General features: G+C 39.6%; 2 protein-coding genes and 1 non-coding gene across 4 annotated transcripts; 1 reads left to right on the top strand and 2 right to left on the bottom strand.

The window, feature by feature from the left end:
- Positions 1–7,057: 7,057 nt before the first annotated feature.
- Positions 7,058–7,162, bottom strand: LOC140852250 (small nucleolar RNA R71). The gene has a single exon (XR_012135154.1). It is a non-coding gene; the product is annotated as a small nucleolar RNA R71 (small nucleolar RNA).
- Positions 7,163–27,345: 20,183 nt separating this feature from the next.
- LOC105033828 (cation/H(+) antiporter 20) lies at positions 27,346–31,498 on the top strand. The gene is made up of 4 exons (XM_010908760.3): positions 27,346–27,563; positions 28,613–29,638; positions 29,945–30,820; positions 30,990–31,498. Exons 1-4 carry the CDS (start codon positions 27,378–27,380, stop codon positions 31,359–31,361), a joined length of 2,460 nt encoding a protein of 819 aa, XP_010907062.1. The 5' UTR covers positions 27,346–27,377; the 3' UTR covers positions 31,362–31,498.
- Positions 31,499–31,962: 464 nt separating this feature from the next.
- On the bottom strand, positions 31,963–44,984 carry LOC105033827 (probable ADP-ribosylation factor GTPase-activating protein AGD6). 2 transcript variants are annotated; one of them, XM_073245100.1, is made up of 4 exons: positions 44,642–44,984; positions 43,735–44,546; positions 34,498–34,587; positions 31,963–32,633 (listed from the first exon to the last, which is right to left on the bottom strand). In XM_073245100.1, the coding sequence occupies exons 1-4, from the start codon at positions 44,919–44,921 to the stop codon at positions 32,160–32,162; spliced, it is 1,656 nt and encodes a 551-aa protein (XP_073101201.1). In that variant the 5' UTR covers positions 44,922–44,984; the 3' UTR covers positions 31,963–32,159. The 2 variants fall into 2 exon arrangements, with proteins under 2 accessions (XP_073101201.1, XP_010907061.2); XM_010908759.4 differs by having other exon boundaries at positions 43,735–44,742.
- Between the last annotated feature and the right edge of the window lie 27,105 nt (positions 44,985–72,089).

The raw sequence follows: 72,089 nt of genomic DNA, 5'->3' as shown, positions 1-72,089 counted from the left end.
CCTGAAAGATCCGGAGAACTTGGAGTTTATGGATGAAATTTGATATATGTTGCCTGGAGGGTGCATGCCCTTTCTTCCCCCTAGGATTTGCGGAGGTATATTTAGGTTGCTAAGAAATAACAGCTTGCACGTCTGAGTTTGTTGAGGTTGCATAGTAGGAGAGCAAGGCTGGTAGTTTGTCGCCTAGCAAATGGAAGGTTCCCAAATTTCTTTGGTGCAGTTGTGAGAATCCACGTGGTAGTAATTTGTTGGCCATTCTGGCACCCACCAACAGGGACACATGTAGAACTGCTAATGAGGTGGTGGATGGAGTATTCTGGATGTATCATATAAAATGTAACTTTCCTTTTATGTTGAAAAACTAATGTGGGAACTAATGGAAAACTTAGAACTACATTCCAAATATCTTTGAATATTTAACTGAAGATTTCCGGCAAAAAATATCTTTGAATCTACTCATTTTTATAATTCAAGATGATATAATGCAGGATCATTGAAGAAATTATGTTTATTTTTTTGTTAGATTAGATATGATTTCATGATCACTTTGTATGATCTCAACATGAATGAATTAGTGCCACGATCATTGCAAAGTTCACCATCCGGTAGAGATAAGTATTCGTACTTCATGCATGTGTTGTATGACATTTTTTATTGATGCATTTTTCTCCTGCTTATGTATCATATTTGCCCTTGTGCTTCGTTTAAACTTCAAAGTAACCATACATGTCAAATCTGATTCTCAAAGACGATAAAAAAGCCAGAACCAGAATTTTGCTACACTGATTTTTTTTTTTTGGTAAAAGCTACACAGCTTTTTGGACTTGGACATTGAAATAAAGAAACCGGATTATATTCATAGATTATGATACAGGGGTTTTTGAGTTTTGCTTTTAGGTGCAACAGAATGAATGTTTGTTTGAGCCGTCTTTTGTATATTAATAGTCAAGTGCGGCTTGGTGAACAAATGAATGCATATTGTTGCTGCTGCTCTTCTGGCCTGAGTCGGCTTGATTGGAAAAGGATGATGGCTGTTCCTGTGCGGCGATGGTAGAATCTATAAAATAAATTTCTAATTGGAATTGATTCTAATGGAGATTCTTCGACGTTCAAATCAGAAAAACGAAAAATAGATGGAAAGGAGTGCGCGAGGAAGAGTTCAGAGGGCTGTTATGAGCCTCTGTTTACAGAGGCTGACGTGCCATGGGGAGGAAAGAGGATATCTTATCGGGTGCCATATTTTTGTTTTCTCCTACTTTATTTGGTGAGATATGTTTGTTACCTTCTACTCCGTGGTAGATTGTTAGCGGTACCCACAGGATTCTTCTACCCACACAATTTAGGTAGCAGTTCGAAATTAAAACTTACCAAGAATGCTGGCTTGGGTAGGTTGGAAGAGTACCTCGGATTGGTCAGGACTGAAGGTCGGCCACATCCGAGGCATCCATACACCGGCGGAACCGAGGTGATTTTTCCTCCCCATATCACATATAATGATGCTTTGAGCGGTATTCTGCTGCAGGACAGGACAGGACAGTGACGAGGAAATGTAGAAGACCATATGGAAAATCTTTGGACTTCTTCCAACGAGAAGTTCTGAATACTCTGGGGACACATTGCTTTTAGACATCCCCTCTTGCCTGATAGCATCCGACAAATATATTTTTTGGATTTGTTGCATGTATCTAGTAATTTACAGGAAACTTCCAGAAGCAGTTATACAACAATTTGAGTTCGATCTGCAGTTTAGGATCAAACAGTCTGCTGCTCATTTAACGACTGATATGAAAGACAGCATAAGAGAACTGATGAAATTTACTGTGGATGAGATGACATCACATATTGCTGAAAACTCTCAAGAAAGAGATCAACCTGCTCTTAAAGCATTGCACTTCCTTGCTGTTAACCACAATAGATGTGTAGCGGCACTTGATGGCTTACATTGTTCTGCTGCTTTGTTGATCAAATACATGAAATTATACCCCACCTGCATTGAACTAGATCTGATGTCAGTTCAGAAGGCATGAAAATTGTACAGCAGATATGGTTCCGGGGAGTCTGAGGAGGAAGTCTCTAGTTGGCCGAAAGAAGTGCCGGGCATTCCCTGGAATCAATATGTGGAACATGCTATAGATCATGGAAGAGAGTTTGCACAACAGCTGATGACCTGCTGGTTTCAGGGTTTTTAGGAGGTTAAAGAACTGCAATGTAGAAATTGAGAAAGTGGAGATGATGGCTTATGTAGTTCTGTTTCTGTTGGAATTCTGGGTTTGGCGCAAGCATATGTATTTCAAAATTTTTATTTTCTAAATATCGCAGCGGAGAATAAGATTAAAACACTTTTAATTTGAATTTTACATACATAAAAATATAAAACCACATAAATCTATTTCATATGCTGAAATTGATATATGCTGAAATTCAGATTGTGATCAATTCACATATCTGTTTCGCAATCTCTTTCTTCAAAACTGGATTTGGAAGAGACAAGGCTCTTTGTTAGCTGCATAAGTATCTGACCTCTATGAGTATCCACTCAAAATTAGCCTGAAACAATCCTCTATAATCTGAATTTTGATTCTCCAAAATTTAGCCTATTGAATCTGAACGAAGCTTGGATCACAATCAACATTTGATCTTTCTCTTTGATCTTCTTCTTCTCCTCTTCTCTAGAGTTTCTTCTTGCTATGTGCTGCTACCAGATACTAGAAACCAGCAAGGAAGAGGCACTCAAACTCCTTTGGGCATGGAACTCCTTGAGACACGCATCCCAAGTAAGGAGTATATAGAATACTCAAGAGAAGAGAAAGGGAGAGGAAGAGGAGGGCCTTTGGGTGTCAGGGGCTGCTGGTTTTGATGCTCTAGGGACCTTAGGAGAGGTCCCTTTAAATAGGCATAAGGATTGAATCCTATTCAATCATATAATACAAGTCCTACTTGCATTAGGATTCCTATTAACTTAAGTTATCCAACTTACCGTAGGAAACTCATTAAGCACCAACTATTGGAGCCCTTGCATCCATAATTAGACACCCTCTTTTACACCCAAGGGACACTTCATATGAAAACTAAAGGTCCTCTAATTAATGGACATATCCAAATTGATCAAATCAAAATGGCGTCCCATAATAACTATCAAGGAGATTCATAAAGGACTTGCACCCTTAATTTATATGATCTATAACCTTAGACACCCGACAATTGGAGCCTCATAAATCTTATTCATGTAGGTTATTAGCAGATAATTAAATTAGAATTAACTTATCAAATAAGTAATCCTAATGAAAAGAAGAATTGGGTCCAACCATGTGCTAGCAAGGTTACCATGAACCCAATTGACACTTCATAAGCTTAATTACTTATTCCAGGCCTAATCTCTTTGTTGTGTGACCTCATAGGTTCAATTCTATTTGGTAGTGAGATAATGATCTCTATCATCATATCATTGAAACTCTTTACAATGGGTCAGAACAATTCTATTCTAGCTCAACAAGGATTGTCGATCCAGAACAACTCTAGTGAGCTCTCACAATCTACCAATGACACCTAGCAGTATGTAGTGGCAACTCAGTAGAACTGAAATGAACCTCTAGATGTAGTTAACGTGTGATTTAGTCCTTCTATCATAAGTTCCGACTAGATGATAAGTCATGGATAAATCGTCAAACCTCAACATCAGTCATATGATAGATTTGATTGGCTCAAGTCCAGATATGATGTCCATGAAAACTCCTTTCCATCAATCACTCTACAGTGGCCACAGATTCTTGAACTTAGCCTCTCAAATCCCATAGGACTACTCTCTATCAAAGTCGATAGATCCTATCTTGATGTGTATCTCACTCCTACAGTGGACTAACTATTGCCAACATCCACTACAAGGGCTCATTGAGATCCATGTTTATGTGCCAGTCAAACTTCAGTAGCCTTACTACGAGTAAAAGTACCATCTCAAGTCAAAGAATCAGTCACACAACTACAGTATCGAGACAATCACTGACGATTAAATAGAAATTCAAGTGATCTCTCGTATGGTCACGCTCAGTGCTAGTTATTCTCTAACAACCATCCGCGCTTGTCATCCTGTGTCTTTACACAATAGATTAGAGACCCATCTATTTTGAAGGAAGTGATTTGTACGTCAGTCTATCCGGATCTATGATAAACACTTAATTTAAGTATTTTAAATTAAGAAATTATATTTAATTTATCTTATTTATTCAGAATTTGATGTTTCTTTCTATGTTTTACAGGAAAGGTGATCGCCGATACAAAGAGTCCGATTCATAGTTCAAAAAGATTCAAGTTTGAAGAAAATTGGACTTAAAATAAAATTAAAATAAAAGAAAGACGCATCCGGTATTATAGAAAATGAAGATACTATGCAAGGAATCCAAAAAGGATATAGATGTCATTATGAAGGAATTTTTGTTTCTTTTTGGAATATACAAAAAATTGTTCACGGGAATTCAAGAAATTTGATGCTCTCCGCGCGCGTGAACAGCAGTGCGTGAACAGCAGCGCGTGAACTCACGCGCAGGACGCGGCGTGGGCGCGCAGGACGCGGCGTGGGCGCGCGGGATGCGGCGTGGACGTGCGGGATGCGGCGTGGACGCGCAGGGACGGGCGCTGATGCGGGACGGGCACTGATGCGGGCACGGGTGCAGCATCTTGCGGGTGTGGGCGCACTGCAGACAAGTTCAAAATAAGGAAAAAAATAATATTTAGAAATGTTTTGAAAGATTTGTATTTTTTTTGTCCCACATCGGAAAATCATGTAAAACTCCTCCCTCCTAACACCTATAAAAATACTTTTGTACTCCCATTAGAGGGGGAGCCCAGAAATTCTTCTAAAGCCTTGCATAGAGGAATAGAAAGGGACTACTTCATGAGCAGCTAGGCTAGCAGTCTCGGAGTGGAGAAGAAATTTTGTAACGACACAGAGATGGTTTATTGTTCTAAACTTTTCTGTATTTCTTTATATGCAATAAAGATTATGCTTTTTTATTTAAATTGTCATGAGTTCTTTATTTGCTCCCTATCATATGCTTTTATTTATGCTTTCTTGTTAGATTAATATTAAGAACAACTTTTACTTTCCGGAGACGCGTCGTGATCTACGGATACGGGGCGTGCCGAGGAAAGAAGAGTTGTGTACCTAGTCTTTCCGGAGACGCGCCGTGATCTACGGGTACGGAGCGTGCCGAGGAAAGACAGGTATTTTTCCTAAGATTAATCACATCTATTTAGTTAAAAAAGAGATACAACTCTGCTAGTGCAAATTAATTCAAAACTCTCGAGCTCTTTATTTTTAATTACCTCAATTTTACGATAATTTATTTTCTAAATCAAAAACAACGCTTCTTTCTTTTACCTTGCAATCTCAACTTAGCCCAAGGTCCCTGAGGATATGATCTCGACTCATCCTACCTACGTAGTGAGTAGAGTTATTTTTGGTGCTATCAACGACTACGCATCAAATTTTGGCGCCGTTGCCGGGGATCTTGGCACGGTTGAATTACAAAAAATTAAAAAAAAAAATTAAAAAAAAAATTAAAAAAAAATTTTTAAAAAAAAAAATAATAATAATACTTTTCAGTTTTTATTTCTCGTTTTAAATTTTTTTTTTTCGTGCTTTCTAGCTAGATAATCTTATTTGCATAATTAATAATTACCTTGCATAACTAATTTAATACTTTTTAATCTTAGAAATTTTTTGCTTAGAATAATTTGCTACTTTTTATAGCCTAGTGATTTATTGCTTTTTAGACTTAATCACTTAAATTTATTTTCTTGCAAAACTAAAAAAAAAAAATTTAAAAAAATAAAATAAAAAAATATATAAAAAAAAGATAAAACTAAAAAAAAAAAAAGCCACTGACATTTCATAACACTTAACTAAAATAGCGTAACCTCAAATATAAAAATTTCTAACTTGATTGGACACCTTGTTTATTTGCATTGCATCTCCATAATTAATCTTAAGGGCAATAACCCATTAACCAGATAAGGTGGGGATTTGATCACCCTTCCTTGGCCCACAAATCACTCCCTTGCATTTGCATAACCTAGACCTTAATTTAAAATCAATTAGACGTCAGTCCTAGGAATTTCGAGCTCAATAGGATAAGAAAGCTCTAGAGTTGAACCGAGTGCGGATTGGTTAATTGCTCGGTGTCTAAGGCAAGTGGTTAAAGAAAGTGATTTTCAATTGGTTCCGTTGACTGACCTGGCCAACTTAGTTGGTGTCTAAGAAAAGCAACGAGCAGAGAACCTCCCACATCTTACGCTTACCTGGCCGAGTCAGTTAGTCAATCTTGAGCTTGGAGTGCTCAAAAGCAATCTTGAAAGTTAGGAGCTGTCTAGATCTAAGTTAACCTTAGGATAGAGAGTCTATGATTGTTTAAGTTGATTGTAATTAACATCTAAACATTAATTAATTTCTCCCTTTTCATAGATTTAAGGTTCTTAGGTTCTTCTCTTTAGATTTTCTTCATTCTTTTCTCACTTTATTATAAAAATATATATTTAAAAAAAAAAAAAAAAATTTTCTGTGTGTGCTCTACAGTATAATTGTAAGGTGTATGCTTGGCCGTAGATCGTTACGACCAGAAATCCAACCTTTTGATCCAGAAATAGAAAGAACCTTTAGAGCCTACAGACATAAAAAGATGGACCGAAATCAGGAGAATGATCCACCCAAGCAATTGAAGGAGTACTTTACTCCTTCCACATATACCTACTCTCCTTGTATTCAAGTACCCCCTGTGGAGGCCACTCAATATGAAATTAAGTCCAGTATCATCCAAATGTTACCTTCATTTTATGGACTTAGTAATGAAGACCCTTATAAACATCTTGAAGAATTTCTTGAAATATGCTCAACTGTCAAAATTCACAACTTCTCCGATGATGCTCTTAGGTTGAAATTATTCTCTTTTTCACTTAAGGACAAAGCCAAATACTGGCTACATACTTTGGATTCCATGACTATATCAACCTGGGACCAGCTGCAAGGAGAGTTTCTCAAGAAATATTTTCCATAGGAAAAACTAATCAAATAAGGAAAGCCATAACTAGTTTTTCCAATTAGATGGAGAAATGTTTCATGAAACATGGGAGAGATTAAAAGACCTTATTAGAAAATGTCCCCACCATGCTGTACCCAAGTGGCAGTTAATCCAATGTTTTTATGATGGGCTCTCTGAAAGACATCGACAAATGGTCGATGCATCATGCGGTGGGACATTTATGCTGAAAAGTGAGGATGAGGCATGGCAACTGTTTGAAATTTTAAGTGAAAATTCATTACATCATATGTCTGCCTCTATTAGAGATAAACCCATGTTAAACTCAAAAAGAGGTGGAATATATGAAGTAGGAAATGCCATAGATATCCATCAAAAGGTAGATGAACTGTCCCAAAAATTAGATCGTCTTCTAAACACTGGACAATCCCCGATTCCACCTAATCCAATCCAAGAAGTTTGTGCATTGTGTGCAAGTCCAAACCATTTTGTTAGTGAATGCCCAGCCGCACCCCAATTTCCTGAGTTTGTGCACGAGCAGGTTCAGCAAGTCCAACAAGCTCGCAGACCAGGAAACGATCCATATTCGAACACTTATAACCCCGGCTGGAGAAATCATCCAAATTTTTCCTGGAGACCACAACCAGTGGTTGGTCCTGCCACATCTCGACCTCAATATCAGGATCCAACATATAGGCATGGACCATACCAGCAATTTCAAAATGTTCCTCAACCGTCTACTACTGGTCACAGTTCAGCTTTTGAGGAAAAAGTCCTGAAAGCACTAGAAAGATTAGAAGTCAACACTCAGACCCTTAACTCCCACACACAATCCATTGCTAAGCTAGAGACCCAAATAGGTCAACTAGCAACTGCATTCAGTAGGAGGGAAGGAGGAAAATTACCTAGCCAACCAGAGAACAACCCAAGAGGGCAATTTGTGATTGAGAGTTCTAATACCCCAGAAGCTTTTTCTGAACATGCCAAATCAATCATGACTCTGAGAAGTGGGAAGGTCATTGAACACACTAGCAAAACCAAAGAGACTGACCCTAAATCTCTAACCGAATCCAAATCACCCAAGAACAAGGAGGATCTGAAAATAGAGAAGGAACCAACTGCACCGGAATCATCTTACTTGCCTAAAGCCCCATTTTCGGATGCCCTGAAAGCCCCTATTCCTGCAGATAAGAAGGGAGGAAAACTCGATGAGATGTTGGAATTGTTTAAGCAAGTCCAAATTAATCTTCCCCTTCTAGATGCAATCAAACAGGTCCCTGCTTATGCCAAATTTTTGAAGGATTTGTGTACCCAAAAACATAAATCTAGATCACAAATCCCAAAGAAAGTACGTCTCACTGAACAGGCTAGTTCTGTCTTTCAGCATGCCACTCCTCCAAAGCTTAAGGACCCAGGAGCCCCCATCATTTCCTGTGTTATAGGAGATTATCACATTGAAAAAGCTCTTCTGGATTTAGGGGCAAGTGTGAATCTTTTACCTAGTTCGGTGTATGAACTTTTTGGATTTGGAGAACTGAAACCCACATCAGTCACACTGCAGTTAGCCGACAGATCAATTAAGGAACCACGAGGAATGCTTGAGGATGTCTTGGTCAAGGTAGATGAGTTTTACTTTCCAGTTGATTTTCTGGTTCTCGATATGGAATTAAGTGGCAACCCCAGACAAATTCCCATTATCTTAGGACGACCCTTCCTAGCTACGGCAAATGCATGCATTAATTGTAGGACAGGAGTCATGGACGTATCGTTTGGGAATAAGAAACTAAGACTGAATGTGTTTGGTGCTTCCCAAGGACCATCAATGGATAGTTGCTTCGAAGTAGATACACTAGAAGATATTATAGAAGATGCAACACCCATAATTCTAGCACCAGACCCCTCAGATACTTGCTTGGCTCACTCTGGAGTGTGTGACTTTGAGGAATATAGGAAAGAAGTTAACATCTTGTTAGATACACCACATGATAAAACCACTCCTCCATGGACAATCAAGTATGAGCCATTGCCCACATTAGCCAGTACACCAATAGTCCCATCTTTAGAATCACCACCTACGTTAGAATTGAAACATCTTCCTGCCACGCTTAAGTATGTATTTCTAGGACTCAATGACACCCTCCCGGCAATCATTGCATCAGACTTGACCCCTAATCAGGAAGCACAATTGGTTGGTATTCTGAAGGAACATAAAGAGGCTATCGGTTGGTCCATTGCCGATTTAAAAGGAATTGACCCCTCCATTTGCATGCATCATATTCATTTTGAGGAAAATGCCAAACCCCATCGAGATATGCAGAGGAGATTGAACCCAAACATGCGTGAAGTAGTAAAGAAAGAGGTGGTAAAGTGGTTAGATGCTGGAATCATCTACCCCATATCCGATAGTAAATGGGTCAGTCCCACTCAAGTAGTACCTAAGAAATCTGGTATTACTGTGGTGGAGAATGAAGAAGGTGAACTACTTCCAACTCGCATATCATCTGGATGGCGAGTATGCATAGATTATAGAAAACTGAATGCCGTTACTAGGAAGGATCATTTTCCATTGCCCTTCATCGATCAAATCCTAGAACGGTTAGCAGGACAAAGTTTCTACTGTTTTCTTGATGGTTATTCAGGGTACAATCAAGTACCTGTATTTCCAGATGATCAAGAAAAGACGACCTTCACTTGCCCCTATGGCACCTTCGCTTTTCGGCGTATGCCATTTGGGCTTTGCAATGCACCTGCTACATTTCAACGTTGCATACTGGCCATTTTTTCGGATATGGTGGACAAATATCTTGAAGTTTTTATGGATGATTTTTCTGTGTTTGGAACCACCTTTGAGGATTGTCTCCATAATCTTTCAAAAGTTCTTAAACGGTGTATGGAGACAAATCTTGTCCTAAGTTGGGAAAAGAGCCATTTCATGGTGCGGAAAGGAATTGTATTAGGACATATTATTTCTGAAAAAGGGATCGAGGTAGATAAAGCCAAAGTTGAGGTCATTTCAAAACTACCACCCCCTACTTCGGTCCGACAAATACGATCCTTCTTAGGTCATGCCGGATTTTATAGACGCTTCATCAAAGATTTTAGTAAGATTTCAAGACCTTTGTGCAATCTGTTGGCCAAGGATACACCATTTGTCTTTGATGAAGACTGTTTGAAAGCGTTCAACATATTACGAACAGCCCTGACAACAGCACCCATAATAAAACCCCCTGATTGGTCCATTCCATTTGAGATTATGTGTGATGCCTCTGACTTTGCAATAGGTGCCGTCTTAGGCCAAAAAATCAATAAGGAGCCACATGTGATCTATTATGCTAGCAAGACTCTTTCCGATGCCCAATTAAACTACACCACAACAGAAAAAGAGCTACTAGCAGTAGTGTTTGTCCTTGAAAATTTTCGTTCATATCTGTTAGGGTCTAAGGTTCTAGTTTACTCTGATCATGCGGCTCTGAAACATCTCCTCTCAAAGAAAGATACTAAACCGCGTTTAATCAGATGGATCCTTCTTTTACAAGAATTTGATCTGGAAATCCGAGATAAGAAGGGTTCTGAGAATGTGGTAGCTGATCACATCTCCAGGATCTTAGTTGAACACACGATAGGCATAGATGAGGTTAAAGAAAAATTTTCTGACGAACAACTTTTCGCAATCTCTTCTAGCCGTCCTCCATGGTTTGCCCATATTGTCAATTACTTATCAACAGGACAAGTACCTTCTCACTGGACAAAACAAGAAAAGGATCGATTTTTCTCGCAAATTAAACATTATTTCTGGGAAGACCCTGAACTATTCAAATACTGTCCTGACCAAGTTATTCGCCGTTGTGTCCCCGAGAGTGAATTCCAAAGCATTCTCACTTTTTGCCATTCTTCGGCATGTGGGGGACATTTTAGTGGAAGAAAAACTGCAGCAAAAGTACTGCAGAGTGGGTTTTATTGGCCAACGCTTTTCAAGGATGCACATGAATTTGGCCGAAGTTGTCTGCGATGTCAGCAAACAGGAAATTTATCCAAGAAGGATATGATGCCGCTGACCCCCATTTTAGTAGTAGAAATCTTCGATGTTTGGGGGATTGATTTCATGGGACCTTTTCCAGCCTCATTTGGATTTGAATATATTCTAGTGGCAGTGGATTACGTATCAAAATGGGTGGAGGCAATAGCTACACGGACTAATGATAATAAAATTATAATTAATTTTATCCAACGAAACATCATTAGTCGATTTGGCTTCCCAAGGGTGATCATTAGTGATGGGGGGACTCATTTTACGAATAAACATTTTGAAGCACTTATGAAAAAATATAATATTTCACACAAAGTGGCCACACCATATCACCCTCAAACTAATGGTCAGGTAGAGGTGTCAAATAGGGAGATTAAATATATCCTAGAAAAGACGGTTAGGCCCGATAGAAAGGATTGGTCTCTTCGCTTAGACGATGCATTATGGGCTTACCGTACTGCTTTTAAAACACCCATAGGAATGTCTCCCTATCGACTTGTATTCGGAAAAGCTTGTCATTTGCCGGTGGAATTGGAACATCGTGCATTTTGGGCCATACGGCAATTTAACTTTGATATGAAAAATGCAGGTTCCAATAGGAGACTCCAATTAAATGAACTTGAAGAGCTACGCAATGAAGCATATGAGAGTGTCAAAATTTATAAGGCTCGAACTAAAGCATATCATGATAAATTTATTGCACGAAAAATGTTCGAGCCTAATCAAAAAGTTTGGCTCTTCAATTCTAGGTTGCGTCTGTTTCCTGGAAAACTTCGCTCACGTTGGGACGGACCTTTCATTGTAACTCAGGTATTTCCTCATGGAGCTATAGAACTCAAAAATCCTAAACAGGGGAACACTTTTAAAGTGAACGGTCAACGATTGAAACCTTACATAGATAGAATTAATGATAGAGAATTAATTGAATCTGTTGAATTAGTAGATCCAAAACTGCCATAATACTCAATTCAGTCTGGCTGAAGACGTAAAACTTAGCGCTTGTTGGGAGGCAACCCAACGATTTCATATTTTTTTTTTACTTTATCGCAGCTGCAGGAATTTAGAACAAGAGCCTATTAATCAATGAAGCTATCTTCAACTGCCGAAGTAAAATTATCCCAGATGCACTCTCTCCTTTTATTTTCTTTGCTTTCTTACTCCATTGAGGACAATGTAGATTAAGTTGGGGGGGGAAGGAAATTAATCAAATCCTCGAGTATGGTCAGAAATAATTAGTTTTGTGTATTCAAATTTTATTTTGATTAAGAGTCAAATAGGCATCCTAATAAATGAATGATTAACGGTCAAGATAATTTTAGAGATACTGAGGAATAAATTATTAAGAAAACCCAATGAATGGTAGGGTTTAAACTAGACCAAATTTTAGGAGTGATTCTACAACCTTCTTCTTACTGATCTTAATAAAGAATCTGCTTCATGAGAAATTGGGTAAAGATCGAGGTATGTAAAAAAAAAAAAAAAAAAAAAAAAAAAACATTGGTCTCCTACTGAGTAACCGGGCCCTTTCGCCTAAGTAAGCGTTGTGGTTCGCGTAAAAAGGTAGGCAATGTTATATATATATATATATATATATATATAAAAAAGGGACGAAATTGCAAGAAGATAAAAAAAAAATAAAAAAAAAAAATCTCTTTCCCATTAAGTTAGAGAATTTAAAGAGTAAAGTGGGGAATTGGTGAAGGAAAAGCTCTGAAATTTTTTTAGTTAATACTCAGCCACTAATTGGGTCAAATTGATAATCCAATGAAATATCTCTTTAATGGTCTGACCAAGTATCATCTACCTTTTGGGATGCCTAAACTAATTTTTGATTCAAAATCGAATCGGTACACAATGCTGATATATCTATTTTACTCGAGGACGAGCAAAATTCAAGTTGGGGGGTGTGATAAACACTTAATTTAAGTATTTTAAATTAAAAAATTATATTTAATTTATCTTATTTATTAAGAATTTGATGTTTCTTTCTATGTTTTACAGGAAAGGTGATCGCTGATACAAAGAGTCCGATTCATAGTTCAAAAAGATTCAAGTTTGAAGAAAATTGGACTTAAAATAAAATTAAAATAAAAGAAAGATGCATCCGGTATTATAGAAAATGAAGATACTATGCAAGGAATCCAAAAAGGATATAGATGTCATTATGAAGGAATTTTTGTTTCTTTTTGGAATATACAAAAAATTGTTCACGAGAATTCAAGAAATTTGATGCTCTCCGCGCGCGTGAACAGCAGCGCGTGAACTCACGCGCAGGACGCGGCGTGGGCGCGCAGGACGCGGCGTGGGCGCGCGGGATGCGGCGTGGACGCGCAGGGACGGGCGCTGATGCGGGACGGGCACTGATGCGGGCACGGGTGCAGCATCTCGCGGGTGTGGGCGCACTGCAGACAAGTTCAAAATAAGGAAAAAAATAATATTTAGAAATGTTTTGAAAGATTTGTATTTTTTTTGTCCCACATCGGAAAATCATGTAAAACTCCTCCCTCCTAACACCTATAAAAATACTTTTGTACTCCCATTAGAGGGGGAGCCCAGAAATTCTTCTAAAGCCTTGCATAGAGGAATAGAAAGGGACTACTTCATGAGCAGCTAGGCTAGCAGTCTCGGGAGTGGAGAAGAAATTTTGTAACGACACAGAGATGGTTTATTGTTCTAAACTTTTCTGTATTTCTTTATATGCAATAAAGATTATGCTTTTTTATTTAAATTGTCATGAGTTCTTTATTTGCTCCCTATCATATGCTTTTATTTATGCTTTCTTGTTAGATTAATATTAGGAACAACTTTTACTTTCCGGAGACGCGTCGTGATCTACGGATACGGGGCGTGCCGAGGAAAGAAGAGTTGTGTACCTAGTCTTTCCGGAGACGCGCCGTGATCTACGGGTACGGAGCGTGCTGAGGAAAGACAGGTATTTTTTCTAAGATTAATCACATCTATTTAGTTAAAAAAGAGATACAACTCTGCTAGTGCAAATTAATTCAAAACTCCCGAGCTCTTTATTTTTAATTACCTCAATTTTACGATAATTTATTTTCTAAATAAAAAACAACGCTTCTTTCTTTTACCTTGCAATCTCAACTTAGCCCAAGGTCCCTGAGGATACGATCTCGACTCATCCTACCTACGTAGTGAGTAGAGTTATTTTTGGTGCTATCAACGACTATGCATCAATCTATCATCGCCCTCACGATGATCCTATGATCAGAAGCCTTTAAGAATTAAATACATGTCTCTAATTTTCAACACTTTGAGAATATGTATCGAAACTAATTCCATGGACGATTCAAGAACACATTACACTTGAATGAAAAAGAACTTATCCTTTTTATTGATCATATCAATATATTAAGTACAAAATTAGTTCTAAATATATTACAATGTGTCAGCCATATTGACTTCTAGGACATACATCTAATAATCTTCCACTTGGACTAAAGCCAATTGGCCACAAATCTAAGTCCCATCTTTTCAAGGTGGACTTTTATTTTTGGATTGGCTTAACTGCTTAGTCAGCAGATCTACCATATTTTTCATGGAGTCTACTCTTCGCACCTTGACATGAGGTAGTCGCGTATATCGGTGCTCTATGTGTTTAGACTTCTGGTGAGATCTTGGCTCTTTAGCAAAGGCTATGGTGCCATTGTCTTTGTAGTACTATGTCATGGCATGACATCTAGTTCTATAACTAACATTAAAATCAAAATTCATCCTACACATCTATAGCACACTTAGCCTCCATTGATTGATTACTCAAAATTTTTCTAATAAATCGAACAAGAATACACCCTCGAATCGCAACTCAGAATCACCTCCAAAGATCAAGAACAGATTCTTAGTCTTTCTTAAGTACTTAAGGATGTTCTTCACCGCTATCCAGTGCTCCTCATCTAGATTCAACTGATACTTGCTCGTGACACTCACAGTAAGAGCAATATCAGGTCAAGTATATAGTATGACATACATGAAGCTTTCCATTGCCGAAGCATAAGAAATCCTACTCATGCGCTAAATCTCCTTAGATGTGGTCGGACACATCATCTTGGAGAGATGAATACCATACCTAAGAGGTAAAAGATCTCTCTTGGAGTTTTTCATGCTGAACCTCTTCAGCACCTTCTCTATGTATAGCTTTTGTGATAGGCCAAGCATCCGTTTAGATTATCCTTATATACTTTTATTTTGAGAATATAGGATGCTTCCCCTTGGTCTTTCATGGAGAATTTCTTGTACAACAATCTTTTATCCATGGTCAGCATGGGAATATCATTTTCAATGAGGAGAATATCATCTACATACAGTACGAGGAGGGTGATTGTACTCTCACTGACTCTCTTGTATATACAAGGTTCCTCTTCATTTTTGATGAAATCAAACAATTTGATTGCCTCATCAAAACGATAGTTCCAACTCTGAGAAGTCTGCTTTAATCCGTATATGGATCTTTACAGCTTGCAGACTCTGTGATCACCATCACCGGATATGAAACCTATAGGCTACTCTATATAGATATCTTCCTCAAGATATCTATTCAGGAAGATAGTTGTTACATCCATCTATCAGATTTCATAATCATAGTAAGCTGCAACAGCAAGCAAAGTGTGAATAGATTTCAGCATGGCTACAGGCAAGAGAGTTTTTTGATAGTCAATATCCTTACGCTGGCTATAACCTTTAGCCACAAGCCTAGCTTTATAGATCTCTACCTTATCATTGGCACCTATCTTTCTTTTATAGATCCATTTACATCCAATAGGTACAATACTTTCAGATGGATCCACTAAAGTTCAGACTTGGTTCGAGTGCATCGAGTCAATTTCTAACTTCATAGTATCTAATCATTTTTCGAAATTGATGTCAGACATCGTCTCGTCAAAGGTATTGGGATCATCACCATAACCCTTATCTCCCATAAGAAATATTTTCTTTACTTCCTCCGTAAGCATACCCATGTACCTATCAGGAGATCGGAAGATCCTGCTAGATCTACGAGGTGGTAGAGGAACATCAACTACTAACTCATGGAATACGAGTTCCTAATGATCTATAGCTTTAGACTCTTTAGAGACCTTCTCTTTGAGTTTCACAACCTCCCACTGCCGCCATCCTAGATAAACTATTTTTTTAGGAACACAGTATTTCGACTCACAATCACATTGTGATTTTATGAAAAGTAGAAGTAGTATCCCATGGATTCTTTTGGATACCCTATAAAGTGAGCTATAATAGATCTATCCTCCAATTTTTTCGTCATCTATCTCTTGACATAGGCTGAACATCCTCAAGTCTTAAGATAACCCAGACTTGGCTTCTTACAGAACCGTATCTCATATGATATGGTAGAAACGAACTTTGAAGGAATCTTATTCAACAAGTGAATGGCAGTTAACAAGGCATGTCCCCAAAGAAATAAGGATGGATCAGTGAAGCTCATCATGGACCTGACCATATCCAATAGGGTCCTATTTTTCTTTTCGAATACCCCATTGAGCTGAGGTGTTCCAAGAGGGGTCTACTGAGAGACTATGCTATTGTCCTTAAAATATCTTAAAAATTTTTGACTAAGATATTCACCTCCTTGATCAGATCGAAGAACCTTAACGGGTTTACCTATCTTCTTTTCTACTTCATACCTGAATTCTTTAAACTTTTCAAAAGCCTCAGACTTATGTTTCATGAGATATACATATCCGTACCTAAACAAATTATCAATAAAGATAATGAAGTAGGTGTAACCACTCCTGACCTGCATATCAAATGGCCCACATATGTCGGTGTGTACCAGGGCAAGTAACTCTATGGCCCTTTTTCCATGTCCTACAAAGGGTAACTTAGCTATCTTTCCTTGAAGGCAGGATTCGCAAGCTGGATACGGCTTTGGGTTAAGAGAGCCAAGGATCCCATCCTTCTCCAGTCTTTTTATCCTATCCTCTCCAATATGACTTAGTCTATGGTGCCATAAGTACTTCTGGTTAATTTCATTTTTGTGTCTCTTTTGGCCTACGGTACTTACTAATTGCTCATTTAGGTTTACATTCACATCAACATACAAGTGATAAAGACTGTTAATTAAAAGACTTCGTGCAACCAATTTATTTCATAAATAAATAGAACAAAAGTCTTTATTGAAAATAATTTCAAAATCTTCCTGTACTAGCACAGACATGAAAATTAAATTTTGACTAGCTACAAGAACATAAAAACAGTCTTGTAAATCTAATCTAATGTCAGACGATAATTGAAGAGGATAAGTGCCAATGGCCTCTACAGCAATCTTTGCTCCATTGTCGATCCGAATGATCATGTCACCTTCTTTCAACCTTCTACTTTCTATCAGATCCTTTATAGAGGTGCATATATGAGCACTTGAGTCAGAGTCTAATACCCAACTAGAAGTAGAAGAAATCGTAAGGTTAGATTCTATTACGAGCATACCTTCGGAAGGTTTGTCATTCTTTTTGATCTTTAGGCTCTCTAGGTATTTCGGATAGTTCCTCCTCTAGTGGCTTCAGCATGACAGTGGAAACACTTTCCCTTTACCTCAACCACCTTTGGATCATCCTTCTTTGGCTTGCTCTCTCTCTTCTACTTTTTTACAGATTTAACCTTCTTCCTTCCAGTAGACTTTCTCTTGGAAGAAGAAGTCTGCTCTACAGTGAGAATAGTACCCCTTGAACTCTTCAAAGTACCCTCTGTTGTGACCAACATATTGACAAGTTCGAAAATAGTGCGGTCAAATTTGTTCATATGAAAATTTATGATGAATTGACTATATGAACTGGTAAGAGATTGAAGGATCAGATCCATCTGCAATTCTTTTTGCATATCAAGCCCGAGCTTTTCAAGCTCCTCATTATCCTTGATCACTGTCATACAGTGCTCATGGGCAGACTGTCCCTCACGCATCTTGAGGTTGAAGAGTCTCTTGGATACTTCGAAGCGCACAGTATGCCTTTGCTCATTATACAACTCTTGCAGGTGAGTGATCATAGCTCGGGCAATGGGTATATACTCATGCTGGCTTTACAACTCGTTTGACATGGACGCTAGCATATAACACTTGACCCAACTGTCTTCATCCGTCCACTTCTCAAAAGCAGCTCTCTACCCAGCAGTAGGACAGTTTGGTAACACAACAAGATCTTGATTAAGAACATGGCTTAACTTTTCTGAGGTCAGGATAATTCTGAGATTTCTGAGCTAGTTTTTATAATTATTACCAGTCAAACGATTGATTTCAAGGATGTGAGTTAGAGGATTTGAGGCTGACATGATGGTTTAATTGTAAGAGTAGAGATTCAAGTTAGACTTTAGTACTTAATATTTTAATTTACTTCTAAAGACTTTTAGATGCAAATAATGACTCTCACTAATTTTTTGGATCCCTCCACTCTTCGAGAAGGAAACGAAAATCCTGACGTGACAAAAGATTCCTAGTGGGTGCTGCAATTCCATCGATGACATGCATCTCACCTAACAATTATTGGTAACAGCACATCGATGCGTAGGCAACTCCTTGCCCAGATGCTTTACTAAGCATGTTACAGCCACTTGGTCTCTAAGTCATGTGGGCTCACTTAATAGTTATTGCCCATACTTCTTAGTTAATCCCGATCCACCGTTCACAAGCAGATGCAAGGCCGTCATTGGGTCCCTCACCTAACAGTTATTGAGCCCAACTCCATCCCTATCCTGGAGCAACTCTTTGCTAATAGAGTGGTTGCGTGTTTCCAATGCAACTGAACCACTGTAACCAGTCGAGAATAATCAATGTCGGTAATATACCCGCACATCTACAAAGGTAGAAGACCTACAGACTTAATATTTATGGAGAGATTTGGGTTTAAATCTCATCTAATCAGTCATCATATGATCGATCTAACTGGCATGGACTAAATTAGATTGCTAAGCAACCTAATTCAAGATGCAATCTTCCAAATTGACCATATAAGTGGAGATTGGTTTGGATCCCCCATTGACTTCCTAAGATACCAATAAATTGATCAGGTCGGCTAACGAAATCAATTAAATAAATATGTTTCATTAACTTGCCTTAGACACCAATAGGTCGATTGATCATAATCAGTTAGCTCAAGCGAATCAGGCTCAAACCAATGAGCCAAATTAGGTTCTTAGGTTAATCGATTCTACATGTGAAACTCAATCAATTTGATCAACAATAATTGTATGATCATTAACTTAATTAATTTAACTAAATTCAACACTTAACTCACTTTGACCAATTACTTAATCGAATTAGACCCATATGACTCAAATCAAAAATCTTAGATGTAATCCTATTACATGACCTAATTTTTGATTTTTTCATAACAAAAATTTTCATACATAAACATAAATTTTAGATTCTAAAATCATATTTCAGATCTAAATTCATTGTATAAAAGTAAGTTTTAGAACATGAAAATAATTTTTAGATTTTAGCATACAAACATATTCATATATATGCATGTAAAATCAGATCTAAACAAAATTTCAGATTTTAGCATGATGTCATATATCTCATATATTAATCATGGATCAGATTAAAGGTAAATATATGATCTAAAAATACAATCATATATCATATATATGCATCAAAATTCAGATCATAAAAAATTTCAGATTTTATGCATACATCTATGTATCACATGAATATGGACTAAAACTCTTTCTAAATCAAAATTTAGATCTATACATGTAATTACATATCATCTATATGTTGTAATATTAAACTCAAAATCAAATTCTAGATTAGTTAATCCATCTATACATCTCATGTATTAAAAAAAATTAATTTTATTTTTTTTTTTAAAATATATATGTCAAAATTCAGCATATGAAAATCTGTGGCTCTGATATTACTGTTGGAATTCTAAGTTTGGTGCATGCATATGTATTTCAAAATTTTTATTTTCTAAATATCACAGTAGAAAATAAGATTAAAATATATTTAATCTGAATTTTGCATGCATAAAAATATAAAACCACATAGATCTATTTCATATGCTGAAATTGATATATGCTGAAATTCAGATGGTGATCAAATCACATACTTGTTTCGCAATCTCTTTCTTCAAAACTGGATTTAGAAGGGATGAGGCTCTTTGTTAGCCGCATAAGTATATGGCCTCTACGAGTATCCACTCAGGATCCACCTGAAATAGTTCTCTATAATCTAAATTTCGATTCTCCAAAATTCAACCTACTGAATCTGAACGAAGTTTGGATCGCGATCAATGTTTGATCTTTCTCCTTGATTTTCTTCTTCTCTTCTTCTCTAGAGTTTCTTCTTTCTATGTGCTACTACCAGATGCTAGAAACCAGCAAGGAAGAGGCATCTAAACTCTTTTGGACATGGAACTCCTTGGGACGAACACCAAGAGAGAGAAAAGGAGAAGAAGAGAGGGCGTGGGGAGGGCTTTTAGATGTCAGGGGCTGCTGGTTTTGATGCTCTAGGGACCTTAGGGGAGGTCTCTTTAAATAGGCATAAGGATTAAATCCTATTCAATCATATATTACAAGTCCTACTTGCATTAGGATTCCTATTAACTTAAGTTATCCAACTTATATTAGGAAGCCCATTAGGCGCCAACTATTAGAGCCCTTGCACCCATAATTAGACACCCTCTTTTGCACCCAAGAGACACCCCATATGAAAATCAAAGGCCCTCTAACTAATGAACACGTCCAAATTGATCAAATTAAAGTGGCACCCCATAATAACTATTAAGGAGATTCATAAAGGACTTGCACCCTTAATTTATGTGATCCATAACCTTAAATACCTAATAATTGGAGTCTCATAAATCTTATTCATATAGGTTATTAGCAGGTAGTTAAGTTAGAATTAACTTATCAAATAAGTAATCCTAAAGGAAAGAGAAATTGGTGCAACTATGTGCTAGCAAGGTTACCATGAACCCAATGGATTTCTCTAAACTCAATTAATACTTCATAAGCTCAATTACTTATTCCAAGCCGAATCTCTTTGTTGTATAACCTCATAGGTTCAATTCTATCTGGTAGTGAGACATACAATGATCTCTATCATCGTATCAATGAAATTTTTTTCAATGGATCGAAATAATTTCACTCTAACTCAACAAGGATTGTCGATCCGGAACAATCCTAATGAGCTCTCACAATCCACCAATGATATCTAGCAGTATGTAGTGGCAACCCAGTAGAACTGAAATGAACCTCTAGGTGTAGTTAATGTGTGATTATCCCTCTATCATGAGTCCCGACTAGATAGTAGGTCATAGATAAATCGTCAAACATCAACATCAATCATATGATAGATTTGATTGGCTCAAGTCCAGATATGATGTTTATGAAAACTCCTTTCCATCAATCATTCTACTGTGGCCACAAATTCTTGGACTTAGCCTCTCAAATTTCATAAAACTACTCCTCTCTATCGAGGTCGATAGATCCTATCATGATGCGCACTCCACTCCTATAGTGGATCAACTGTTGCCAACATTTACTATAAGAGCTTATTGAGCCTTATATTTATGTATCAGTCAAACTCCAGTAGTCTTACTGCGAGTAGCAGTACCATCTCAAGTCAAAGGATTAGTCATACAACTACAGCATCGAGACAATCACTGATGATTGAATAGAAATTCAAGTGATCTCTCGAATTGTCACGCTCAGTGTCAGTTATTCTCTAACAACCACCCACGCTTATTGTCCTGTATCTCTACACAATAGATTAGAGACTCATCTATCCTGAAGGAAGCGATTTGTGTGTTAGTCTAATCGGATCTATCATCGCTCTCATGATGATCCTATGATCGGGAGTCTTTAGGAATTAAATATATGTCTCTAATTCTCAACACTTTGAGAATATGTATCGAAACTAATTCCATGAACGATTCAAGGACACATTACATTTGAATGAAAAAGAACTTGCCCCTTGTATTGATCATATCAATATATTAAGTACAAAATTATGTCCTACATATATTACAATGTATCAGCCATATTGGCTTCTAGGACATACATCTAACACTGCCATCACATGTAGAGTTTGATGGTGGCAGCCATACAACTTGGAAGATGATATATTTTGGCTAACTAAAGCTCTCTCAATATAAAATGCTCCAAAAATATCGAGGAGCTCGCCTTGCTATTGATAAATCATTAAAGCTGGCTTCTCCTGAATGTTTTAAACACTATAAGAGAGCATGCTGTATTATATATGGTGATTGAGTCAGAGTTCATAAAGAGGTTCAAGTGAAGTTATATTGGATCTTCTAAGTGGTTAGTAGAAGACTCATGCTAATGTGCACATGTGGAATCATTGTTAAGCACGCACAACCGAGACATAACGAAACCTAGAATTCAACAGTTGATAGATGGCATTTTCGGTCCAGTTTCTCTTGATTTTTCTCTGGAGAATTCTGTTCTTGAAGTGTGTTATGGCCCATCACTTCTTCCAGAAAGCATTGATGAACCCTAGTATCTCATTGAATTACTAATGGAAATTACACCAGCAAACTATCAATTAGCTTTGGCGGTGCAAAACTTTACAGCTAGAAATTTCAGTAGCACTGATGGTGCCTCAGATGACAATATATTTTGGGCAAGCACCGTTTGGTTAATTCAGTGGCACCGGAAACAGCATGGCTAGAAGAAGCTATTCTCTTACAAAATTCGGAAAGTTGGGGAATTTCCAAAAGGTTCCACAAGCATGCTACATCAGTCTATCCTTTCTATACTAAATTGTGTCAATCCTATCTTAATCTATCTAAGAAATGTGTGAATGCAGATGCAATAGTAGAAGCTGCAAGAGAAAGAGGTGTTGAACTAAGCCAAATTCCAGGCTAGTTAAGGTGCATGTGTTTCATGATCAGCCCTTTTTTTTTCTGCCCTGACCGCATCTCCGCGTATTCATGCGTTGAAGTAGATGATACAATTCCATTCTGTAAAAAGCATGCAAGTTTTGTTACAAAAGTTACAGTTCCAGTTTTCTTTCGGTTTTAGAGTGACAATGTACGTGTCAAATGTTATACTTGTGTCCTTCTTTTGGGGGAACTTTGTTCCATTTAATTACTGGAAAATGTGAATATAGATAAGAATGTTTCTTTCAGAGCCGTATACTTGATTTCATGCATTGATGGATGCATTTGTCTTGGTTTCCTCCAATGTTTGGTGAAAGCTGCTTATTTTTAGTCCAATTTGACCATGGCTTCTCTCATATGCACATTTTTCCTAGCTTTTCTCAATTTGGATGGCATAACTACCACAAACATGGTGACTCTTCAATGATGTAATGAAGTTTTTCAAGATATTAATCAGCAAATTATTTGAAGTAGAGTCCTGTGGTAATGAGTACCTTACTAATGAATGATGGAAAGACGAAGTTCTTTGCACATGATATAAGCTTATGCCTTCTATTACTTCATCCTGACAGCCTTCCTCTGTTCTCTGATTGGAGTCATTGCCCGTGTCACCATAAAGTCTTGCTTGATAACTTTGTCTAGCTTTATTTACCAGTTCACGTACCGAGTATCAAGATTTCTTCATGTAGCTGTTGGACTCGCAACTTGTGTTGCTAAGCGGTGCAAATACATTAGGGATCGATTTATCATGATCTCACTTTCAGTATGTAGCTTAGCCAGCGATGGCATGTCAAACAGTGAGATTTTCAAGTAACCTATAATAGTTGGTTATCTGGTAGCAGAATCATATATTATGCTCCACAATTGGGCTTTATTTTTTTTACATATTGTCTTGCCATGCTACTGAATTCATTTGCAAGTGGTGTTAGGCTTATGATTCATTAAATCAGTGGATGCAGATGGCTTATGCTTCAGTAGAAGCGGTAGATAGAGCCTTCGCCAGTATGCAATTGTTTCATGGAATTATGGAAGTCCAAAAATGGTGTGGTCAGCCTCAGCAGCCGTGTTGATGGTAGTTACCATGTGAAATAGCATAAACATGAACTGACTGAAAACTGTTTCTGGTTTTAGAATCATCTGAGGAAACAAAAGAAAAAAAAAATAAAAGATTCCCAAGAAGTGGGGGAAGATCCGTTGTCCATGGTTAGGAAAGCTCTGGTGATACAAGATCGTTTGTCAACTATTTGACTTCTTTTTTCTAACCATTGGCAATCTTTGTACCCAAGCTGATATTTTTTCTAACAAGTTGATTCATGTAAGTTTTTTTTGTTTCTGTTGGTTTTACTTCTTTTCTCCTTTCTGCATTTACTTGTGAAGCTTGTCTACAACTGTGCAATTTTTTGGCATTGTAAGTTGAGCTATCTCGGAGAAAAGATGAAGGTAACATTTGGATCTTTATCATGGCTTGTCAGGACCATGAAGCTGCAGCTGCCTCTGCTGCTTCATTTTTTTGTTCTCAGCTGATGTCCACATTTGTTGGGCATTGAACGAGAGAATAAGCATGGAAATGGCAAGAAAGCGGATTCCCTGAAAAAGAATAAGAGAGGGCCATCTGCTTCAGATTCATTCTAATCCCTCCTGAAGTAGCTATAATTTGAAAACCAACCCCCACTAAAATGTGAAAACTGAAGAAAGTAGAGAAGTGGTGGATGCCTGGTGCTTGGTAATATATCAGCATCATGGAAGAACCCTCCCTATTTGAGGAAAAATGGCCTGGATCAGGTTCTGCTGAGATTGTACCATTCGAGACGTAATTCCTTTGGTTTCTTTGAGCTCTCCATTCGAAAGACATCCGTCTGAAAATTGCGACCCTAGAAAGGTTCAGTATATTGCAGGGTCACAGGTTATACACCTGTGCCTTGTTTTTGCTCAGAGGCATTTCCAAATGCTTTTGCTAGTTTCGTTCGAATAACAACCGAAAGCAATATTTGGATGGATATGTTAGAGGACGTGGGATCTAAATGCAAGTGCAACACCTTTGCAGAGCTAGCTGTTACTGAGTTATCCATGTAGCACACCAAATCAGAAAACCTATTCCGAAGTAGCTGATTATCTAAAGAGTTTCATCCCGAGCTATTGAGCTGCATCCAGATAAGTCCTAGGGCTTGAAGTTATATTGGACTAGATAAATATTTATAAGAATTTTGATATGATTTGGAACTCAGTGCTTGCATGTCCAAGCAAAGCATATGTTGCGGCAGGCAGGGAGAATAATGAAATAAAAAGAAAAATAAAAAAACAATAAAAGCACATAACATCCTAGCCCTCAATATTAGAAATCACAAAGTATAAGATTTTCTCATAAACCCTAGCCCTCAATATACTTGATATCTAGAATACTTAATTGCTCTCATTTTGAGTTACAAGAGATATATCTAGTAGAGTAAGTTGATTTGGATTCGAATTGTCATCCTACAATAAGGCCACAGCACCGTAGGGTACGGTGTATCCATGGATGTCATCCATCATAGGATGGATGGCCATCAAACAATATGCGCATCGTGCATTGCATGACCTGCGCTCATGCACAGCATGGCATCTTGTGGTGTTGTACATGCATCGGAGAAGATCCATGCTCTTACAATAATCAAGTTATCCTGATCCACAGGGCTCCAGCTCAACATCCCTGTCTAACTATTTATGTGGCCTAAATGGGACAAGTATGCCGGCCGAGAGGACCTTTTCCCTTGCACTCTGCTCACTTCACTCGTTGGGCTGCATTCTGATTTGTTTACTTGCTCGGCTCCAAGAAAAGATTTTTTTTTTTTTTTTTTTTAATTTAGAGTTGGTAAACTTAAAACATACTAACAGCATATGATCGCAAATAAAGAATTCAGAAATTTAGAAATCCTGAAAGAATACCCATGCCGTGGTCCCAGGTAATCGAAAGGAAAATCCACACCAGAGAAACGTGGCACTCACTGCACCTTATACACGGCAGCAGTGGAACGGTTAGCATGGTGGTTGCGTGAGTATTTTCAGAAAGGCTGAAGTATTAATTCCTTAACATTTTTTAGGTTAACAGGAGCATCCTCTTTGCTGACCGATAAAACCTTTCAAGTGACTAGAAAAAAAGGAGAAAACTCCACTTAGTTTCATGGAATATGCATCAAGATAAGCCACTAGCGTTTGCAAGATAGATGCGCTGCTCTTGTGAACCAGATAGGGGGAATAAATTGAGAAGCTAGCATTTCAAGTTTTATTGTGCGACAAGCCAGACTAGCGTTGTTGATGTTGTTCTTGTTATTCCACCTTTATTTCGACGTAGAGTTAATACAGAAGGCTAATCCACAGCACAAGTTGACAGGCCTTGGGGTACTAGAATGTTACAAACTCTGCTAGGGACCACGCACTCTACCCATTAGAGTGAGAGATTTCACTTGGGATAGAAAGGGAATGACCTAGTAGCATCCGCGATACGTTTGTTGGATGGGCACACGATGATTTTGACAAGCAATTCTGTACCATTCAAAAAAAGAATGTAAAAATTGTTTGTCTTCTAGCGAAACATTTCATGCATCTATGCAACAGGGATCTTGCAGATTTAGTGGTTCAGGCCAACGCCAAGGCATGACCCGCGTCTGGACCACTTTTGAAAGGACAAGTCATCGCTGGATGACAAAGATGGAGACCACCTTGCATCACTCACCTTCTTGAGAAGCACATTTTTTGTCTCAACTTGGTTTCCGCCACGCCTACGAGAAATTACTGATTCAACCAATTCACTGCTGAGCTAATGGACCAGCTCAATCGTGAAGCAATTAACACACATGAAGATGGATTTATTTATTTATTTTTTTTAAAAAAAAGAGTCTGTTTCTGCATATTGCTTCATGATTGGATTGGTCCACCAGCTCAATGGTGGATCTGATCTAACTAAAAATGTCATCATGCCTACAGAGTTGAATCTGATGTATGCAATTTAGAATGAGCAATGAGCACATCTATAGAGGCATTTGCCTGCCATCTGAGATGGTATTTTTCAAAATCAAATAACAACAAGTTGTAAGTTAAAAGAATTAATAATGATTTGATTCAATTGAAGAATAAAATGAACTGTAAAATGGGCTCAGTTAATATTACTTAAAGTGAGCTTGTTGGACTGCTGGGAAGTTGCACCATTGTGAAGCCGACATACCACAGATTTCCAGCAAGACATTTCCTTCACTCATCATATCAAATCATCGGGATTGTAGGAAGTTGACAGGCAACAGAATCAAACTGACTTCGGATCCACAACCCATGAGGCCATGACACAAGCAGACTATATTCCTTCAACTTTTTCTCCAAAGTTTTATGCTAATGTTTGCTTCCATGTCTATATAACAAGCCCCAGTCTTTCCTCTTTGAGGCACATAAGCTATCTCAGACTTCCTGCATCATTACCAAACGATGGCCACGGTAATTAACATGACGACTGTCAAAATCTCATCAGACGGTGCATGGCAGGGTGAGAATCCGCTCAAGTATGCTCTTCCACTGCTTATCATACAGACTACGTTGATCCTCGTCCTCAGCCGCACTCTTGCCTTCCTCTTCAAGCCTTTACGCCAGCCAAAGGTGGTAGCCGAGATTGTGGTATGTAGTCTTCTCTCCTTTCTTTCAGAAGTAGCCCTGGTTGCATATGTGGCTCTCTGCCGTGCCGTATGGCTGCCAGGCATGGAGGATGCGCCTGGAGGAGTCAATAAGCCTGGTCGAGCATGACACTGGCCCCGACATATGTGAATTAATGCACATAGGGACCGCCCAACTTACTCGCCCAGTAGGTTGAGTTCTAACTTATTTCTACTCAATTTAGCCAATCATAGCCATTAGTTCCTATAATGGTGCATTGAGATACATGCTTATGCTTGATGAATAGAATCCCTAAGAATTAGTGATTGTGATTGGCTGCATGTATATATGGCCACGTGATGCATGCTGTATGGGCAATAATTTTTTCTTTAAAAGGGCCCTCTGTTTGTTTATTTTCAAGGGCAGACTCTCTTACCAATTTGGGCGGACAAGCCCTTTTGACACCTTCATTCTAATCCATCTTTAGCATAACCCAGATTAAGCTTAAATAGGTTCTTTAGTCTGATTTCCGGACTGGATCAAATTCTGCATTTAGACTAATTGATTGAACCCATACTTAACTAATTGCTCACATGCTTGTTGATCTATGGTCATTTGTCTCTAATATAATATGAGCTACCTGGCTTTTCTCAAAGCGATAATAAAAATCAATTATGTGAACCAATAATCTAAAAATGTTGTAACACCTCTCATTCTCCTCTGACTCCATTATGGTAAATTGCAGTGACCCCATGATAGCATGCGTGCATGACCAAATGTGCTATGTGAATAACTGGAGTTCTAGTATCATGGACAACCCAAGAGTCTGTTTAAATATTTTTGTAGAGTTGGATTGAAAATCCTATAGAAATTGAATATGTTAGGGATCATATTTAAATAGATAGTTCGGTTCATAAATTTTATAGAATTTTCGATCCAATTTTATAGGAATAATCAAACCAGCCCTGATTGCGGCTGTAACCCTTGCCATCTATCCCTGACAAAACAAAATAATTTTAAGGAAAACAGAAACAAAATCTTTACCTTTCGTTGTCTCCTCTCTCGATGTGAAGGCCGGGATCGTTCTAGGACCCTCTGCATTCGGCCGTTGGAAAGCCTACTTGCAAGCCATCTTTCCGTCGTGGAGCTCCCCGATCCTGGACACCATCTCCAGCGTTGGCCTCCTCTTCTTCCTCTTCCTCGTTGGCCTCGAGCTCGACCTCCACTCCATCTGCCGTAGCGGCCGCCGTGCCTTTGCAATCGCCACCGCCGGCATCCTCCTCCCCTTCCTCTCCAGCGTTGGCGTCGTCTTCCTCCTCCGCCGCACCCCCCTTTCCTCCTCCTCCAATGATATCGACTTCTACCCCTTCCTCGTCTTCATCGGTGTTGCCCTCTCCATCACCGCGTTCCCCGTCCTCGCCCGCATCCTCGCAGAGTTGAAGCTCCTGACCACAGGCATCGGCGAGACCGCCATGGCCGCTGCCGCCTTCAACGACGTCGTCGCCTGGGTCCTCCTTGCCCTAGCCGTGGCCCTCTCCGGCGGTGGTGGCAGCGGCGGCCACGCCACCACCCCTCTCGCCGCCCTCTGGATCATCCTCTCCGGCTCCCTTTTCGTTGTCTTCATGATGACCGCGGTCCGGCCGGTCATGGCCTGGATCGCCCGCCGGTCGAACCGGGCGGTCGAGGAGGTCTGTATCTGTTTGACGCTCGCCGGGGTTCTGGTGTCGGGTTTCGCTACCGATCTAATCGGCATCCACTCCATCTTCGGAGCGTTCGTTTTCGGGCTGACGATACCCAAGGAGGGGGAGTTCGCGGGAAGGCTGTTGGAAAGGATCGAGGACTTCGTATCGGGGCTGCTGCTGCCGCTCTACTTCGCATCTAGCGGGCTCAAGACGGACGTGGCCAAGATCAGAGGAGCGCAGGCATGGGGGCTCCTCGCGCTCGTCATCACCGTCGCATGTGTCGGGAAGATCGTGGGGACCTTCGTGGTGGCGGTGTCGAGCAAGATCCCCGCGAGGGAGGCGGCGACCCTCGGGGTGTTGATGGGGACCAAGGGACTGGTGGAGCTCATCGTTTTGAACATCGGCAAGGAGAAGAAGGTACATAAAGACATTTCCCTTTCCAGTATTTGCCACGCTAACATTGCGTCTCCCTGCATATATTGTTGATATATTTTCTAGCAATTCAAGGTTTTGAGTCTGGTAGTGTGTCTTCACATATCAGAGATAACTTGCTTTGGTGATGCCCTTTTCCAATGTCTTGCAAGCTCATGGTGTATCTTAATCTCTTGAATTTCTCTCCCCTCCATTCTTCACTAAGATAGACAATCAAATTACCAATATATGTCAGCCTTTATAAATCTTGATGTTGATTTCTTTTTCCCGGTGGTGTTGCTTTTGCCCTAGGTACTGAACGACGAGATGTTTACGATTATGGTTCTGATGGCGCTCTTCACGACCTTCATCACCACCCCGACCGTCATGGCTATCTACAAGCCCACGGCCCGCTATAACAGCAGGTTCCAATCCGAGTCGCCATCCTTCTCCTCCTCCTCATCATCAAGCAAACGCAACAAGTACCTCCGGATCCTGGCCTGCCTCCATAGCCCAGCCAACGTGCCTTCCATCATAAACCTCATCGAGACGATTCGAGGGGCCGAGAAGGCTCGCCTCAAGCTCTACGTCATGCACCTCGTCGAGCTCACCGAGCGCCCCTCCTCCATCTTCACGGCTCTTCGTGCGCGCAAGAACGGGCGGCCGGCCCACCACCCGCCTCCGATGCAGCCCTGCAGCGATCTGGACCGGGTCATGATCTTGGGTGCCTTCCAAGTTTATGACAAATTGGGCCATGTTAAGATCCGGCGAATGACGGCCATCTCTCCATTGGCCACCATGCATGAGGATGTGTGCCATGTGGCGGAGGACAGGAAGGTGGGACTGGTGATCTTGCCCTTCCACAAGCGTGGGGGAGGGGAGGGAGGAGTGGCGATAGAGGACATGGGGGAGGTCTGGGGAGAGGTCAACCAAAGAGTGTTGTCCCATGCGCCCTGCTCGGTGGGCCTGCTTGTGGACCGCGGCTTTGGTGGACCGACGAAGACGGTTCGTGGGATTTGTGTGGTGTTCTTCGGTGGGCCGGACGACAGGGAGGCACTCCAGGTAGGGACCATGATGATAGGCAGCCCTGGTGTCAATCTTACAGTCATCAGATTCTTGAAGTGGGGAGACATTGACGGGCAACAGCAATCAGCAGCAAGATCCGTTCCTTCCGAGGAGGAAGATGAGGTAATCTTCTTTGGTTCCACTTCCCGGTTGTTAAACCCCGTTATGTTGAATAGTTTAATTGTTCGAACTCCTGGGAGGTGTTGAAACAGAACGACAGCACTCTCCAAAATAACATCGGGGGAAAATATGGGCAGTTTCTTATTAGATATGTGTACGCTTTGATGAGTAGGAATTGGACGAGGAAGCTGTGGCAGAGATCCGGAAGAGCGACGGTTATGCAGCATATGAGGAGAGGAGAGCAGAGGATGTGATTGAAAGCGTGTTGAACATTGGGAGAAGTGGGGACTACGAGCTGGTTGTCGTGGGGAGGGGCCGGTGTTCTTCCAAGGTGGCAGCTACAGGGCTCAGAGGCTGGTGGGGCGAGCACGCCGAGTTGGGGCCAGTTGGGAATGTCCTGGCATTGCAAGGGCATGGCCTGGTCTCCTCTGTGCTTGTGGTTCAACAACACAGCATCCTCCACTCGCTTCCGATGCCACCTCCCCGCACCATGGATGGAGAAAGGAGGAGCCCTCCAGGTCTGGCCGTTTGCACCAGTGTGTGACGTTATGTTAGTACAACATTGTTGTTTGGTCCTCTCAGTTGACTGTTGTAACATATGGGGAAAACAATGAGAGCATGTTTAAAAGCTACGTCTATACGCTTTTAGCCTATATATACGATAAATATTGAAAAATAGAAGACCCCTCTCCCTTTGTCTCTCTCTATATACATATATATGGTGGTCACAGCCTGGGGTTCACTCCAACGATGGCCACAAAAAGTTATATTCCCCATGAAACCAGTCTCTATGGGCGATAATTTACTCTGCCCCATCAGATACCCCAATCCGGCTCTAATAAAACAGGTGGTGTTTTAGCAAAAAAAAAACAGGTTTTGTGCAACTCGCAGCAAATCTAAGACAGATACGGTTAATGGTAAAATCCAACCTTGATAAATATACATCACAAATTCCCTCTCCAAGGCCCAAACTAATGATTTGTATGCAACTATATGTATATGTATGTATAGTATTATTAAATCCAATCTATTCAACCTGCTCTGTTTAACCCTAACCTCCACAAATAAAAATATATATTAAAAAATCACCCTTTTTCGTTGAACCCAATTTTCACCGTATTAAAAAAAAAAAAAAAAAAAGCATATGGAAAACTGGAACATAAATTAAATATTGTTATGTTACAAACATGAAAAAATAAAATAATACAGAAATCTTCGGATCATTGTTTGCCATAGAGATATACTTGATAATGGGTAGTCTTCCTGCGGTCAAAAAAAGTTGACTGCATTAAGAACATGATATACCAAGATAAAAGAAACCAAGAAACAAATGACCCTTTTATTAGAGGAAGCCACCCTCTGTCCATGTAGACGTAGAATTAGATTTTAAATTCTGATTAGTGGCCTTTTTTGACGAGCTGTGGTGATAATTCTCGTAGCAATCATCTTTTACATCGTGCCAACCACCCCAGCCATGTCGATCTTGGGCCCCCTTCCCATGCTCTTCCTTCTTGTCTTTTGCATCCCAATCATCCCACGAGCCTCTACCAGAAGAATGAGCTCCAGGAGAATCCCAACCCTGCCAAGCTTTCTCCTCTCCAAACTCTTTATAATATCCGTTTCTCTCATTCTCATTTCGCTGCCAGTCATCTCCATTCCAGCCCATCCCTTCCTTTGTGTATTCCTCAACCTTCTGCGATGCCATTGCCATGACTCCTTTCATAATTCCCCATGTTCTCTGTCCAATTTCAGTAGTTTTTGTGGCAACCACATTCACTGTTTCATTCATCCTATAATCATAGCGCCCCTCCCGCACCTGTAGCAGAGGATCTTCATTTATATTTACATACTGGAAAGGTTTTACTGATAATTGTACAGAATTTACTCAAATCCCAATGTTTCAAAAGGTAGCTGCAGACCTGCGGTATGCATGAAGCAAGAGATGCATAGTGCAGATATGGAATGCAGGCTACATATATGGATACATATATATTTATCGATTATTAACTAATTACAAATAAATTAAATATATTAATATAATAAAAACAATAATAAACATAATGTTTTTTTGGATAATTAATCTCAATATTAATAATAATAAAAACTAACAATTAGTGCTTCCTATTTAGTACTTAATATCTAATAACAATAGTCATAACATAACTACTAACATGTCAAGTGCCCATATCAAGCCAACCTGAAAACCTTAACAAACCTAACGATGCTCCACCCTCTTCATCCACAGGGACTTGGACTTATGTAAGAGTGAGCTGTACATGTGGCTCCAAAATGCTGAGAAGGCAACATAGACAGCAGAATCATGCCAATAAAACCACATATATGGATGCATAATGCTGATGAACCAGCTTTTAAGTTAACATGTAATATGGCCAGAAATAATAGCCATATAAAGACCATACAGTGTGGTCAAGGGACCGAATCAGCATATGTGGTAACACGCACCGCAATTTAAAACACTACCTGATCCTTAGCATGTCAAACTTGTGTAGCCAAATTATGAGGTTGGGCAAAAGGTGGGTCAGTATGCACGGGAGCAGCTACATGGCTTGTAGCTACACATAACATGGAGTCAGATATATGTTCATGTTTGCGTGCACGCGCATGTATATTGTCAAAAAGTATCATGGGCTTGTAAGCAACGTTAGGGATGCAAGTATGCACTTCATACATCAATTTTTTATACAAAGAAGTATATAAATTAAATTTGACCATGCCTTGCGGCATATAGGTTAATTTAAATAAATAATCACCAACATGCATGGGCACGAGCATAGAGGCATGATGTATACAAGTTAGATTACATGTTAAATTCTTCATTATGGAACAAAAATTTTGCATTTTTAACTCAAAATACACAAAGATTGGTTTCAACAAGGCAGTTCCCTCATAACATGACAAAGAGTGTCATTAAATTGTTGGCACTAAGTTAGAAGTTAATGCAGACACCAATCTTGATGTGCATCTATCGCTATAGATTTTTTATGACAAAATAACATTTGACAGGTGCTAGTCCAAGGCTAATATGTAAATTATTTACCAATATGGTTAAGATTGCATGTAATAAGATGAAAGCCAGGCTTACCCAGGTGACAGTCAAACTTGAACACCTAAATGGACACCACAAGACTAGATGTACCACATTCACAGCATTGTGATATATATTATGCAAGCCACTGACGAAATCATAAAAGTGCAAACTGCAGAACATCTTGCCAGTGTAATATTAGATTTGTCCCTATCAACAAATTTTTCTTGAAGTACAAAGAAACAATAGGCACCAAAAACCTATGATTATCTTCCCATAATTCCTTCATTTTATCTTCTTGATAAGAGAAGCACGTTGCCAGCTGGAATTGGTTCTTGACTAGAGAAGACAATGCAGAGACTGAAGGATGATCATGAAACTCCTAATATTACCTCTTTGTTCAGATTATTTCTGATTTAAAGAGTTATCGCATATTGTATAGATAACAGAAAATAGTAGAATTTAACTAAACATGGTCATTTAAGTCATTCTTATATGACTGGTCTGCCAAATAATGCCCATCAACATGGAAAATAAAACTAAAAGCCTAAAAAATTAAAGTTAACCAATTTAGAATTATTTTAGAACTATTTACTTATGGAAAAATATTTAGTAAACAAAAAACAAGAAGTACCTTGGAAGTCAGCTCCTTTGTGCCAGCTTGGACAACATTAGCCGCAGACTGAGCGGCAGAAGCTGCAACCAGGGAAAGTTGACCAAGACCCTATTAAAGCAAACAATAGGGAAAATTATCTCACTGAAAATAAGTAATCACATAATTCACTGGTTCAAGCATGCCAACTAGAATGCTTACTAATGTTTATAAAGGAAGAAATCCAGAAAGTTTCATAAATGAAAATCGGCAGTGTGACAAATATAGCATTACTTTTCTCCCACATGAAGACATGTTAATGAAGAATAAAGCAATCAGATTTTCTTATAAAATGATAAGATTAATATAAAATGAAATGCAAAATGATCACATTAAGAGTACATAACAACTCTGTCACAGGTTCATGCTCAACTGAAATAGTCAAATGGTTCAGAAAGTTTAATGAAGAATAAAGCAATCAGCTTTTCCTATAAAATGATAAAACTAATATAAAATGAAATGCAAAATGATCACATTAAGAGTACATAACAACTCTATCACAGGATCCATGCTCAGCTGAAAGAGTCAAATGGTTCAGAAAGGTGATCAAAGTCCTGAAAAAGATTTATATGGTGACCGTAAATTCTGATGAGGGATCCAAGAACAGGACTGCCGATGAACAATTATACCTAGAAACAACAGAACTACCAAAAAGCAACCACTCCTGGGCAAAAATGGCACCAACAAGCTCTAGCCAACCATTTGCTTTTCTTCCTACAACCATAAATTGATTACCAAAGACCCCACCACCAAAAGCAATTAGAGACTGACATGATATTTTCCATTTCTTTGCTTTTATTCACCATAGTCATTCAAGGAACCATAATCCATGACAAACAAGCCATGATACTAATTAAGAAGTGAAAAACCAGACCCTGAAGAAATGATACAATTACAGAATCATTATATCTTGGTCTAAATGGCAAGAAATACTTTTATATGTCCAAAAGATCTGAGTCAAACATCACTGATATCTCAACAAAGAATCAAGAAACACAATAGACTATAAATAGATCCCACATCACTTGTTCTGTGAGTCCAATTTTGCATTTAAGGCATCTGTGAGAGAAAAACTGCCCAACCATCAAAAAACACCAGTTGCTCTGTGCATATGCATTTTTTTATCGCACCCTGGTTACGTGAACTCTCTTTTTGTGAAGCACTTGCCAAATCATCTAGGATGGCATCTAAACAAGATAAGGGAAAGGATAATTTACAATTACCGTGTTCTTTGCTGGATCATCAACAAACATATTCCAAAAATTCTCTTTTGTTTAAGTTGAATATAGCCTCTTACTAGTTGCTTGTTTCACTTGTTATTCAAAGAATTTATGCATGCTATAGTACAACATTGTACTGGGGCCAGACTAAGGTCTAAGGTCCACATGATGCTGATTACACAATGGGTGGCAATCAGAGGGCTGATTCTACATGCAGCTCATGTAAAATTGCTTTGCTAACAGCTCTAGTGTTTTCAGAATCAAATGGCCCACCTCTGTTACGCATCATAAAGAAAACTGCCAACTTGACATATAGAAGTTTGTTTGCCTCAACAATAGATGCACTAAAGGAGAAACCTGAGAAGAATTAAACAAAAGATGTGCTTATTTCCTCATTGTCTTCTTTGGGTCAAGCAAGTCAATGTGTGTGGGGGTTACACTTTAGTTGGGTAGCATTTTTTGTTTTGATTACACCCTTGTGACATGATGTTCAACTTTCAGAATCATCAATCCTCATGTGACACATACTATGGTGACAGGATACACCTTAGAATGATTAGTGTAACTGCTGTTGACAAAACTCCTACACCATCTCTTCTGGATTAGTTACATAGACTGGATCCTCACCTAAAACTCATCCTCCTTGTTGACTCTAAATTAAGCATCTCCCTCTAGTATTATATAAGTTTTATTAGATATATTATTCATGGGTAAGGTCAGCACATCAAAACATTGAGTTGTAGAATTGCTGCGAGGCTCAAAATCTCATGTGGAGAGATCAGAAAAAATCATGCTGGAGTGGCCGCAGCGATCCGTTCTTGATCTCCTTCGAAGAAACCTACAAAATAAGTCAAGGAACCGGATGGGGATCCTCCAGTTTTTGACTCTTCGATGCTTAAGTCTGTTCGAGCCTCGAGAATAGGAGGTGAAAAAATAGAAGAATAGAGAGCAGGAGGGTTTGTATGGGCTAGAGGGTTTGTGATTTTGTGGAAGCTAGTCCCAGCGGCAGATTCTCCGAGTTCTAGTTTAAGCTTGGGAGTCAGAACCTACCTGACGGATCCTTTGGTCTTCTATTTATGGAGGGGCTGATGAGGCCGTTATGGAGTTTGTTAGATTGTTGGAGGAGTTTGTTAGACCGTTAGGGGTCAGCTGTAGGTGAGCTAGAGCATAACTATAAGTATTAGCTGGAAATGAGATCATACTTAGCTGTATGTGCCAGTTGGGGATGAGTTGTAGAGACTACGGCGGACTTTGAAATGTGACCGTCGATGTAATAGTTTATCTCAATAAAATACAGGGTGAAATCAAGTATCATATGAGACTAGACGTCTCTGATATAAGAAATACTCTACTTCAGATCTTCAGATCGATTTTTATATGAGCTGAAAAGAGTCAGATCAGCATTCAGCTTTCAGATTGGCTTCATGATAGACATCTTCCAATTTAGGTCGGATTCATGATAGACAGCTTCCAATTCAGATCGGCTTCATGATAGACAGCCTCCAATTCAGATCGATTTTCTAGTGACCTCGACCTTCTGGTTAGATTGGATTTCTGGTGACCTCAAGTTGAAATCAGTTTTATGATGAGCTGAGGTGGGATAACCCCCATAACACTTGCACCCCCACTTCTGAGTTCGAAGAATTCATTTTGGATGAAAGAAGTAGCCCAAAAAATAAGTTCTCAGTTTGATCGAGGTGGCGAATTTGTACCATTTGGTTTTTCAAGGAAACTGCTTGGATTCTTTATCCGATGTAACTTTGAATAGATCGAAAGATATCCTCGATCCGGAGATTGATATTTAGTAGAACTTCAAGATAACTTAGATCCGTAGATCAATAATAGAATTCTACGAAAACTTTGATCTAGAGATTTGTATCAAAATAACTCCAACCCTGAGGTCGGTATTTTATAGAGCTGAAAGATATTTTCGACCGTAAAGTCAATAATTCATAGAGCTAAAAGATATCCTCGACCGTGAGATCAGTATTTCATAGAGCAGAAGATAACCTGGACACTTAGGTCGATATTTTATGGAGCTGAAGATAATCTCGACCTTCAGCTCGGTATTTGATAGAAATCCAAGATAACCTCGACTTTCATATCGATATTTTATAGCTAGTCTCGACCTTCAGATTGATATTTGATAGAAATCCAAAATAACTTCGATCTTAAGGTCAGTATTTGTATGAGCTGAAATATAACCTCAACCCTCAAGTCGGTATTTGATAGAAATCCAAAATAACCTTGACCTTCAGGTCAAAATTCTATAGATAGCCTCGACCTTCAATTCGGTATCTGATAGAAATCCAAGATAACTTCGATTTTGAGATCGGTATTTGTATGAGCTGAAAGATAATCCCGACCCTTAGATTCATATTTGATAGAAATCCAAGATAATCTCGACCTTCAGATCAGTATTTTGTAAATAACCTCAACCTTCAGATCGTTATCTGATAGAAATTCAAGATAACTTCGATCTTGAGATCGGTATTTATATGAGTTGAAAGATAACCCCAACCCTCAAATTGGTATTTGATAAAAATTCAAGATAATCTCGACTTTTAGATCGATATTTTATAGATAGCCTTGACCTTCAGGTCGGTATCTGATAGAAATCCTAGATAACTTCGATCTTGAAGTCGGTATTTATATGAGCTGAAAGATAACCCCGATCCTTAGGTCGGTATTTGATAGAAATCCAAAATAACCTCGATCTTCAGGTCGGTATTTGACAGAAATCTAAGATAACTTCGACCTTGAAGACGATATTTGTATGAGCTGAAATATAACCCCGATCCTCAGATCCGTATTTGATAGAAATCCAAGATAATCTTGACCTTCAGATTGGTATTTTATAGATAGCCTCGACCTTCAGGTTAGTATCTGATAGAAATTCAAGAAAATTTTGACCTTGAGGTCAGTATTTGTATGAGCTGAAAGATAACCTTGATCCTTAGGTCGGTATTTCATTGAACTAAAAGATAACCTCGATCTTCAGGTTGGTATTTCATTGAACTAAAAGATAACCTCGACTTTCAGATTGGTATGTTATAGAGCTAAAGATAACCTCGATCTTGAAATCGATATTTGATAGAATATTAAGATAACTTCGACCCGTAGGTCGATATTTGATAGAGCTAAAGATAACTTCGACCCTGAGGTCGGTATTTTATAGAGCTGAAGACAACCTCGACCCTGAAGTCGGTATTTGGGAAATCTCATCTCTATTTGTGCCTCTCGGAGCTCTACCAATCTGAAGATTAAATTTGAGGAGATCTTATCTCCATTTGTGCCTCTCGAAGCTCTATTTTGATCCTTCGGAGTTTTACCAATTCGAAGATTGAATTTGGAGAGATCTTATCTCCATATGGACCTCTTGGGACTTTACCAATTCGGAGATCGGATTTGAGAAGATCTTATCTTCATTTTGACCCTTCGTAGCTTTACCGATTTGAAGGTCAGATTTGGGGAGATCTTCTTCATTTTGGCCCTTCAGGATTTTATCGATTCGAAGATCAGATTTGGACCCTTTAGGGCTTTACCAATTCGGAGATTGAATTTTTGTTGAGATCTAATTTGGAGATCGGATGTCTCACCTTCTGATAAGTCTCTGTTGAACTTTTCTGTTGAGATCGGTATTTTCATGAGCTTAGCCTTCACTCTTCTAATGAGATTGGCTTTTTGATGAGCTAGACTTCCTGATGAGCCACTGTTGATCTTTCTGTTGAGGTCGATATTTTCATGAGCTCAGATTTCACCCTTCTAATGAGGTCAATTTTTTGGTAAGCTAGGCTTCTTGATGAGCCGCTGTTGATCTTTCTATTAAGGTCAGTATTTTTATGAGCTCAACTTCATCCTTATAATGAGATCGGCTTTTTGATAAGCTAGGCTTCCTGATGAGTCGCTGTTGACCTTTCTGTTGAGGTCGGTATTTTCATGAGCTCAGTCTTCATCCTTTTAATGAGGTCGACTTTTTGATGAGTTAGGCTTCCTGATGAGCCCCTATTTTCTCAACTTAGTCTTTGCCTTATCTTTGGGCTTAACATTTATCATGGTTTTGTTTAATTTTTACTTTAGCTCATGTGCTCAAGAATCTATGATCCTGAAAAAAAAAATAGAATAGTAAATGGAGCTTAAGAGTCTATGACCATAGAGGTTATGTATTTTGTTTGAGAGCCTTTGGATTTTGTTGACTTCTTATTCTCTGTCTCAGCTGGGATTTGTTTTTGCTTTATGTTGGCTTGATTTTGACCCCGGTTTGGCCGTAACTTTGACTTCGGCTTGGCCCTATTTTTCTTCTTAGATCTTGTAAGAAAGAAAAGAGAAAGAATAACCAATGGAAGTTTAAGAGTCTTTTACTAGAAGTTTTTATTTGAGAACTCGTGAGTCCTGCTTGACTCCTTATTGTTCGGCTTGGACTTGATCTGTGATTTGGATCATTTATTTGGATTTGAGCCTTGGAGATGCCCACAGATCTCCTCGACGTTGTCCAAGGTCAGATGCACATGGAGGCCTGAGGCAAAGGAGAAATAACCAGCACGTTTGAGTTGGCCGAAGTCCTTGTGTGCACACGAAAGTGCTGGGGACCTTCATAGGGCCAGATTTCAACTCTTCCTCCAAATGCATTAACTTAATGTCGTACTTTGACCTGGCATTAATCCTAGCAACAACTCCCCGATACCAGCCATTTCTGTAGAATGCTTCAACCACATCATGTAGGTCAGAATTTCCATCTTTTGACGAATACGGAGGGCAAGGTGGCCAGTCGATCCCGATCCCACGAGCAACGGAGAAATCTTTGGTCGCCAATCTAGCAGGGCTTGGGGATAGGAGGCGTAAAGCAACGCAGGAGGTCTTGGTTCCACGGAGCTTACATCGGAAGCTGTGCAAAGTTGCGGGAGATCGGGAGAGTACCGATCTGACGGTGCTTGACGTCAGAGGGAGGCGAGGTGCCCAAGAGCCTGAAGATTATCGGCTTGGTTTGAGGGAGTTTTGAGGTCGGAAAACTACCGACTTGAAATATTTTCACCGAGAGGCACATGGGCACGCAGCGAATTGTGATGGCCGATCGGGGAAGTCCGAGAAATTAACAATCAGAGTGGTTTGGCACTAGGCTTGCGTGAGTGGTCTCAATTGTTGTCGACGGAAGCTGAGCATGGGTGCGGAAGTGCCTGGGATCTCCGGCCATTCGACCTTGATCTCAATGCATGATGGAGAAGCCTGGGCCGCCAACCCGACGGGGTTCAACGCCGGGAGGCATACAAGAGTGCGGGGCTCCCAATCTGGCAGTGCTTGACGTCGAGCAGGCACGCAGGCATGCAGGAGATTGGTGACCACTGACTTGACGGAACTCGACGATGGGAGGCATATGGCAGCACAGGGCCACCAATCTGGCCGGTTTGATGCCGAAGTGGCGCCAAGAACACATGCGACGGAGGGAGCTGACTCTCCTTTCTCTCTTTAGGTGGTGCACGAGAGCTCGGGAGAGTACCAATCTGCCGAGGTTGATGCCGGAGGGCGCACGGGAGCTCGGTGAACCCCCGATCTGTCGGGGTTGACGTCGGAAGGCACATGGGAGCTCGGGCCACCAACGCGAAGAGCTTTGACGTCGGAAAAATACTGACCTGGCAGTGCTCAACGCTAGGAGACCGCTGATCTCTCGATGTTTTGATGCCGGGAGTCGCACGGGCATGCGGGAGGTCTCGGGCAAAGTAGACCGATTCTCCTCTGTCCTCTTTCTTCCTTTCATCTTTTCTTTTCTTTTCTGTTCTTTTGTGTTCTTTTCTTTATTTTTTTTTCTTCTTATTTTTTTTTGTTGTTGTCTTGCCATGTCACCTGTAAGGTGACATCGATCGTGCTCGAGGCCAGATGCACGAGGATTTTCTCCTCTTTTCTCTTTTTTTCTGTTATGTTATCTACAGGATAATGTGACGGGCATCATTGCATCCATTTAATGCAGGAGAACCAAATCAAGTCTTGAAGTGGCCACTCATGGAAGACTGCTTGCAGGTGGCTTCGGCCGTGTTCAAGGCCAGGTGCATAAAAATTTTCTTCTTTTTTTTCAGATGCCATGATCTTCTAGTTTCCTCAAACAGATATATCGTTTGGACAGATTTTTTTGTCCTTGTTTCGATTTCTTCTTTAGATCACGTGCCCAAGAAGTTGTTGCCCTGCAAGAGAGGAATAAAATAAAAGATGGGGTTTGAGAGTTTATTACCATAGAGATCAAGAGTTCTCTTTGAGGGTCTTGGGAAAAGAGGAAGCTGAAAAGGATGTTTTTGGCCCCTCATAATATTCTTAATCACTGAGCCTGGTCCTTTAGTTTTCAGAATTAATAAATATTATCATTTCACAGTACGTGGGGGCCGCCTACATTAATGTCATGAGTTGACAACTTAAGGCGTGGCATGGTAAAGTACTATGACCTGACAAGGCTGGATAGAGGGTTCTGACCTCCTGTGGAAAAGAATTCAAACGTTAAAGAAAACTTTACTAAGGGATCTATTATCAGTGTACTTCTCTTTCAAAAAAGAAAAACTTTCATCTGCCCCCCAATCTCCATTGAAATGGAGGTGAGACGGCTACCAACATATCTCCAGAGGGAGACGATCAAGGTATAAAGTTGCTTTGTGCTCTCTGATCCATCATTTGTCCATAAAAGTTTCAAGCAGATGCCTTTCCTCTAGCGCCAATCTGTTGCTGCGAGGCTCATCATGTAGAGAGATCAGAAGAGACCATGCCGGAGTGACCGCAGCGATCCGTTCTTGATCTCCTTCGAAAAAATCTGCAAAACAAGTCAAGGAACCAGATGGAGATCCTCCGGTTCTTAATCCTCTGATGCTTAAGTTCGAACCTTGAGAACAGAAGATGAAAAATGGAAGAATAGAGAGCAGGAGGGTTTGTATGGGACTAGAGGGTTTGTGACTTTGTGGAAGCTAAAGTCCTAGCAATAGAGTCTCCCTCTATTTTGAGTTCTAATTTAAGCTTGAGAGTCAGAACCTACCAGAGAATCCCTTGGCCCTCTATTTATGGAGGGGCTAATGAGGCCATTATGGAGTTTGTTAGATTGTTGGAGGAGTTTGTTGGGCTATTAGAGGCCAGCTGTGGGTGAGCTAGAACATAGCTGTAAGTATTAGCTGGAAATGAGGTCATACTTAACTGTATGTGCCAGTTGAAAATGAGTTGTAAAGACCACGGTGGGCTTTGAACTGTGACCGTCGATGTAATAGTTTACTTCAATAAAATACAGGGGTGAAATCAAGCATCATATGAGACTGGATGCCTCTGATATAGGGAATACTTTGCTTCAAGTCTTCAGGTCGGTATTTATATGAGCTAAAATGAGTCTGATCGATATTTATATGAGCTGAAATAAGTCAGATCGGCATTCTGCCTTCAGGTTGGTTTCATGATAGACATCTTCCAATTCAGGTCGGATTTATGATAGACAACCTCCAATTTAGATCGGCTTCATGATAGACAACCTCTAATTCAGGTCGGCTTTATGATAGACAACCTTCAATTCAGGTTGGCTTCATGATAGACAGCCTTTAATTCAGATCAGCTTCATGATAGACAGCCTCCAATTCAGATCAGCTTTATGATAGACAGCCTTCAATTTAGGTCGATTTTTTAGTGACCTCGGCCTTCTGGTCACGTCGGATTTTTGGTGACCTCAAGTTGAGGTTGGTTTTATGATGAATTGAGGTGGGATAACCCCTAAAACATACACAAACATTTCTTGAGTGCCCTTCATTCTCTAGTCGTATTGAATTTTGAGGAACCACAATGCAGCTATTCAATTGGAGTCATATACTCAAGAACCTCTTTGTACTGTTGTTCTTGGTCATAGGGTGACATGATGAAATGTTTTCTAAAATAATTTATAGCATAATAATAATTCTACCTAATAGCAATTCAGAGCACAAAGAAAGTCTCTATAATGCACAAAAGCAACTGGAAGAACAAAAGGAAAGAAAGGCATGCAAACTGTCACCTGAGAAACAAGGGAGAACATGTCTCCCTGGGAATTGCTCCGTGGTGGCGGGGTTGACCCGAATCCCACGTACTTCCCTCCCTGAGACGGCGGGATCCCCTCAGGCCGAGCCTCATTCTCCACAACCTTCCTTGCGAAGAAGCTCTGCCTGTTCGCCGCTGAGGCCTCCAGCTGGGACCTCGTGTACATATCCTCCGTGGACCTGGACCTCGAAGGAAAACCTCTCCCCTCTCTGCCGCCGTCGCTCCCTCCCCTGAGATCGCCAACCGACTGGTGCCGCCTGATATCGGACGACGATCGGAAGTCGTCATTATCCCATCTATCCCAGCCCCCATTAATCACCGAGTTGCCGGTCTTGCCACCGGTCTGCCCCAGCGGTGGTTTTCTGGCCCCAGTGGCACAGCGGGCGGTTGAGCGGGGGAGGGTTTCTTTGACAACAGGAGGGTCCTGCCAGGGGCGGCCCTCGGCAAGGGCCTGGATGCGATCGCGGTAGACGGCGGCAGCCTTAATGTTGTACTTAACGACGATGTCGGTGTCCTTGGGAACGCCGTACTGGGAGAGAAAGGCGTTGAGGCGGTCGTTGCCGCCGGCCTCCATCTTCTTTAGCTGGATGTCGGTCCAGGAGTCCATGGTGACGGAGCGGACGAAGCTGATGTGGACGCCGAGGCCGCGGTGCTTGCCGGAGCACTCGAGGCACATGAAGACGCCGTAGGAGACGGAGGCCCACTGCGGATTCTTCTGGGCGCAATCCACGCACGTCTTGTTCCCTGCCTGGTACTGGAGCTCGCGGAGCCGCCGCGAGGCCGTGGCCGCTGCCATCTCCGGCCAAGATCGATCGATCGATCGATCTAAAGAAAGAAATCTAAATGAGTATCGAATCGAATAGAGAAAAAGAAAGGGAAGAAACCTAGATGGAGAGATTTGGGGGTCGTTCTGGATGGAGGTGAGGGAATCCGGTAGAGGATGGAGCGGGCGGCCTCTGCTTGGTTTCCTCTTTCTCGGAGGGTTGAATGGCTGGGGCGTTTCTTGTGAGCCAGGGGGAATGCGATCGGTTTTTTGCACCCAGGAGTCGGAGGACGGGTGGAGGCTGGACGCATGTAACCGACGGCCACCTCATCATCGTCACTGGTGGGTGAAAAGGACTTTGGAGATCCAACGTGGTGTTTGGTCGGAACCGCCGCAAGCATGGCTGGAAACGAATTTTGCCGGGCGGGGCTTAATGCATACACGAGATAGTGCGTGCATTCTACTCTGTTAGGCCACCAGGCTACAACAGAGAGGACAAATTTTGCTTTTATAGGTTAAACTAGTTTTGAGCCCACACACACAACGTGCGGATTCTAGATCACATCATTAGTTATTTTAAAAATTATAACATTAGTTATTTTTTAAAATTAATTATTTTTTAAATTAATAAATTAATATGATAAAATAATATTTATTTAAATTTTTTATATCAATCCATATTTTGGATTACATATACGAGTGGATTTTAATTACAAAAATATAATAATATCATGCTTTAATCATATTATTTAATTCACATATATAGACTTCAATTCAGTCATTTAAGACTATAATATTTTTTTTCATTTAATTTAATAATATTTTATAGATTTCTTTTGATCCACATGGTATTCATAGGTGATAAGTTGATGCTTATGCGAACAGCTTAACTTGCTAACATACTTTCTCTCAATTTATGCTTTCATATATATATATATTAGATCATAAAAGTATGATTAGAATTGAACTTTAGAACATAATACAGAGACATGGATTTAAGGTTGCATTTGGTGCATCGCTAGATAATCTTGGAAGGTGTTGGTGTAAAAATCATCCGGTGTTGGGGCACTGGAGTTGATGACAAAATGGGTCTCCTAGGCATGCGGCCTATAAAAAAGTCCAAATTGGAGGTTGCTTCGGCAAAGATCTTTCGATGTTTAAAGCCAAAATTTTATTCAACAGAAGAAGAAGCGTGAGAGGCAGAGTTGTTGCGTAACTTTCTTGGACGTCCTCTTTTGATTTCATTTATAGCAAAGAGTTGGAGCTTCAGTTTATAAGTTGGTTGGCATGATCCCGCACGATCAGGGCGCGATTCGTTGGGTATGAGATTGTCGCTTGATATTTTTGAAATGTGATGATTGTGGTTGCCCTATCGGTCCAGCAATAACTGTTGCCTGACGCATGCTGTGTTGTGAATGGAGTTACCAACCTGGATGCTGTAGGGATGAGGACTAGTCGACGATGACTAGGGGTCGGTTGCTTTGTTCTATCGTCAAGATCTGCTCCGTAATGTATGAGTGGTTGGTCGATGAGAAGCCATCGATGATGATGTGCAGGGGTCATCAAATCGCTGTCGATGAGTAAGACTCTAGTTGGACGATCTCGAGGACTAATCAGTGAAAGTAGTTGCCGACCTTGAATCGTCAGAAAAAGTGGTGGCCGACCTTGGGTCGTCAGAGACCTCTGTTGATGGGTCCGCTAGACATAGTCATTTTAGGCTCTGGATCTTTTCATAAATTCGGCCCATACAAAAAAAAATTTATTGGTGCGAGAAATCTCCCGGCATTAGAACTATGGAGTTGATCACAAGGTGAGCCTCTTAGGCACGCGACCTACAAAAAAGTTCAAACCGAAGGTGGCTCCAGTAAGAATCCTCCGATGCTCAAGTCAAAATCTCGTTCAACAGGAGGAGGAGCTTGAGAGACAGAGTTGTTGGGTACCTTTCTTAGGGGTTTTCTTTTGATCTCTTTTATGGTGGAGAGTTGGAGCTTCAGTTGCTAAGTTGGTTGGTACGATCCTGTATGATCAGGGCACGATTCATTAGGTATGAGATTGTCACTCGATATTTTTGGAATGTGATGATTGTGGTTGTCTTATTGGCCAAGCGACAGCTATTGCCTCGCGAGTGCCGTATTTTAAATGGAGTTGCCAACATGGATGCTGTAGGGACAAGGACTAGTCGGCGACAATTAGGGGTCGGTCGTCTTATGCCATCATCAAGATCTGCTCCGTAATGCATAAGTGGTTGGTTGATGAGGAGCCATCGATGATGACATGTAGAGGTTAGCAAGTTGCTGTCGATGAGCAAGACTCTAGTTGAATGGCCTCAGAGGACTAATTGGCGAAAGTAGTTGCTGACCTTGAATCGTCAGAGAAGGTGGTGGTCGACTTTAGATCGTTAGAGATCCCTGTTGATAGGCCTGCTAGACACAATCATTTTGGGCTCTGGATCTTTTCATAAAATCGGCACGTACGAAATTTTTTCAATAGAAGATAATCTGGATTACTTTCAAGATAAATTACCACTATTAAATTACCAGTAATATTGATTACTGTGTTTGGTACATATAGATAATATTGCAGTAAAATTACTGAAAATCTTGATTGACATATTTGTCATGACAATTAAATTATCGATAATATGAAATCAAATTTCTAAAATACCTCTTTAATCTTAAAATAATAATAATATAATATAATATATTATTATATATAATGATACTTATATAATTATTATAATATATAATATATTTTAATATAATAATTATGATATTATAATAAACTATAATAATATAATATAATATATTATACTATATTATTATATATAATAATATTATATTATATATTATGTTATATTAATAATAGATATTATTATAATATATTATAATATTAATATATTACAATATATTGATATGATATATAATATTATATGATAATATAATAATAAATTAATATAATATAATATATTATTATATATAATAATATTATATTATATACTATATTATATTAATATAAGATATTAATATAATATAATATATATTATTATAATATATAGTAATATAATGTTGTAATAATATAATATAATAATAATATAATATAATATGACAATATAATATAATTTATTGTTATATATAATAGGATTTATATAATATATATTATAATATTATTGTATACTTATTATTGTAATATAATATAATTACCATAAAAATATAATAATAATATGTTATATTATAATATATTATATTATATTATTATATATAATAAGGGGAGGGTAAGAGCTACTAGGGAAGGGGTGGAGAGATGGATTTTGTGTGATTTTTTTTGAGAGATAATTTTGTCTCAATTTTTTTTGTAATATTACCAAATAAATGATAATTTGAATAGCCATCTCTCCCTAAGATAATCCAAATTACCTCTTGAGAGGTAATATGGATTACCATGGTAATCTGGATTGCCATCTAAAAAGCATATCAAATATAGTAATCTAATGGCTCCATTTTAAATTATCCGTAATCTGGATAGATTGCTATGCAACTTAAAGCATAAGATGTTGTGGTTTAAACCACTGTTATCACTCATCACTCCGAATAGACTTCGTCTAGAATTAAGCAAACAATGATTTTTTAGCTGAAATATAGCCCAACTAATTGAACATGTGCAAGCCCAGGATAGGCCCATCAGCCTAACTTGTGAATCGAGCCAACAAAGTCTTGCATCAAGGCTTCTGGCCAACTACCAATTTGACTGTAATATAATTCTCTCTCAATCACATCTTCTGTATTACACTCTTGATTTGTGGTCCAGGATTTTTTTCTGCTGTTGCTGAAATTATAACCTAAAAGTACAATAATCTGGATTTTACTAACCTCATGGTTTACATCGGCTATAATTCAATGACAAGGCTTAACACATTTCAAGCCTTGTCCATGCAAGTGCAGATCAACTAGAACACGCAAAAACCGATCGAGCACTAAAACCGGACAGGAACGCATGATCAACATCAAGACGTGCATATGGTAAGCACGTGCCTATAAAGAGCCAATTTGGCTATTGGACATGCGGGTACAGTTCAAAGACAGTGCTTCAAAAGTGATTCTTTATGGTTATCAAGTTTAAAAGAAAGATCCTATTATTGCTGAACTCCAGCAAGGTATTCAGACTATCGTGAAGGAGAATACGCTTAACCAATGGATGAAGAAGTGATCTGCATAGAAAATCCACTTGTTAGAGATTATTCGATGGGGACATTCGGATGTCAAAGTTAGCCGGAGAAAGAAAATAGTAAAAAAATTGAGGCACAAAATGAAGGCTAGAATCAGATAAAATTTGCTTATCCTGATCCCCTTCTTACCTCTCTTTTATAGGGCGAAATCATCGTCAACTATTACTCCGGAACATGAGAGTTATGGGCTATTAATGGACGGTTATTCTCATCCACAACCTGATAATTATGGGCAATTAATTCCCACATTGAGTAACCGTCTTCTAATCCCTACTTTTTCAAGGTCGAGAATTACGGTTGTAGATATTCAATCATTTATCGAAAAGGTGTCCTAACCGAATACTAAACAAGATAGTCGATAGAGTGCCGAACTATAGAATAGTCGCACTGAATGAGTTATCTTCTGACTTAGTCGGCTACACTCCAAGTAGAATTGTCGGTTGATATCTTTGTCGACATGACTATCCTAGTCGGTCATTCGAATATTCATCCCAACACTTGTCTCTTACTCCCAAGTTTGACTTTATTTTAACAAAGTTTGGCAAAGAGAGTAATTCGAGATTTCAGCCTTTAAATGTGGCCTTTGGGATGCATGCTTGTCGCACCGTATTCTTTGCCGCGTGAATTAATTATCATAGTGATTGTTGCCTCAAAAAATCGCACCAATCATTGTGTTGTTTCGCAGTCCGCACTATAATTATTGCTGTATGCCACTCGAAAAAATCTTCCATAATGATTACAGAAGATCGGTCCATCGAAGTAATGATCTTCAAATCGTTCATTTGTGGCCACATGTCGGTCAGCCATTGGCATAATTATTTTCCTCATGATTTAGCTAACATGGTCAGATTGTAGCAGTGGTGCTTCGAACAGCCGAAGAAATGATTCACCGAGATCTCTACCACACATCGGCGTCAGTAGTAGTGGTGAGACTCCCAGTGTTAATCTAAGCCATTGAGCATCTCTATAAATAGGAGGTTCCTCTTCTCTCGTAGTTTCCACCTTTTACGGTCGCATTTGTCTCTACTCCTATGCCACAATCAAGAGAAAGGGCCCCTTTATTGCTGTTGCTTCTACTTCCGTCGTCATTCTTCATTCTTGTCGTCACAGTCATTTTCCAGATCAAGATTTCTGTTCTTTGTTCTTCATCTTTTTGATCCAATTCGGAGGTTTCCCCCATGGTTCTCAAGTTCTTGATTAGAATGTCTACTTCTAGGGGAGAATTTGGAGCCGAGAACATTGTAGGAGATTAAGGTTCATTACCATGCTTCCATCTTTTGTCAATGGATGGAAGAATAAATTTTTCTATATTACTGCTGACCATTTTTGGGGTTTCAATTGGATTTGGACCACCCCAAATCTTTCTCTGAACAAGAATGAAGTAGTACTCGAGGAGGATAAGTGGTGCTACCATCTTCCATTTGGTGTTAAGGTTTCACCACAATGGGAACTACTGGTGGAGCAAATGTTATATATATGATGCTAGATTAAGTCCGATTAACTCTTTAAGTAGGGCTTCACTTCCTCTTTGGATTTTCGAGTTACTTTTGTTGCTTTCATTTGTTTTTGAAACTTTCTTTGTCAGCATTGCAGCCATGAGGGTGACCGCGGAGTCCATCCGACGAGTGGTCAAAAAGAAACTGACCTCCAATCAAAGAAAATCTTCTTAGGAGCCGATAAAGAGGCTCTGGGTGTTGGAGATGTCTGGCCAGGATACCACCTCTATAAGACCTTTTTGATACCATGTGTCACAGCAGGAAGAAAAAAGAAATAAAATAGAAACAATCAAATACGTGGATCTACCAAAAGACTCGCCTCGACGGGGTATGCAAGCTTCACTATGAAAAAAAAATTACAACAGGAGATCACACCCTCAATTCTCGTACATCCAATCTCTTCCTTACAAGAAGCTCTGCCTCATAAAAATTCTCTCTTTAGGAAGACCTCCTGAACTCCTAAAGTGACCATTGTTCGCTATCTAATAGTCTGCCTGAAGCACCCTGCTCCTGCTCTCTATCGGCACCCCTCGGTCTGCTACTGCTCTGGGTCTTCTGTCGAACAACCAAAGCCACCTGTCTGCTCTCTGTCTTACCATAGGATCTTTTAAAGACCTCAGATTGATCCAATTCCAACTCCAATGCAAATTAGGACTCGTCAGATCACCCAAACATGCCTTTGAAGTGTTTGATCTTGATCGCAAGCCCTGCAGACCGTCCGATCATGCATCGATCCAAGAGAACCCATCGTGGACCATGAGAAACCAGCCAGAAAAACCCATCAGTCCATTGTAAATCGTGCAAAACCAAGAAAAAAAGCCCGCCCGATCCACACGGGTCCCCATGGATCGTTGGTCCATGTACCACATGTGGACCACATGGGACAACCGTGCGGGCTGTGCTTGCACACGCCCGTCCGAGCTTGGGACGTGCTGTGGGAAAATTCAGTGCAGGGGTAAAATGATAATTTTAAAATTTTTTCAAAATCACTATTTTACAGTAGAAATTATTAATTAATCTAATTAATTAACATAAATTTATCCTACACTAGGATCTAAATATGATATATAGCATGCATTCATTTAAATTTGAAATTCAAATTCGAACAGTAAATACTTTATTGTACTGTGTTCAGAACACAATACCTTTGTGCGAATAGTAGATCACTGCAATTTGATCACCGTCAGGAGAGTCTGATCATCGCGATACAGCCACACAGCATGTCTGACCTCTGCAGATCATCCACATGAAGCTTTCAGTCTGATCGACTCCTTACGAGTGCTACCTCATTGTAGAGCCCTTTTGACGGCCGATGTTGATCGAACTCCTTCGATCGATGTCTGTCGATTCTTCGGACACTCTGGATCGTCAACAAATATACTTGAGAGGATGTTGAAGATCTCTCTGAGATTTTGTGGGCTCACGACACTCGTAGCTCACTTTCTCACTTCCCGAACCCTAGGTTAAAACTCTAGGGAACTCACCAGAAACCTTGCACCCACTTTTCTTTCTTTTTTTTCTTTTTCTCTTGGAAGGATATGGACTTCCTTCTTATGCACAAGACTTCCTCACGCCTCAAAATTTTTTTCTAAAAATCTTCTTACACACGCCCCACTCTTCTCCTCCTTTTATAACAACGTCAAACGTCTTATCCAAATGAAGGGATAAAGATGAGTAATTACACATTTGAATTCGAATCAAATTTTGAATTCAAATGGACACCAACTCATCCCTTATCCACTAAAGACGTGAGGCGTGGCTTAAATTGAGCATGGAGTGATTTCATGAGAAATATTTTCTCATGTAATAAATGGGGTGTTAAAAAAGGGATAAGGCGCAAAGATTGATTGCCCATTCAAATTCAAACTTTATTTTGAATTTGAATGGCCAACCAATCATCCTTATCCATTCATTTGACACATTAAAGTGGGGCATGGAGAGGGCTTGGCATGAGAAAAAAATTTATGAGAAGTTCCTTCTCATGAATTCAAATGGGTGCAATGGAAGTGAGGTGGCGCATGGAGATTGGGTCAAGGTGGTTTCATTATTTAAACCAACCTAATTGAACCAAATAAGTTAGATCCAATTAGACTAATTTAAACTCAACTTAATTAGACTTAATTAGGCTCAATAAATCCTAATCAAATCAAAAATTGACTAAGCCCAACTCCTGATCAAATCAGGGACCAAACCATCTCGACGATTAGGTCAACTCATAACCTAATCGGGTCAAACCCAACTGAATCCAATTCAATTGGACTTGATCCAAAAATAATTACTCAATCAATTTGAATTAATTAGCGATCAAATCACTAATTAAACCTCTCATAAATACTGAGTCCAAATTCGATGGGCAATCGGGCATCAGAATTCATCGATATGTAACCCTGATCGAAAAGTCCCAACTAGTGGGACTCTTGACCCCGGTACCCATAATGTGTGGGACTCGTGATCAGAGAATCTTGATTCTCGATCACAGAGTCCCAGACACGTAGGACTCATAGTCCATGAGCATTAAGACTCTTCATCAGCCATCAGATCAGATAGGAACCTCTAATGTGTGTGACCCCGCAGGTTCGAACCTAAGCCAGTAACACAGGAACCAATTCCTGTACTAATCGAAGTGACCATTTAGCAATGGTACCCGATGATCGGATAGGTCGAATAGTCGCAATCGCAACACTCAGAACCTACGTGAATATGGTTACTGTATAATTCATCCTTTTGATCTCTGTGTTTAGGACGACTCAGGGTTAAACTGTCAACTCTGATTAGATCATTCGAATCGTGCTCAACTCAAACAGTCCTGTGACTCCTCACAAGGACTACCCTGACCAAGATTTTGCTAAATTGAAACATGACTGTACACAGCTCCTAAACTGGAGTGATCAATCCCATCTTGACACACGCACTGACAAGTCAAGTACTTGACTACACCCAGCAACCTTCCGTCACTGAATTAAAAATTTAGGTAGTCCAGTGCCTAAGTGCAGTGAGTTGCTTGCAAGTTACCGTGGCGGTCTCAGATTGGAGGGACATTTATACCCATATTCTATCGGAGTAAATCTTGACAGCAGAAATAGCTCCGGAGTCGGTCACGTTCAGTACAGATGTATCCTTACATCTCACCTGTATGCCATACCAGTGTCTCCACACTCATTGGTTAAGAGGATAACCAACTTATATGGCATACAATGACCTATGTTTGATAAATATTATCGTCCTTGGTAACAATGTATCATTTGGTCGCGAACAGATTTAAGAACTAAACGACAAATCCTCCTTTATCGAGTCTAAATAGTCCTAAGGACTTCACCACATCATAGGAGTTCATTAGAAGATGAAATATTTTATGATTAAAAATACCAAAATAATTTTTATTAATTCATAATTCATGTACATATACAAAAATGAGCACAACTGTCAACAGATTGACGATTGGCTTTGGGACACTATTCCCAACAATCTCCCACTTGGCCTAAAGCCAATCAGTGCAGTATTTAATACCCATCTTCGACTTGTAGTTGTCGAACTCTTTCACCGCAATGGCTTTAGTGAATGGGTCAGCCAAGTTCTCCTTCCCGTCAATCTTCTGAAGATCGACGTCACCTCGATCCATAATTTTTCGGATGAGATGGTAGCGGCACAGAATATGCTTCGTCCGCTGGTGTGCTTTTGGTTCCTTCGCCTGAGCAATGGCTCCAGAGCTGTCACAGTAGAGCAGAACTGGACCAACAAGGGAGGGTGCTACTCCAAGCTCGGTGATGAATTTTCTCAGCCACACCACTTCTTTGGCAGCATCTGATGCAGCGACATACTCCACCTTGCAAACTGAATCAGCCACTGTGTGCTGCTTGGAACTTTTCCAGCAGATAGCCCCACCATTAAGGGTAAAAATAAATTTCGACACACTTTTGCTATCATCGTGTTCAGACTGAAAACTAGAGTCCGTAAACCCTATAAGTCTCAAGTCCGATTCACCATAAACAAGCCACTGGTCATTAGTATTTCTTAAATACTTCAGGATGGTTTTAACAACTTTTCAGTGATTCTCCCCTGGATCAGATTGGTATCTAGTCACTACCCCTAGTGAGTATGCCACATCTGGTCGTATACATGTTATGGCGTACATGATAGATCCCACTGTCGAAGTATATGAAATCCTACCCATACGCTCTCTCTCTTGAGGTGTTGTCGGACAATCCCTCTTCGAGAGAGAAATTCCATGGCCTATCGAAAGATAACCTTTCTTGGAATTCTCCATGCTGAACCTCTTCAGTATAGTATCAATGTACGTGGACTGAGATAAACCAAGCAACCTTTTAGATCTATCCCTATAGATCCTCATCCTTAGGATGTAGGAAGCTTCTCCCTGATCCTTCATGGAGAACTATGACGACAGCCAAATCTTTATTCCCTGTAATGCAGGGACATCATTCTCGATTAAGAGAATGTCATCCACATACAATACAAGAAATACTACTACTGGACCATTAGCCCACTTATAAATGTAGGGCTCTTCTCCGTTCTTAACGAAGCCATACGTCTTGATCGTCTTATCAAAACGTATGTTCCAACTCCATGATGCCTGCTTAAGTCCATAAATGGACCTCTGTAGCCTGCACACCTTAGACTCATCTGTGGATGTGAATCCTTCAGGTTGTATCATATACACCTCTTCATCCAGCTCTCCATTTAGAAAAGTTGTCTTCACATCCATCTGCTAGATTTCATAGTCCAGATGGGTAGCTATCGCAAGCATAATCTGAATGGATTTGAGCATTGCCATAGGAGAAAATATCTCGTCATAGTCTATACCATAACGTTGACGATATCCCTTGGCAACCAGATGAACTTTATAGGTTTTCACCTTTCTGTCTGCGCCCCTCTTCCTCTTGAAGACCCACTTACACCCTATGGGTTTTACTCCTTCGGGTGAGTCAACCAATGTCCACACATCGTTGACCTTCATGGACTCCATTTCGGATTTCATGGCCTCTAGCCATTTCTCAGAGTTGGGTCTCTGCATTGCATCCATATAGGTGATCGAATCCTCATCATTTTCATCAAGTTCGATAGGATCGTCATCCCGGACCAAGAAACCATAGTATCTGTCCGGTTGATGTGGTACTCTACCAGATCGCCTTAAGGGTGCTTGAACAATGGGCTCCAGATCTTATCTAATCAAATCCGGTTCAGGTTCAGCAACTTGCATCAGATTTTTCACCTACCAAACTTCATCAAGTTTGACCTTAGAGACAACAGTCCCTTCACCAAGAAACTCTTTTTTCAAAAAAATTGCCTTAAGACTGACAAACACTTTTTGCTCATCAGCTAGGTAGAAGTAATACCCTTTGGTCTCTTTTGGGTACCCAATAAAATTACACTTGTCAGACCTAGGTCCAAGCTTGTCCGTAATTAAACGTTTAACATAAGTCGGACACCTCCAAACCCTAAGGTGCGAGAGTACTGGCTTACGTCCTATCCATATCTCATATGGCGTTTTGGTTACAGACTTACTCGAAACTCTATTTAGAAGGTAACAAGCCGATTCGAGCGTATATCTCCAAAGAAAGATCGGCAGACCAGCAAACCCCATCATAGATCGAACCATATCCAACAAGGTCCGATTTTTCCTTTCAGACACACCATTATGTTGTGGTGTTCCAGGAGGTGTCCACTGAGAGAGAATCCCATTCTCTCCAAGATATGTCAGAAAATCATTGGAAAGGTATTCACCTCCTCGATCAGATCGAAGAGTTTTAATACACTTTTCAGTTTGTTTTTCTACCTCATTTCAAAATAGTTTGAACATTTCAAACGACTCCGACTTATGCTTCATTAAATAGACATACCCATACCTTGATAGGTCGTCCGTGAAGGTTATGAAGTAAAAATATCTACCTCTTGCACTTGAGCTCATGGGTCCACATACATCAGAATGTACCAGATCCAAGAGTTCACTGGTTCGCTCACCTTTTCCAGTAAAAGGTGACCAAGAAGACAGGACTCACGGGTTGGAAGTGATTCACAATCACCTACTTCAAGAATTCTTTCTTGAGTCAACCTGTTTATCCTGTTCTTATTGATATGACCTAGCCTACAGTTCCAAAGATAGACTTCTGACACATTATCTATTCTAGGACGTTTACCGGAGGTTTGAACCACATTAACAGGTTATGATAGAAAGTAAATTCCATTATTAAGTTGTCCAACAAACATTGTAACACCATTCAAAATGATATTGCAAATATTTCATTTTATTAAAAATTGATAACCGTTCATGGCCAAAAGGCCTACAGAAATAATATTTAATAAAAATCTTGGACAATAGTGACATTCACTCAGAATTATATTTCGAGAATTGATTACAAGGTTCATGATTCCTAATGCTAGAACTGAAACTTTACTTCCATCTCCAACATTCAGGAATCTCTCGCCTTCATCAAATCTCTTACTGACCTACAGACCTTGCATCGAATTGCAAATATGATAAGGGCTTCCGGTATCCAATACCCAGACAGTAGTATCACAAATGAAAAAATTGCAAGGTGTTATCATATATGTACCTTGCTTCTTCTTTGGCCTGTTCGGGTTCAGTAAGGCAATGTATAGAGGACAGTTCCTCTTCCAGTGCCCCTGCTTCTTGCAAAAGAAGCACTCCGTCTGGCTCTAGTCGGGCTTGCGCTTCTTGGTCTGACCCTGTGCAGATGTCCTAGCATGCTGCTGCTCCTTCTTATTCTTCTTCTTCTTGTTCTTCTTCTTCCCTTTCTTAAAGGGTCGACGATCAGAAGAAGACCCTCCTACAACATTCACCAACTCCTTATGGAGCTGGTGATCCTTCTCAAAGTTCTGTAGCAACCCCAACAAGCCGTGGTAGTTCACTGCAGGCTTTGTCATCCGAAAATGAGTAAGGAAGGGGAGGAAGGACTTGGGCAATGAATTAAGGATCGCATCCTTACCGAGCTGCTCGTGCAGGGGAAAGCCCAGTTTACTTAGGCGCTCAATCATTTCGATCATATACAGTACATGATCGGTGACTGAGGCTCCATCCCTCATCCGAGCATTGAAAATGGCACAACTAGTTTTGTGCCTTTCAACGTTGTCAGGCGTGTCAAAGGAGTCGTTCAATATTTGAAGCATCTCCTGTGGTTGTGCGTTCTTAAACTTACGACTGAACTCATCATTCATTGCCGCTAGCATAATGCACCGAACGGTGGTGCAGTCATTGAGCCACTTCTGGTAAGTGTCTCGGACCACCCCACTAGCATTTGGGGCTAGCTCCTCAGGTGCCGGATCTGTTACTACATAAAGAATCTGCTCATGCTCAAGGACGATTTTTAATTTTTGATACCAGCTATCGAAATTAGGTTCCATGGGCTTATTATTATCTAATAATGACCGGAGTGAAAGGATAGTGGCCATAGCTACATAAAGGAAAATCAGACCTATATTAGTACATAAATTATTAATACTAAAGACTTGGACTTTAGTCTAAAGTTTCTCCCAGTATTTTTACGAATTGGTAGCCTCAACCTCCAATTCAAGGAATTACTTTAATTCCTTAGTGGATACTAGAATCCACACAGACTACACACGAGCCCAACTTTGGTTGGTCAATCCATGTGCATCTATGGGTAGGTTCATAATTAGTTATTTCTCTAAACAACTTCTAGTAATTGATTTTACCCCAAAACCTAATCAGTAGGCTTTAGCCTCCACTAAAAAGATCTGGTTAGATCCAACCATTAATATTATTTGATTTGGTGAATCGGACCAATAAATGATCAGGCCCGACTTTGGCCGGCCAACCTGACCACCATCAAAAAGACTCAAATCAAATTATCATATTATGAATGATAATTTCATTAGTCAATAAGCACCAGGCCTTTGGGCCTCCAATGATTATTAAACTAATGGACTCATTATCACTCACTTAATGGGAGGCTATGACTTAGTTATCAATATAACTTAATCATTTTTAGGGACCTAATAATTTTTGAGGATTTTATTAAAGGATAGATGAGAAAAAAATATCCAGTCAATTTCAATCCTCCCACTGACTTCAACAAGTCAGATTAAAAAAAGATTTAATTAAAGCTGGCATTAGGAGCACCTAAATCAGTCAAACTGATTTACCTAATGACATGGGTGAGCCCTAATCACCAAGTAATCTAATCAAAACCAATTCACCAGGTTGGCCAGGTAAGTGAGATCAGTGGTGGGGATAAGCCATTAACTCATCAGAGATCGAATCACTGCGAGTAGCTCCCGCTTAAAAACCACTGGTCAAACTGCCAAACTTACCTTAGATACCAACCGGTTCATTAGTTTTAATTTGATCAACTTATTAAATAGGGTTCCACCGAGTAGCCATGAATTAAGTCCATCTTGGTCTAGTTAAAGACATGGACCCATTCAACTACAACTATTGGAGTTGAGTCTAGAGTATCCTTGACCTAATCTAATTCAACTTTTGATTATATTTGATCAATTACTCCAATTTAGTCCATTTCTTTAAGCTAACCTTAGGTCTAACCCAATTATGGACCTAATCCATCTAACCCATTGACCCACAAGTTTATGCAATTGTCTTAGGTCTTAATTCATTATTATAGACCTACTAGACAACACTTAATTCTTTTAATTAAGTATTTGGGCTGATGGGTCGGGTTTGGCATTTCAAAAATAATTTTTAAATTTGAAAAGTTTTATTTTCTGTTCACCAAATATGTTGACTCATTTCACAAATAGATCAGCACATTTCATAAATAGCAATCCTATTGCTAATTACATAACAAAAAATAACTCAATCAAAATAAATCATGAATATTCCTTTAGATCTAATCTAACACATTCATGATAAATTTCATAATTGAACCTTTATAATTAATTCCTTTCGCTACTTCATCTGCATGAGATATAATTGCAGCGGCACCCCTACCGCCATAGGAGACCCCATCGAATGGGAGAAGAGGGCCTTTAAACCCTATTTTTCTCCTATGACCGGATGGCCATGGCAACCAACCCAATTTGATTACTTGCTACTTGGATCAAGTATATCTAAATATACCAATTTCAAAATTTAAATTTCAAATTTTAAATTTTAAATTTTGAATTTCAAATTTCAAATAAATTTCAAATTTCAAATTTTAAATTTTTGAATTTCAAATTTTAAATTTCAAATTTCAAATTTTAAATTTTGAATTTTAAATTTTGAATTTTAAATTTGAAATTTCAATCAAATTTCAAATTTTGAATTTCAAATTGTTGAATTTTGAATTTCAAATTTCAAATTTTAAATTTTAAATTTTAAATTTTTAAATTTTGAATTTTGAACAACTTTCAAAATTCAAAATTTAAATTTTAAATTTTAAATTTCAAATTTTAAATTTAAACTTTTAGATTACAACTTAATCTACGCATGCAAATATATATATCATATCTAAAAATCCGCTCTGATACCATTTGTGGGAAAATTCAGTGCAGGGATAAAATGATAATTTTAAAACTTTTCAAAATCACTATTTTACAGTAAAAATTATTAATTAATCTAATTAATTAATATAAATTTATCTTACACTAGGATCTAAATATGATATATAGCATGCATTCATTTAAATATGAAATTCAAATTCGAACAGTAAATACTTTACTGTAATGTGTTCAGAACATAATACCTTTGTGCGGGTAGTAGATCACCGCAATTTGATCACCATCGAGAGAGTTTGATCATCGCGATACAGCCACACAGTATGTCTGACCTCTGCAGATCATCTACACGAAGCTTCCGATCTGATCGACTCCTCACGAGTGCTAGCTCGTTGTAGAGTCCTTTTGACGGTCGATGCTGATCGAACTCCTTCGATTGATGTCTGTCGATTCTTTAGATACTCTGGATCATCAACAGACATGTTTGAGAGGATGTTGAAGATTTTTTTGAGATTTTGTGGGCTTACGATACTCGTAGCTCACTTTCTCACTTCCCGAATCCCAGGTTAAAACTCTAGGGAACTCACCAGAAATCTTGCATCCACTTTTCTTTCTTTTCTTTCTTTTTCTCTTGGAAGGATATGGACTTCCTTCTCATGCACAAGACTTCCTCACACCCCAAAATTTTTCTCCAAAAATCTTCTTACACACGCCCCACTCTTCTCCTCCTTTTATAACAACATCAAACGTCTTATCCAAATGAAAGGATAAAGATGAGTAATTGCACATTTGAATTCAAATCAAATTTTGAATTCAAATGGATACCAACTCATCCCTTATCCACTAAAGATGTGAGGCATGGCTTAAATTATGCATGGAGTGATTTCATGAGAAATATTTTCTCATGTAATAAATGGGATGTTAAAAAAGGGATAAGACGCAAAGATTGATTGCCCATTCAAATTCAAACTTTATTTTGAATTTGAATGGACAACCAATCATCCTTATCCATTCATTTGGCACATTAAAGTGGAGCATGGAGAGGGCTTGGAATGAGGAAAAAATTCATGAGAAGTTCCTTCTCATGAATTCAAATGGGTGCAATGGAAGTGAGGTGGCGCATGGAGATTGGGTTAAGGTGGTTTCATTTTTTAAACCAACCTAATTGAACCAAATAAGTTAGGTCCAATTAGACTAATATAAATCCAACTTAATTAGGCTTAATTAGGCTCAATAAAATTCTAATCAAATCAAGAATTGAATAAGTCCAATCCCTGATCAAATTAGGGACCAAACCATCTTGACGGTTAAGTCAACTCTTAACCTAATCGGATCAAACCCAACTGAATCCAATTCAATTGGACTTGATCCAAAAATAATTACTCAATCAAATTGAGTTAATTAGTGAGCAAATTACTAATTAAACCTCTCATAAATATTGAGTCCAAATTCGATGGGCAATCGGGCATCAGAATTCATCGATATGTAATCCTGATCGAAAAGTCCCAACCAGTGAGACTCTTGACCCCGGTACCCATAATGTGTGGGACTCGTGATTAAAAAATTCTGATTCTCGATCACAGAGTCTCAGACATGTAGGACTCATAGTCCACGAGCATTAGGACTCTTCATCAGCCATCAGATCAGATAGGAACCTCTAATATGTGTGACCCCACAGGTTCGAACCTAAGCCGGTAGCACAGGAACCAATTCCTGTACTAATCGAAGTGACCATCTAGCAATGGTACCCGATGATCGGATAAGTCAAATAGTTGCAATCGCAATACTCAGAACCTACGTGAATATGATTACTGTATAATTCATCCTTTTGACCTCTGTGTTTAGGACGATTCAGGGTTAAACTGTCAACCCTGATTAGATCATCCGAATCGTGCTCAACTCAAACAGTCCTGTGACTCCTCACAAGGACTACCCTGGCCAAGATTTTGCTAAATTAAAATACGACTGTACACAGCTCCTAAACTAGAGTGGTCAATCCCATCTTGACACACGCACTGACAAGTCAAGTACTTGACTACACCCAGCAGCCTTCCGTCACTGGATTAAAAATTCAGGTAGTCCAGTGCCTAAGTGCAGTGAGTTGCTTGCAAGTCACCATGGCGGTCTCAGGTCGGAGGGACATTTATACCCATATTCCATCGGAGCAAATCTTGACAGCAGAAATAGCTTCGGAGTCAGTCACGTTCAGTGCAGATGTACCCTTATATCTCACCTGTATGTCATACCAGTGTCTCCACACTCATTGGTTAAGAGGACAACCAACCTATATGGCACACAACGACCTATGTTTGATAAACGTTGTCGTCCTTGGTAACAACGTATCATTTGATCGCGAATAGATTTAAGGACTAAACGACAAATCCTTCTTTGTCGAGTCTAAATAGTCCTAAGGACTTCACCACATCATAGGAGTTCATTAGAAGATGAAATATTTTGTGATGAAAAATATTAAAATAATTTTTATTAATTTATAATTCATGTACATATACAAAAATGAGCACAATCGTCAACAGACTGACGATTGGCTTTGGGATACTATTCCCAACACGTGCACTGTGTGTGCCTGTGCATCCACGCACTGGGCCACATGCCGCCACGCGCGCTTGCACCGTTGCGGCCTCCGCCACCTTGTGGGTTGTGCTACCTCCTCCAGGCTTCTTTCGTGCGTAACTTCTCCATCGGGACTCTATTTGGGCTGATCTTGGGCTCGTTGGACTTCATTCGTCATCGTGGACCTCACTGTGGACTTGGTGTGGATTGGATCTTGAGACATCAAATTCTAACAATCTTCATCTCGACTCGATATTCAGCCTCTTTCTAACTCTGAGAGCTTCTGGATCTCCTCACCCCCATGCCCCGAGATAATTACCTACTGATCATGGATAGACAGACATAGGAGTCAAGCCAGGTCGCTCGATCTCATCTCCATCGTATGCTGTGCTCTTTCTGACTTGAGACTTGCTCAGGGTATCATCCTACAGTAATAGGAATATCACCCTGTGATATCACTTCTCATCCTCTCGAGTCTCACATCTCGTGTCTGATCCATCTCCACCTGAAACACCATCTTGCTCTGAGCTCTTCTTGGCTCCTGAAGCTCCATCTTGCACTGGACTCTTTGTCAGATAGTAATGTCCCCTCATCCTCTTCTTCTCCTCCAGAATAACCTTATTGCCATGTAATACCTTCAAGATTCTTCCATCAACTACCATCCTATAGCCTCTTGAATTCAATCTGCTCAGTAAGATAAGATTTCGTCTAAAATCAGATATGTATCAGATCTCTCCCAATCTCTTCACTGCACTATCATGTATCCTTCAACTGATCATTTCGATGCCTCTGATCGTACAGCTCGATCCATCCGGTAGATAAATAATACCCTCATTGCTCGTCAGAGAGTCAAACTGCTCCTCTCTGCAATATACATGATAGGTGCATGCAGAATCTAAAATCTACTGTTGAAAAGAAGTAGATACCTCATCAGATATCTTTAGGATATCATCCTCTGACTCACTACTGGTCGTCGCTGCAGTAGCCCTCGTCTGATCTCTGAGTTGAGAGTAATCTTTGGCTAGATACTCTAACTTATCACACCGATAACATCTGGTCTTGCTCAAGTCCCTCATCCTGGACTTAGACCGCCCTCATCGCAATCTCTTGTCACTCCGTCTACCACTTTCTACTTCTTCAGAAATCATCAAAGCTGAGCTGCCGCCACCTGAGCTTGAAATTGGGTTCTTCTTCTTGAGAATCTCGTTCTGAAGAATCACTATGGTGACCTCATCCATCTTGATGGTGCTCTTCTTTAATAGAAAAGCAGTCACTAAGGGCTCATACGAAGGAAAAAGCAATGCTAGCAAGACCAGTGCCCTGATCTTCTCTTCAACTTTCTCACAATGCTGAGGAGGTCAGTGAGGATCTTCTGAAAGTGACTGAGATACTCTTGCACGCTCTGTCTCTCAGTCATCCACAGCTGGTAGAATTACTTCCAGAGGAAGACAGTGTTGGTGAGAGACTTTATCATATATAACTCCTCGAGCTTTGACCACAGCATCATCGGGAAAGTCTCGCCAAGCACTTGGATTAACACCTCATCCGCTAGGTACAAACAAATTGTACTCATCACCTGCATCCAAAGTTGCCTCCAATCCTGCACCTCCATGGTAGTCAGCTTCTTCTCGCACAAGAGAGCATCGATCAACCCTTACAGGATGAGCACGTCCTTCATCCTTACTTGCCACCAGGAAAAATTGCTCTTTTCATCAAACTTGTTGATCTCCATCTTGATTGAGTTTGTTTTCTCCATCTTCAATCTTACTCTCCATCACTGCAATCTGCATTCTGATGCCATCTCACTCTGATACCACTTGTTGGGGATGTCTAGCCAGGACACTACCTCTATAGGACCTTTTCGATATCACGCATCATAGCAGAAAGAAAGAAAAAATAAAACAGAAACAATCAAATATGTAGATCAGCCAAAAGACTCGCCTCCATGAGGCATGCAAGCTTCACTATGAAAAGAAAAAATTACAAGAGGAGATCACACCCTCAACCCTCGCACACTCAATTTTTCTCTCACAAAAAGCTCTCCCTCATAAAAACTCTCTTTAGGAAGAACCCCTGAACCTCTGAAGTGACCGCTGTTTGCTACCTAACAGTCTGCTTGAAGCACCCTACTCCTGCTCTCTGTTGGTGCCTCTCAGTCTACTGCTGCTCTAGGTCCTTTGCCAAACAACCAAAGCCATCCTCTGCTCTCTGTCTCACCACAGGGTCTTTTAAAGACCTCAGATCGATCCAATCCCAATTCCAATGCAAATTAGGACTCCTCAGATCACCTAAACATGCCTATGAAGTGTTGGATCTTGACTGCAAACCTTGCAGACCGTCTGATCACACATCGATCTATGAGAATCCATCGTGGACCATGAGAAACCAGTCAGAAATGCTCGTCGATCCACCATGGACAGTGTGAAAGCAAGGGGAAATGCCCATCCGATCCATGCAGATCCCTATGGACCGTCGGTCCATGCATCGTGCATGGACTGTGTGGGAGAACTGCACGGGCTGCGCCCATGCACGCACCCGTCGGGGCTTGGGCCGTGCCCATGCACACACCCACCCGGGCCTGGGCCGCGCACCACGCACACTCGTGTGTCCGCAGTCGAGCCGCATGCCGTTGCAGCCTCCACTGCCTTATGGGCCGTGCCACCTCCTTCAGACTTCTTCCACTCGTAATTTCTCCATCTAGACTCTGTTTGGGCTGATCTTGGACTCATTGGACTCTATTCATCGCGAACCTCGCTGTAGGCTCAATATGGGCCAAATCTTAAGGTATTAAATCCTAACACCAGATAGAGTCTTCCTCGTGGGTGCCTTAGAGCACCCAACTGCCATCGTCATCTAGGATGTCATCGCCACCAAGGGCATCATCCCTGCCCCCGATAGTGTTCGCCGAGTAGGACAATGACATGGTCATCATTGGTGTGACATATACCGGGCCTACCGCCGTCGTGCAAGCCTTGCCGTGCAGTATAGTTTGGATGCCACCTGAGTTGCACTGCACCGACCTTCTTCAGCCACCATGGGACCAAGCACCAATCGAGGAAAGGTGCCGATGGGATCTATCTCCACAACTAAGCATGCCCCTCTAGAATCATCCAAGGAGAGGTACGTCACACTCGAGATACATGTCAAGATGACTGATGTGACACTTCGAGACATCAACTTGCTGGGGAGTTGATGAAGATGATCATGCTCCCCATCGACTAGGAAGAGAGGAAAGCCCGTCAAGTCAAGGAAATCATCTCAGACTGTTATGTGTCACTGTTGTTGGTAAATCCAAGTAACCATCTTCTCAGTGTTGATTTTATATTGGTTCTTTTCCAACTTTCTAACTTAGAAAAATTTTAATCCTATGCTGTTGACACACGACGTCACCATTTTATATGAGGGGCTGACCGGCTTTAGCCATCTCAGTCACTCATTGGAGAGTCAGGTCTAGAGCACAAATGTTCAGGCCGAGGTTGCTGAAGAGCTTCTTCGATCTGCCAAAGAGCGGGTGAAGAAGTGTCAGGAGGAGATGGCTTCTACTCAAGACAGGATTGCCAAGTTGGAGTCAATTCTAAAGGAGAAGAAAGAAGAAGTTGGAAAATAGAAGACCGTGATCACTGACTTCGTGAAGGAAATTGAACTGATCGAGGTTGCTCTTGCTGAAGAGAGGGACCGAAGGAGGGATGTTGAGAAAATAGCTCGAAAAGCTAAGAAGAAAGCATCGATAGTGGAGCCTTGAGCTTAGGAGGCAGCTTCTCGGGCACTGGTCGAGTTTTGGTCTTCTCAAAAGTACAATAACGAGCTTAGTGAGGGATTAGCTCTTGCTTACAGAGTTAGTTTTGAGGATTATAAAGCGACTATCAGCCATCTTCACCCCGAATGGGATCTCAATGAAATGCGACCTGACGAAGGAGAAGCTGAAGAGGACACCGCTTTAGAGGTTGCCAACAAAGCTGCTAATCCTGACATTCATCCCTAGGCACTTTTTCCTCCTATTTTGTTCACCTTTTGTAATCAGATTCACTCTGATGTAAAGACTCTTTTTGATATGAAGTAAAGTTTCTTTTTCCGAATTGTCTTCTCATCCTTTATTCGAACTATGCTTCTATTCAACATCATTGATAAAATGGCTAAGTAGAATAATTGGCAAAGATTGAATTTCTCATAGAAGTAAAATAGTCGATAAGGTTCGGAGAATGACATAAGTAGTAGAAAATATTTTCAAATCTCTTAGTCGAGAAGACTTAGTTGATTGTCATCCCATCGTTGCTTCCTTTTTGGAATGTTGATCCCTTAGTCAATTGGATAAGAACCAATTAACTAATTTTTTTAGCTATTTCAAATCCTATATTAGTTAATCAGGTATTAGTTGGCTAACATTTTGTTGGATGTCAGCTAACAATTTTCTCAAATGATCGAGTGTCAGTTGATCATGTTACTCGGTATATCACTGAGTAATTAAACTTATCAGCACAATGTTGTAGTAAAGAAGTCATTTAAATGATTTATTTGATCTCAATGACTTAATGGTAATACATATATAGATTCTCAGCATTCCAAATTCAAAAAATTTTCATGCCGTCTAAGTTTACAAGTTTGTATGCCCTTGGTCAGAGTACTTCTAAGATTTTGTAGGGGCCCTCCCAGTTCGGCGATAACTTTCTCTACTCGATTGGTTTGGAAATTTTGGCTCTTCTGAGGATGAGATCTTCTAGTTGAAAAATCTTAGGTTTGACACAAGAATTATAATATCAGATTATCCGTTGTTGATATGAGGCCATCCTCAGCTGAGCTCGCTGTCAGATTTTGTCAAGCAAGTCTAGATCAACACATCATCTGTTCAAATTTGTTGATTCATCATAGTGTTCTATCCTTATCGATGGTAAACTAATTTCCAAAGAAATTATTGCTTCTGCTTCAAATGCTAAGTTGAATGATGTTTCTCCAATCAGAATCCATGGAGTCATTCGATAAGCCCATAAGACACTGTATAACTCATCGGCCCATCGATCCTTGGCTTGATTCAACCTTATCTTCAGGCTTTGTAGTATTGTTCTGTTGGTCACTTCAACTTCTTCATTTGACTGAAGGTTTCTGACTGAAGTAAGCTTATGAATGATCTGATATTTTATGCAAAACTTTTCAAACTTAGCATTATTGAATTATCGATCATTATCCATGATAATTACTCAGGATAGACCAAAATGGCAAATGATCGACTTCCACGAAAAGTCTATGGTCTTTTTCTCAGTTATTTATGCTAACGTCTCCACTTCCACCCACTTCATAAAATAGTTGATGGTGACTATTATGCATCTTCGTTGCCCATTCGTAGGAGGAAACAAGCCAAGTATGTCAATTTCCTATTGGTCGAATGGCCAAGGTGTTGATATAGAGGTAAGGTGACTTGATGGCAATCTTTGTATATTAGAAAAATGTTGACACTGGTCATATTTTTGCACCAAGTCGCCAATGTCCTTTTGCATTGTCAGTCCATAATATTCTTGCTAAAGTATTTTATAGGACAGTAATCTACCTCCCAGGTGATTGCCATTAATTTCTTCATGAATTTTCTTGAGGGCATAATTAGCTTCAGCAGGACAAAGATATTTGAGTAAGGGCAGAGAAGCGGATCTTCTATGGAGCTGCCCATTTATAAGCATGTACTGAGATGCCAACCACTTTATCCATCGCGCTTCCGTATGGTCTGTCGGTAAAATCCCATTGGTTAAGTATTCAAGGAATTAGTCGATCTAATTCAGCTCATGGCTGACTTGGACCTGATGAACTTCTTTTGGAGAGTTGATGCTTGGAGTGTCGAGATGTTCAATGAAGATTTTTTTAGCTCATTGCATCCAACATTGCGAGTCGAGATAGAGAATCAGCTCGGATATTTTTCAAGCAAGGAATGTGAAAAATCTCAAAATAATCAAAATCTAACTTTAGAGATCAGAGCTTGTCTAAATACCATGCCAGAATTAGATCTCATGCCTTATATTCTCCTTGGACTTTTCCAGCCACTAACAGTGAGTCGGTGAAGACTTTCAGTTGCTTCACACCGAGTTTCTTGACCATTTTCAATCCAGCTATCAAGACTTCATATTTGACTTGATTATTCAAAATCTTGAAAGCGAACTAGAGAGCATATTCGGTAACCACTCCTTCGACATTGGTCAAACTAAGAGCCGCTCCACAGCCTCATGCATTGGAAGCTCCATCCATATGTAGAATCCATGCTGGTTTGAAACTTTGTTCTATGGGTTGCTTTTGAATTTCTTCATCTTTAGGCACTGTACATTCGACAACAAAGTCGTCCAATATGTAGGCTTTCATTGCGGATTGAGAAAGATAAGAAAGATCGGACTCATTGAGTTCAATTGTCCACTTTGCCATTTTTCCTGAAGTATTTGATCATTATAGCAATGTTTTCAAGGGAAGATTGGTCAAGATCATCACTGAATGAGTCTAAAAATATGGACGAAGGTATCATACTATGAGGATAATTATGTAGATGACTTTCTCGATCTGAAAATATCTTATCTCTACGTCGTGCAAGACCCTACTAATATAGTAGATGGGTTTCTGTAATCCATCATCTTTTCAGACTAAAATCAAGCTCACGGCTTTAGAAAATATAGCCAAATACATGAGTAGCTTGTCGCCCAAGTTTGGTTTGTCAATAGAGGAGGAGAACTCAAGTATAACTTTAAGTCTTTAAAGGCTTTCTGGCAATCATCCGTCCAAACAAGATTCTTCATTTGTCTGAGTGTTTTGAAGAATGGGAGACAGCATTTCACCAACATAAAAATAAATCAATTGCGAGAAGTAATGCGTCTGGCCAGCTTTTGGATATCTTACTTTGAAGTTGGAGGTTTCATGTCGAGGATTGCCTTGATCTTCTTGAGATTACCTTCTATACCGTGCCTCATCACCATGAATCCAAAAAAATTTTTCGAGGTTACTTCAAATGTATACTTTATTAGATTTAACTCTATTAGATGTCTTTTCAAGGTGTCGAAAGCTTTCGCTGAGTCGTCGATATGCCAAGAGAACTCATCACTTTTTATGAGTATGTCATCGATACAAACCTTCATATTACAGTCAATTTGATTTTTGAAGACTTTGTTCTCTAATCGTTGATAAGTTGTTCCAACATTTTTAAGACCGAAGGGCATGATCTTGTAATAATACAGATCCTTTTTAGTGATAAACATTATTTTCTTCTCATCTTTGGATGCCATCTGAATTTGATTATAGCTGAAAAAGAAGTCCATAAAGCTTAAAAGTTGATGGCCCGATGTAGCGTCAACTAGTTGGTTGATTCTTGATAGTGAAAAATTATCTTTCGAATAAGCTTTATTTAAATCAGTGTAGTTGATACATATCCACTATTTGTCGTAAGCCTTCTTGACCATGGCCATATTTGCTAGCCAGTCTGAATAGTTTGCTTCTTGGATAAAGTCCGCAACTAGTAATTTGTCGACTTCTTCATCAATTGCTTTTTACCTTTTCAGAGCAAATTTTTTTTTTCTTTTGATGTACTGGCCTGTATTTAGAGTTAACATTTAATTTATAAACAATTATATCAAAGAGTATACCTAGCATATCTAAAGCTCACCAGGCGAAAATGTCAGCATTTTTCTGTAGGAAGATTATGAGCTTTTCTTGAAGATCTTGATTTAATATTGATCTGACTTGAATACTCTTCATTGGATCTTCTTCCCTTAATAGTATTGAGACAAGCTACTTGGTGGGTTTTTCTCTGCTTTTTTTGTCTCAGAGGTCCAATCTATCAATAGGAAGAGCTTTCAAAGGCTTCTTCCCCTTGATCATTGTTATGTAGCATTATCGGGCCAATTGCTGATCTCCTTGCATTTTTTTCAATTCCATTTATCATTGAGAATTGTACAAGAAGATGATATGTTGAGACGATAGTTCGAAGTGTGTTCAAACTAGGCCGTCCCAATATTGCATTATTGGTTGAGGGGACTCGAACTATGAGAAAATTAAGTTATACTATTGCTTATTTAGGTCATCATCCGACAGTAATCGGAGGACAATTTCACCTTCAACTTTCATCGAATCGCCTATGAATCCAACTAAGGGTGTGTTGGTTGGCTTTAATAGGTTAGTAGACAGTTACATTCGAAAAAAAAGCATCATAAAATATTACGTTAGTTAAACTTTCATTATCAACAAGGCAATATTTTACATTATAATTAGCTATTGTTATAGAGATGATAACAGCATCATCATGAGAAGTTTAGACTCTCCGAAGATTTTCATCAGAAAAAGTAATTATCTCCTCGTTGATGTTTTGAGGAGTCTCCAAGCATTCTGCCCCCCAGGTGCCATTCCTCTAATAATCATGTTGATCACACCCATCATAGGATGAGCATGAGTTTCTTCCTTGGGTTGTGGCCGAGGTTGTGGGTCTATGGGTAGTTGAGCCGGATGGTTGTGCAAATATTTTTTGAGATAACCTTGATGAATCAAAGCTTCAATCTCATCTTTTAGTTGAATGCGCTACTCAATGTCATGGCTATGATCTTAATGAAACAGCCAATATCTCTTCTTCTTGCAAGATGTTGGTGGGATCTTCATCGATCGAGGTCGTCGGAGGTAACTTTCTTCTTCGATCTCCAATGAGAATTTACGCATGAGAAGTAGTGAGAGAGGTGTGAGAATCATACCTATCCTATTGAAAAACTGACAGGTGCATAGCATTTTAAAAAAATTTTATGCAACAAAAAATCAGATTAAATAATTTAATCTATACTACATGCTTAAGATCTAATCTTGATGCCTATCCTAGGATCTATAACATGTTATGATGCGTGTATATGATCTGAAAATAAAATCTGCACAGAAAACATATCAAATATACGATTGTAGATCCAATCTACACATCTATCAAGTTCAGAACTCGATATCTTTGAGTGGGTAGAAGATCTCCGTATTTGAAAATTATAGACTTGAAGATTGTTCGCAGCCGTACAGGATGTCCGGCCTCTACAGGTGATCTACTCGAAGCACCACTCTGATTAGCTTCTGTGAGAATGCTAGCTTATGTAGAAACTTGTAGATGGCTGTTCTATCTTCTATCTTCCAATGTCCCAGACTCCTCCAGATCTGAAGATGGATTAGGAGGAATATGTGGTATAGGAAGGAGAGAATAACTCTTTTTCTCTTAGATATTTTCTCTCCTAAAATCCTAGAATAGATCTAGGATACTCACCTAAGAGGAGAAGAAACTCCTCAATGCTCACATGCCAACAGATGGCCGCCCAACCCGAAGACCTCATCCCCAAAATTGAACAACATGCCTCAAGGGATCTCAACTTATTTTTGGCACATGAAAATTAGGGCTTTATGTAGATGTGGGTGATGGGGTGTTTGGATGAGATAAATTCTCATCTAAACTTGAATTTAAATCAAATTTGAATTCGATTGGATCAACCAATTGATCCAAATTTTTGATCCTTATCAAGAGTGGGCGACAAGGCTTCTTAGACGTAGAGATTTCTTGCACAAATTAAAATTTGCATTGAGGTTAGGGCATGCACAAGGGAAGAGTGGTCGGCTAGGGAGAGGAAGAGTCCAAGTTGGTTTGGACTCTTTAATATTTATCCAATTAAGTCTCTAACCTAATTAAATTATGTTAAACCAATAGATCGACTTGAATTCAATCTAATTAGATTCCAAACATGATTAAATTCTAATCAAATCAAAATTTAATTAAGCTCAAGTCTTGATCAAATCAGAAATCATTCGCCCTTGATAATTAGGTTATCTTATAACCTAATCGGATCAAATCAAATTGAAAACAATTTAATTAGCTTTGA

This window comes from Elaeis guineensis, chromosome 10 (genome assembly GCF_000442705.2).
Source record: "Elaeis guineensis isolate ETL-2024a chromosome 10, EG11, whole genome shotgun sequence".
In the NCBI taxonomy this organism is placed as follows: domain Eukaryota; kingdom Viridiplantae; phylum Streptophyta; class Magnoliopsida; order Arecales; family Arecaceae; genus Elaeis; species Elaeis guineensis.
This window is presented reverse-complemented; position numbering and strand designations above follow the sequence as displayed.

Coding starts and splice junctions, on each gene's coding strand:
- LOC105033828 (XM_010908760.3), top strand. CDS start 27,378: ATGGCCACGGTAATTAACATGACGACTGTCAAAATCTCATCAGACGGT. Junction 29,639..29,944: donor ACATCGGCAAGGAGAAGAAG/GTACATAAAGAC, acceptor CTTTTGCCCTAG/GTACTGAACGACGAGATGTT. Junction 30,821..30,989: donor CTTCCGAGGAGGAAGATGAG/GTAATCTTCTTT, acceptor TTTGATGAGTAG/GAATTGGACGAGGAAGCTGT.
- LOC105033827 (XM_073245100.1), bottom strand. CDS start 44,921: ATGCTTGCGGCGGTTCCGACCAAACACCACGTTGGATCTCCAAAGTCC. Junction 44,547..44,641: donor CCCCAAATCTCTCCATCTAG/GTTTCTTCCCTT, acceptor CGGAGATGGCAG/CGGCCACGGCCTCGCGGCGG. Junction 32,634..34,497: donor CAAAGGAGCTGACTTCCAAG/GTACTTCTTGTT, acceptor CCTCTGCTACAG/GTGCGGGAGGGGCGCTATGA.